General features: G+C 36.3%; 3 protein-coding genes across 9 annotated transcripts in view; 1 reads left to right on the top strand and 2 right to left on the bottom strand.

Moving 5' to 3' along the window:
* LOC127869867 (putative nuclease HARBI1) overlaps positions 1-936 on the top strand; it is a 10,169-nt gene extending 9,233 nt beyond the window's left edge. The window contains exons 4-6 of the mRNA XM_052412524.1: positions 1-72; positions 205-395; positions 687-936. The exon at positions 1-72 is cut by the window's left edge and continues 35 nt beyond it. Coding sequence (XP_052268484.1) covers positions 1-72; positions 205-395; positions 687-690 — 267 coding nt within the window. The 3' untranslated portion in view covers positions 691-936. The remainder of the gene's footprint in view (positions 73-204; positions 396-686) is intronic.
* LOC127867784 (uncharacterized) lies at positions 554-4,561 on the bottom strand. Its single transcript, XM_052409227.1, has 7 exons — positions 4,304-4,561; positions 3,725-3,913; positions 3,421-3,468; positions 2,803-2,859; positions 2,090-2,119; positions 1,847-1,916; positions 554-1,587 (listed from the first exon to the last, which is right to left on the bottom strand). The coding sequence occupies exons 1-7, from the start codon at positions 4,527-4,529 to the stop codon at positions 1,440-1,442; spliced, it is 768 nt and encodes a 255-aa protein (XP_052265187.1). The 5' UTR covers positions 4,530-4,561; the 3' UTR covers positions 554-1,439.
* Positions 4,562-14,745: 10,184 nt separating this feature from the next.
* Positions 14,746-63,998, bottom strand: LOC127867782 (multiple epidermal growth factor-like domains protein 10). 7 transcript variants are annotated; one of them, XM_052409220.1, is made up of 29 exons: positions 63,707-63,998; positions 53,922-54,187; positions 51,827-52,144; positions 51,581-51,706; positions 51,028-51,147; positions 49,925-50,068; positions 48,001-48,138; positions 40,207-40,344; positions 35,322-35,459; positions 34,758-34,889; positions 34,258-34,395; positions 32,540-32,665; positions 32,009-32,140; positions 31,627-31,758; positions 31,257-31,391; positions 30,807-30,938; positions 29,724-29,858; positions 28,130-28,252; positions 27,374-27,514; positions 26,474-26,623; positions 25,901-26,098; positions 23,651-23,806; positions 22,900-23,160; positions 22,277-22,558; positions 21,883-22,005; positions 21,635-21,710; positions 19,073-19,141; positions 18,094-18,174; positions 14,746-17,798 (listed from the first exon to the last, which is right to left on the bottom strand). In XM_052409220.1, the coding sequence occupies exons 2-29, from the start codon at positions 54,013-54,015 to the stop codon at positions 17,579-17,581; spliced, it is 4,158 nt and encodes a 1,385-aa protein (XP_052265180.1). In that variant the 5' UTR covers positions 54,016-54,187; positions 63,707-63,998; the 3' UTR covers positions 14,746-17,578. The 7 variants fall into 7 exon arrangements, with proteins under 7 accessions (XP_052265180.1, XP_052265181.1, XP_052265182.1 ...); XM_052409221.1 differs by lacking the exon at positions 19,073-19,141; XM_052409222.1 differs by lacking the exon at positions 29,724-29,858.
* Between the last annotated feature and the right edge of the window lie 8,091 nt (positions 63,999-72,089).

Genomic DNA, 72,089 nt, shown 5'->3' with positions numbered 1-72,089 from the left:
GCAAAGACAAGAAATGTTATCGAAAGAGCATTCGGTGTACTGAAGCGGAGGTTTCATGTCCTTCATGGAGAGGTATTAATTAAGTATTAATGTGTTAATAAGCACTAAAACATTTATGTTTAATATCATGAAATATCTAAAAATATGCACTAAATTAACTTATTTTAATTAAAAAATGTTTAATAATGTTCTTTAAACATTAAGGTACGAATGAAGCCGGGCAAGGTAACAAAAATAATTCTGGCATGTGTAGTATTGCACAATCTCGCTAAGGCATGGGGTGAGAGGGAGGCATTCCCAGAGGAAGAAGACCCTCAACCTCCACCACTTGTCCAGCTTGAGGGTAACCCTGACGGGCAGGCTATCAGGGATGCAATAACTGCAAACTATTTCAGGTTTGAAAATAATTCATTCAATGCTAAGAATACATGAAACAAATGTTATGACTATGTGCAATAAATTTGTTAAAAATATTTTACTTAGCAAGTAAAAGGCTGTTTAAATCTAGCTTAAAATGAACAAAAGCATTACATTAATAAGCAATGCACAATAATTATAATATTAATAATAATATTGAATATTAAAAAACCATTTATAACATAAATAAATAATAATATTTATAACAATATTAATAACAATAATAATGAGTAATAAAACTAATCATCAATAAATAACATTAATTGCAGATGAAGACGGACGGACATTACAAGGCACCATGGGTGACTTGATCTATGTATGGCGTAATAGTATTCAGACTGATGTACGGACATAGACAAAACAAGTCTTAAAAATGTGTGTTCATTTACATCTGATAAAGAAAAAACAAGTCTATAAAATGTGTGTTCATTTACATCTGATAAAGACAAAACAAGTCTATAAAATGTGTGTTCATTTACATCTGATAAAGACAAAACAAGTCTTTAAAATGTGTTCATAAATATATAGTTTAATAATTTTAATTATTTTCCCTGTGCATAATTATAGAGATCCATTATGCTTACATTTAACTGACAACTAGGTCAGCCATCAGCTGATTGAACAGATGTATTTAAATATAAGTCAGGAATTTTCTCATGCACCTTGTAAACACTGTCTACAACTGAGTGTCTACTCTCTAACTTACTTTATTTACATTTTTGTGTTTATTGTGAGATTATTTCATATTCATCCATATAATTTTAAATAGTAACTAAATGTTAAGTCACTTGTATGTAAAACCTTGCAAGAGGTAGATGTTGTAGTTGGCTATTTTCAATTGCCACTTTCTACACTAAGTCTTGGTCACTGACCATCATTCACATATATTAAAAACTTGGAACTTAAAACCCATTGGGTTGTTTACACAAAACCCGGCTACAAATGTAATTTGTATCATTTATTATCATTTTTAGAATTATTTTTTTTCAAAATGATAAAAAATGTTGTTTGATGACATTCTTTTACAGTTTGTCTTTGGCAAATGCCATCATGAGCTTTCCCTCCTCAAAAAACTCTCTCTGGGATTTCATAAGGAGCAACTTTTCCTGTTGAACTGCAATGGCTCCAGCATAATATGCCATCTGCAGTTCCCTCAGGGTCTGCTCTTTCCTGATTTATAGGAAAGTGCTTTGCAGCATTTTTTACCATAAACATTTATAAATAATAAGTTATTATAACTTAATAACAAAATCTTATTTATTATGTCATACATCTGCAGTGTTTATGTTGATTTTTAAATCTAAGTAAGGTCTAAGAGTTTTCCCATTTAAATTTGATTTCCTTAATGGTATTATTAAATTTATTAAATAAATGAAATTATTACACCAAGTTTGAATATGTAACAAATGAGAAAAAAATTAGGATATACCTTTTACCAATAGCTGGATTCCTGCTTGGTTTAATTTCCTTATTATTCCCAGGAACAGGCACACTAAGAACTGAAATGCAGATATTTATTTTACATCTTGTTAAATACTTATTTACAATGTTAAGTTTCAATATTTTCTATGGAATAAAACACTTTAATTTAATGCATTTAACTTATCTTATTAACTTCATAAGTGTGGTCAATAGGCGTTTCTTGATTGTATAAGCCAATTATGATATTTACCTTGATCTGCACTGCTGTCTTTTGATGTTTCTGGAAAAAAAATGAAATCATTTATTAATAATTTAGAAAACAATATTAACTTATTATAATTTCCTGTGATTTTTTTAAACATATATAGTCAATATGATTAAGAGCAACAGTATATCAATTATTTATAACTGCATCAGGGATGGAAATTAGTGGTTGACCGTGAGCCCGGGGCAAGTAGATTTTGGCCTGGGCAACTCAATTTCAAAAGTTAGTAGTCAAGCTGTGCAACTTATTTTTTTTAAAGCTTGAAACAAATCAGTGCAATAAAAAATTGTGACTGTGGATCAACAATTGGAAAAAAAGTTACTTTTTGCTGTTAAGAAACAACCTTTTTTTTAACTTTTTGCATTTGGGAAACATTTTGTAAGAGGCTGTAATTTTGGGCAAACAAAATCACTGATTTCAAAATGTTAAATTTTGTTTTATATAAATGTGTAAGTAAATTATTACTATTGTTAAAGCCATGTTTTGATGCATGTACAACAATAAATAAATAATACTTGATTTATTTAGTGATAAATTGTTATGTAATGTCATTTGTGTGTTTTTCTTAATGCTCCATATTAATTGCTTATCATTGTTGAATGAAAGTGAACATTAATGACAAGCTATCTAACTTTCATTGACATGTTGCTATTACAAAGTCATGTATTTAAAAAAGTAAAAGTAACAATATAACTTACCATTTACTGTTTCATCATCGTCGAATGGACGAATATCGTCAGCAAAGTTGAGGAAGTCTAGAATGTAAATACATGAACATCATTGAAATATATATAAAAAATGATTTATAAATATATTTAAATATTATTAAAAGTAACAATATTATGTATTCCCCTTAAGTAGCCTCATTTGCCTTGGCAAACTGACCTACGCCAATGTCGGAGTCGTGGAGATGTCACATACAAGAGCATGTAACACTTTTATAAACAAACGCACGATTTCTCAGATTATAAGCATACTTGCAGGAAAGAATCATTCTATACATAGATGGTGACGTCACTACTTTATTGTCAGTAAAGACCGGTGTGACACAATGGGAAAGAATATTAATAGTACGATTATAATGCCAATTTCTCGCTAATCATTAAAGGCATTTGCGTACATAGTATTGATTATTTTAGTATCAATTAACCTACGAAAAAAATGAACTCTTCCAAAAGACTACACAATCTAGAAAATTCTATGCATAGAAGCGTGTAATGTTTATCAGTGACAGTGTGATTTTTAAGCGACATGGAGGCACATGGAATGTGTTTTGTTTCTTGCAAAGGAAATTAAAATAAATTGGATTTAATTACCATCCAGTTGGAGCAGCTCAACAAATCCTGTTGCGCTGCGCACTGCACCTAACGAGAATAAAAATATGTATGGATTAAAATGGAATTATGTGAATATATTGAATGAAAGGTAAGAATAGTTAGATACATGTATGTTGCTGGCACAGAAAAATTACGCACTCGACAGTGTAATTCTTTTCAGTGGTTTATGATTTAGGTATAATCTAATTGTGTTGTATTTATAAATTAGGTACAATTGCAGTGGAGCTTTCATAATCAATATAGTTATTTTTTTTAATAATTAAGTACGCGGGTGGTCACATACCGATGGTGGTTTCGGATTGAGAAGCACCCGGAATCCCACTGAAGGACGGCGTTTCCTTCATTGTTTCAATGATTGACATCGTTACCGTGTCTGCGTCTTTCATCGGTTGTCCGCCACCCGTCTGCCGGGCGTTTTTTCGCTCCATCGTAAGCGACTCTCTGGCCTTCGAGACCATTTTCCGATATTTTTCTAAATAAATAACACACAATAAAATTACTGATTACATAATTGTGTCTTATTCTATCTCGGCAACATATTACAATCAGTCACTCGCGCAATTTGAAACTTGTCAGATATTTACGGAAAATGCTAATTGTTCATTTCTGAAATTGAAAGAATGACAATAAGCTCTATAAATTTTTGTAATTATGCATAATCTCTATATAATAGTCTCTAGAAATTGTATACGGATTCATATTGCGTTTCAAACGGCGCTATGATTACATGCGCACGGACGTTGTTCTTCGGCATGTGGAATACTAACACCTAAATACATCAGTTAAGTATTAATAAATACATATATTTACATATCTCATATTAACGAATGGCCGAAAAATATCAATGTTGGCGTTCGCATACCTTTCACGTCGTCAATCGTGCGACACGCACGACCGACGGAATTCACTTTTTCCGTTATTTCGGCCCACGCCCCATCTTGAATTTTCTTGGTGACTGGTGTTGAGCCGCTTGAAAATTTCTTTGTCAAAACTTTGTCAAATTTCATAACACCTTCACGGATTAGAGCAGTTTCCTCATGGGAAAAGTTAACTGAACGTTTTTTACGAAGCGAAAGCGTTTCAGCCATTTTGTTGTCGTCTGAAATGACACTTTCCGCGAAACCGTATTGACCGGAACCAGATTAAATATGCATTGTGGGTTTTTTATGTTTGGCTAACTTTAACCAAATCGGATAAAGATATCCAATGCTACTTGCATTTTTATACAATAGGATAACCACGTTGGATAACATATCCAAAAACGGATAAAGTTAACCAAAGGTTATCTTTTGGATTGGCTTAAGTTATCCATATTTATACAATTGGCTGCAGATGTTTATTACTTTATAGGCCATGCTTCTGCACACAAAGTGTGGTGCGAGTGTGCGCTGAGAAGAGATCTCTGAATTAGTGAGAATTTTGTCAGGATCTCATCCCATGCGCAAATCTCGCACCGTTGTCTTGCAAGCAGGCCAGACTTGCGAGGAAACACCATCGAAGACCAAATATGGTTGGTCGCCGAAGAGGTCAAGGCTTCCACTAATGACGAGGCCGGATAGCCAGCAAGTGCATATTGACAATTTGCCTATAAAAAAGCACGAGTGCAATAAGGTCCAAGGGTCCAAAAGTCACAAACAAATGCTCTATTTGCAAAACAAGTTTCAATTCCTCAAAAAAAATCAAAAGACTCACAAATTACAAGGAGAGTGGCTGGGGTGTGAGGAGGAGGGGTGTGGGTTCTGGGGTCAATCCAGATGTGCTGGGTTTTTTATTCCATCAAGAAAAAGCATCCCAGCAATTAAGTTCCATGACAAACATCCTTGATGGAATAAAAACAGCTCATCTGTTCTGTATTTTACCTCCGCAGGATTCTCGCTGTAATTTGTGATACTCTCTTAATTAATCAATTTATTAATCAATTGATTAATACATTTGTAAATGTATTTATTTAGTTTAAATCTATTTATTTTAGCATTTTAAGTAAGTGTACATTGAAAAGTGTCGGAAGAACGTGTACTGAGCATTAACCATGTTAAGATATAAATATTTTATTTTTTTAAACTTAGGCTTATTGAGACACTCTCAACTATGTTTCCTGGGTAGAACTAGTACTTCGTGTGTATGGAGGATTTATTTATATATTTAATTCTGTTATTTTGTTAGTTATATTATTATTGTTGCCAAAATTAAGACAAATGTAACAGATAATGAACTTCATATTGGTGAACATGAAACCTTGTTTTTTCTTTAATTGATTTATGATGTTAGATTTTTTTAGAAATATTGCAACATTTATTTATGTAGTAACATAATTGACAGCGAATCAATTGCTTCAGCAACGAAATCACTGTTTTGTTATTTCTTTCTGTGTTATGGTCCTAATATTATTTCAAAAAGGAATTGAAATAAAAAGATTACATATAACATTTTTCTGTGCCTATGTATTTTAACATTCTGCATGTCTATACAAATGTAAAACTACAATCATCAAGGCAAGTAACCCTTTGTTACCCATCTGTTGCATAAAAAAAATTAGTCCTCTGCACTAAACCAATGTTTCTTGTCAAATTGTAAAACATCCGACCTAATATAATGTTTCAAAGTAAACATAACATCAAAGTGAAAGTGTCACTTCTTCAAGTCTAAAACTAGTCGAGAGCAGCAGGGTCCTTCAGAACTGTATAATAAAATACTATGTAATCTGTTTTAGTTTTTAGTTTCACTGTTTTGTTAAACACATCTTCCATTAACTTTTTTTTATTGTCAGGCATTTTTTCAAGCAACATGAATATTTTTTTTACGAATATTTTCCTTAGACAGGTTTTTCACCTGCATGGAGTTTTTGGCTTCCTCTTCTGTAACATACACCACTGGCAGTTTGGTCTGTTCCCTATACAAGAAAAAGTTGTGATACTGTGATCTCATTTCCTCTGCTTCTGCTGTTATGTTCATGAGGTGTGTGTATAAGAGCTTATTTATACACATGCTAATGTGTGGCAACCTCAACTGTTGGTTGTGCCAGGTATTCTCTGAACAAAGCACAAACAAGGATAACATCGGCCATGTCAATGGTGGTTTCATCGTTGCTTTTCAAAGGTGTGTCTGAATTTGGACAAAGTAAATTATATTTTATTCTACTCAAGGCATCAAGGAAAAACTAAACGTTAGAATTCTTTGTTAATTTCTTCAAGACAAGCATCACCACCTTGGTAATAACCTACATTGTTTTTTCGACTCAAAGTAAATGAATTAAACAGTATCACTTTCAATGATGAAGGCATCATGTTCTCAATATACGCATTCATTGCCAAAATGCGCTGATAGCGAGGATGGTGTCTGCAATAAAATAACAGAGACATTCTCTGTCGCCCAGCTAGTATGAGATTTTTGTTGGCTTTTCTACATCCTACTCTAAAAACCATAATAGAATGCAAAAATGTGAAAGTAATTTGTTGACAATATATGTAACAAGGATTTCTAACATATTCACTGCTCCACAACCAGTCGTTTTCTGCCGTGTGATCAATGTTTTTTCCCTTAAGTGTAATATGAACGGAAATAGCAGCTCATCAACTAGAGAAATGTAAAATATTTCCAGAATTTTGAATGTTTTATGATGGTCAGTACATTTGTTTGCAAATTCAAGTGCGTTTGGTGTTTTAACACCTAATTCAATACATACATTTTCAAGAAACACTTCCCAATTCAGTTCAAAAAATGTTTTACATGCATTTATTTCAATGTGTTAAAGGCCTGGCATTGGAATGACCCAGCCAAACTCATGTGAATCATGTGTTATATAAAATGCTGCATGTATGGTCTGCAAAAGCTTCCATGCCATAAAATACTTCATTGCATCTGGAGCAAGAAAATGCATTGAACAAAAGTTTTTCAACAATATAATAAATCGCCTCCATCACATTCTAAAACAGCCATTTTCTGTCTGAATTTCCCATAATGCCAGACCTAGCAACCAAGTTGTATAAAATGTGTGAAATGTTTTCAAAACTTGAGGGATTTAGGAGATCTGGCTCACCAGTTTTTACAGCAAATGCATTTTCATTTCTCTCTTCATGTCTGAAATGGTAACATGGGTTAAATGAGTGTTTTTATTTTTTTTAATTTACAGTCCCTGATGCTAGCAACCCCAACAATTTCTACTTGTTTTTTCATTTTCTCGTCCGCATTCAAGACATATCTTTTCTGATACACTTTGCTCTTTCTCAAATATAAAAATATTTACAACATCCAAGTTATCTTCATTTTGTTTAAGCCTATGACTCATTAAGTAATTTCTTGTCAGTCTGAATTTATCCATGTATAAGTCAAGGTCATTTGTCAAAAAATACTATTTTTGAACACCAGTTGGTTTTTTAAACAACCACTTGTTTGGTGCAAGATTTTCATTACTTTGCAGTGTACTGCTTTCATTAAGAACAATGTACATGTGACTTGTAACAACACTTACTGGAATTTTACTGTCTGCTTTGATTTTGTATGTTCCAACAACCTGTTCATTATCAAAAAAAGCCCTCATGGAAAGGAGATGGGTGATGATGCATGTTGTAAAATCCATCATGCTATGGTTTTGTCACATCCAGCTGGAGACTCTTTTGAATTATAGTTAACAAGTTGTTTGCTCCTAGATAAAGCAAACGTAAGTAGATTTTCTTGAAATGACAGAGGTAGAACAATATTTTTGTTCCTACAGCTATGTATAATTTCTGTGACCTTAGCAATTTGAAGACTATCAGCTTGCTCTGAACAACTGTTCAAACCACATAGTTTTCTAAGGAGGCTTACTAAATATTTTGGCCTTTCGTCTAACCACATTTCTGTATTATACGACAGCAAATTGGAACTGCTACATTTTTTGTTATCTTTGTATAGCCGAGCAATATCTGTTTTCATCAGCTCTAAACACCATCTATATTGTCAAAGTCCACTTTTTCTGAATTCACCCATTATCAGATTTTTCTTGAATTTTAACATCATGAACTTTGTTTCATGATAGTATAGCCTCAACCTTTTGAAAGCATTCTTTACAAACATACTTGGTCTTTTTGGTAATAATTTTTTGATCTATCATAGTCTCTACAATTTTTCTTTTAACTTTCTTTCCTTTCTTTAGATTGAACAGCTCTGTTATCAACATGACTGGATGCCCCACACTGCTTCAAAAACATCCTCTTCTGCACATGCCCATCAGAACTGGTCTCTGTAACTCAAAAGATCAATATACACACATTAAATAGAGATCACATTATTTTTAAATCTTTACATTTTGTTTATACAGTTAAATTATTAGACCTGATTAGTATCAAGCTTTTTATTTGGTAGTTTTAGTTCAATTAACTTGCATGATTCCATGTAATATATAAATTAATATACATAAAAATGACCGAAAACGATTCTGAAACATGTTAATAATAAACCAACAGAGAATTTAAGACAATTTAATGACACATAAGTTGTTGTAGAACCCAGATGTGGTATTCCAGAAGCAACTTAATGAAGTTAAATTGTATTCGTATATTTAAATTGGGAAGTTTTCTGAAGTGTTAACGTTCATGTTGAGCCAGTTTGGCATCAAGATTTACATCTTTGAAGTTTTGAACTGAAGTGAAAATATATAAGAAATGACTTAAGCCATTTCTAGAATAGTGCCCCAGAAGTTTATACTGTACTTTGTTCATCAGCAGTTCCTGTCATTTGGAAAGCTTCTGCCATCATCCATCCACTCCTGGTTATCCTCTAAGAGGAAAATGTAGGTTAATGAAGATGTTAATTTGCAATGGCTTGAGAGAATGAAACAGTTTAGAAGAGCCAGGCCATAGGACAGTGATTGAAAAATACCAATGATCTTCTTATCAACAGTGAATGGGTATTTTAAACAGGATGATGATGTTGATGATTATAATATTAATAATTGCACTTACCACGTTGGCTGGCTATGTCCATTGTTTACATCATTTTAACACTATAATCAATTTATTTTCCATAACTTTCAATTATAACACGAATTATAAAGTGAACGAATAGAACACCAAGAATTACATGAACTGTTTCCATTCGATCCTGTTGTATATAGACAGGCCATATTTATACATTAGTGTGTAAATGCTATGCATAAATCTGACCTGTCATGGCCGCTAAGACGCCGAATTTGCCAGCATCATGGTGGATTCTGAAAGCTCAGGCTGACAGATTCTGATTGGTTGATCTATGGGCTGTCAGAATCCTAGTGGCTTATTGTGATGATGCTGGCGGGCTGTCATATAGTCATTGGTCATTTAAGGTCACGTGGGCACTTTCGAGAAAGTATATAACGGCGGTAGAATTCAAAATTGACAGCACAACCTTCATCTCGTTTGCTCTACGTGGCAGAGAAAGTGAGTAAAACCATCTTGGTTAAAAATAAGTAAACAGTAAATTATTAACTCTTCGAAAGTGTCCACCAAATCTCTCTTTATTTTAATTTACTTGCTGTACTTTCCAATAACATACGGATTTTATCTATTCAATTAACATATCATATAAACTGCCGAACGTCTTGTTCTACATGAACAATAAACGGACGAAAATGCAAACACAGTCCGAGTTCCCCATCCTGACGGACGCCACAATATGCTGCTAGAACAACTGGTAGTGATTAGTGTTAAATTGGTAACTTCTATGTTGTCAAACTATATACTCCAATAAATATAAATTGCATGTGTATATCGTCACTCGCGGATAACAGGTTTATACATCGGGTTAGGTCATATAATGCCGAAAATGGACCTCGGATGCAATTACATTCCAACCTAAACTATTGATAAACTTTCAGGCACTTCTTCTATACAACCTCGAAAAAGAATGTTTACAAACTTGTTGGTCAAGATAACTTGTCTGTGAATTGTAACGTAAAAACTAAGAATTTGCCTAAATATTCTGATTGTTTGCTTTGTGTTATGAATCTACTGAAATATATTACACATGTTTAGTTGCAATAGGAATACAGCATACAATTATTATATGTAAGGCCGTGTTATTTATTGATTAAATTGTTTAATGAATTTAATATAAAATAGAAATTGTGTATTTTACGTAAACGGCAATTATTACTACGTTAATAACAGCATCGTTTCTTAGTTATTTAGTTTAAACAGATTTATTTCAAGCAATACTATTTGTTATTACATAGCATTACATGTAACATTTATACAATGAACATGCTTGAAAAGGATTAGAACGAACGACAATGTCTTATATAGATCTTCTCCCTATACAAAGACAAGTACGTGTTTTCATGTTTTGACATATGAAGGTGAAGGATAGAGTGGTAGAGTTCTGGGAAGAAGATAAAAGTAGTTTTGAAATATTTGATAAGGGAAAAGAAGAGAAAACAGTTGATAGTCGTTCTGAAGCTTATTTACGAATCAAATCGCTTACTATTAACTATAATCTTTGTTTACAGCATCAGCTATTTTGATATTGGTTAGGTAGTCACGCGTGTTGTTTCCAAATAGAATAGTTTCAATGCAGGGGACGGAATAGACGGATATTGTGTTAAGAAGTTCGCTGCGAGCATGTGTATACTGAGTGCATTCGAGAAAATAATGTGACGTTCTGAAGTCCGCATACACATAATGGGGATGTAACAATATTACGCCTGAAAAGATGGTCATTTATGGCGCTACACTTTGTACGTGTAAGATTTAAGAGCGCCTTTCGCCGTACGAGGATATGGGATTTTGAATCGGTCAATCAATGTTAATAAGCCTTTTGAAGGAATGGATCGATTCAGCGATTTTGGCGTCATCTGGAAGATTATTCAATTCGGATACAGTGGACGGTAAAAACGAATTTAAATACAGTGACGCTCTTAATTATGTATGTATGATATCAATCCAAATAAGACTTTATATAAAAGTTACAGAATAATTTATAAGCATGGGGAAAAATCATAACTTATAAATACGAACCAAGGCAAAACTTTCCGTACCATGCCCGTTGGAAATGGTACTAACCGAATAGACCGTAATGTAAACTACTTGATCCTTAAGGTTACATTTGACTCCTTACTGTGTAAGATTTACCATTAAATGCAGCATTCAAATATTGACTAACGTGTTGGGATCTACGTTCATTACGGTTTTGTGTAATATATCGGGTGTAAGCGAAGGGAGAACCGAATTCTTCTATAGTTACAGAGCAAATAGATCTATGAAAATATTTATCCTAAATGGCATAAGGAGATTGTTTTATTGTTCTATTTCATGAGTGCTAATTGTGTGTTATACTTGCGTGTTTCCTCGTGAAATCATTCATTATTCCTCAACACTTTTCAAATCTCTAACGCAGATTGATTTTTTATGTTGGGTTTCACGACATTCGGACAAACAAGGGTCAAGAGGGTATGACGTACGTTGATTTAACATTGAAAGGAAGAATGATATTCTGAAATTTGGGCGGGTCTAAAACTGCGTTATTGTTCATGGACATTTTGTAAATGGGCGGAGTTAGTAAGATTAATTGGGTAGGAGTATTACAACTACACCTAAAATATGGGGTAAGCGTCTTCAATGTAATTGTAAACTAATGGCGACATAAAAAGTATTAAATCGCTGCTGTTTGCGTCAATATTGTGACAAATGATACCTGTACGCAACAAATAAACAGTTCCACATAAATATCTTTTAGAAAGCATTAGATTAAACCAGCAAAGGTTGTGACTTTATTTTCAGTTTCCATTTCCGTCGCGATATTTTATAATTAAATGAAATTAATATTTTTTAAGTGTCAACCATCTACTTATTTGCACTCTTTTATATGTGGGTAGATAATCTGAACTTTCAGATATCTGAGGTCAATTAATCAAATGCAAATAATTATTTGTGCAGCAACGCTTATCGTAATAATTCTAGAGTGCTTAAACCCAAATGGCCATAAGTGTTAAATGCAGAAAGATATTTTTTTCTCATAGCCATATTAATAAAACTGCCCAATCTCCTGTCGGTATTTTGTATCTACGGACCGCAATCATTTTAAAACTCAGCAGAGATATCTTTGGAACAAAATTTATTGTTTTAAGCAAATTTCAATATGATTTGACAAAATATGTGACTTCTATAGTGTTCACTGTACATAGCCATATAATGAAAACTGCCCTTAGTGGAAACGATGTTCCAAGGACCGGAACCGAATTTGATATAAGAACAAGTGTTCTTGGCAATATCATATACAATAGACGAAATTATATGACGTACAGTGTTCACAGGGTTTTGCTACAGTAATGTAAGGAATATTGCCAGCTGGCGGACAATTGATCAATAGACCGGAATCTTTTATGGACTCGGCTGAGATATAATAAGATCAAATGTTTTGAGGAAACTAAAGGGTTCTCAATGTTTAACTTTATAAAATTGAAAACAAGATGCGTTTGTGAAACACTATGTCCCACATATATTTGAACTTTGACCTTGAAGGATGATCTTGACCTTGAACTTTCACCACTCAAAATGTGCAGTTGCATGCCAAATACCAAGTTGCTATCTTCAATATTGCAAAAGTTATGGCCAATATAAAAGTTTGACGCAAACAAACCAACAAACAGACAGGGCAAAAACAATATGTCCCCAAGTATAGACTGGGAAACGTAAAAATGTCCCTCATCCTTGCGTCAATTTTGTTCAACGGACCCAAACCATGGTTAAATAGATTTTATAATAAAGGCTTTAGTTCGATGTATTTTTTTTCAAAATCAACAAATAAGAGATGTAATGACGGATACTAGAACACATTATCAGTAACAGGGTGCAGGATCACGTGACTTTGTGGTGTTTCTAAACGTTAGCCGACGTATACACACTGGTAAGTGGTGCTTTTTTTTCAAATAAACTTTTAAAACAATTTTGATAAGAATTTCAACTAGTGCATAAAATACAGATTTTATGCTGCATATGGCAAAGTCAAATACATCAGAATCACTTCATTTTATAAGCCTGTGTTCTTGTTCAATAATTCCTTGTGTACTGAACGTTTATGATTCACCCAACGTAAAATGGTGTCACCGATTTCAGATGTATTCAAGGATGTATTCTTATACATTAATATATCGGCACAAACTGCAAGAAAAACTGTCTTTTATGCACTTAAGATGTTAAAAAATGTATTTCAATAACTAGAAAAAAAATAAAATTCTTAACGGTGTGTTTGTATTCTGTCCATCCCGTGTGTAAACCCCTGAAAACCCCGTTGATTCTGCACCCTGAGAAATGAAAGAACTGTTAAACTGAAAACTAGAGGGGCGTTTCGGAATGGCGGACACAATTGTCAAAAATGGAAAGAGAGCTAGTGCGGGAGACATAAGAAACGGCAAACATTTGTTATAAGGTTTGTTTATATATAACATTAGAAACAAATGACAGAAAAATACAATTATGTCTCAAAAATCCATGTTTTTATATCGTATCCGTGGTTGTGTCATAACCTTTTCTTTTGTAATTCCGATCTGTTTTTACATACATTTTGGTTTCTACCATACTCTGTCGTTTTTGGCATACAGTATCGGTTTCATTTTGATTTTGTTTTTCGTTATTTTGCCTGTGTATGTATGTTTGTATGGCAGATATTTACACCATTGAATGCACAATTCGAAGTTTATGCAGATTCTATGACATGAAAGACTTACATGGTCACTTTCGGTGAATACGGGGATGTATTAAACGGGTCTTAACACCAAAATATATATGCAAAAATTTCATAAAGAAAATCGAAAAGCTCGACTGAATTTAATTGTTCCCGATAAAGAAGCACTAAAAAAATAAAAACATCACATCAATATAAGTAAGCACAGCCTTAACACTCAATATTGTTACATTTGAATAAAACAACGCGTGTTTTTCTGCGCGTATTCGCTTCAGCTATTGACACTGACATGTGTTGACATATGGGGGCGATTGTACGCCATCATTACTCGAGAACAGAACTGAATAAGGTTCAAAGACACCCATTTCTTAATAATTGTGTGATACCGTTGATATTTATAATTTGGAAAGTTTGATGTTCCATCTTCTGATATAATAATATGTCTAGTATCGGTCTAAAGCTTCAAGTGTATAATTGTGTGTATAACTTAAAACTGTATATTCATTCGACTTTGCAGATCGTTATTCGTTGAATAAATGTGAATGGTAACGAATCTTCTAATTACCTTAGTGGAGGTCACATCCGGGACCTCACGATATATAAGCCCGCCTCCCACGGGATCACTGTTCAAATATGTGTTTGTTAAGAAGGGAGAATGACAAATAACAACCATTTTTATCAATGAATAAATTTATTTTTTCTCAAAAACTAATGCGTCGCATGAAATCTACAATAATTAAGGGATGGTATTCATAAAGGTCCTCAAGAAAAATTGTTAAATACGTAACAAGCGAAAGTTTACTTAAGCAAGCTCCCGCTGCGCAATTCAGTAGAGTTTATTTTAAACACAGATAACAATTAGCAACAAATGCTCACAGTAATTATTCTAGAATTTACAGTTACTTTAAAATAAACAGCGCATTGATGTTTTTAAATTTATATTTGCATTTTATACATATAGAACTTTCATATTACACCCTTTACAAAACTTTTAAAAATGAATTTCGTACCCTTCAAGTTCTAGTATCTGGTACGTTATAAAAAGTATCAACAAATATATATTTTTTAAAAGCAACAATACACTAATATATATAAATTGTCTTATATAAACAAATTTTTATCAACACATTATTGTTCGTGCAATATTACTGACAACTTTAACCCATTTATGCCTAGCGTATAAAAAAAAGGCATTGGCAAACAGCGTAGAACCAGATGAGACGCCGCATCAGGGTCTGCGCTGTTTGCTTAAAGGAATTTCTGTAAGAAATATTCTAAATATAGAAATAAATATACTAGACATCCCTAATTTTGGAAATAAATTGATCCAATTTAGAAGGATGGGAGAGTTCACTAGGCATAAATGGGTTAATACAAACAATATTTGAAATACAACGACTTGAGAGACGTCAGCCCTAGGGGTGATTTTCTTATTTCGTAACCAAATGAAAACCGGGAGAGACAAATTGATATTTGCAAATTAAATCTGTGCTATGACAAATGACATAAATGATATGCTACCGATTAAAATAAGAGTCTAAGAAGGGTTTCAAAGAGGCAATCATCTTGAACTTCAAATTACTGTAAAATTAATTGTAGTGTAATTATAGAGATATCTTCTACAAAAAGAATCTTCCATTAAAATGCATAAATAACAAAATGACACTTGGCAAAGCCTGTCATCAAATTTAATTAATACTTATACACATCATTATAATGGTTATAATTAAACTGGTAAGTTACTGCAAATTAATACACGTAGGAATGGCTTTAATGAGTATTTAGTGAGTGCAGCTAAGGATATTGTTAGGGCAGAAAATCCTCTGAAAATTTAAACTAATCTCTAAACGATAATAAATTAAACACAAAATATAGATCTAACGGTAGGTCGAAAGCTAAACATGTAACATTTACAAAACAGAACAAATATCAGTATCACTAAACATATCACATATATAAATTAAACAAATAACATTATTACTAAACATATCACGTTTACAAAAAAATAAGTATTATAACATAAACACACTCAACAAGACCATTAGTGAAACATTAATGTGTACAACATAAATATCAACATAATGTCATGTGTCGATATAACGTTCGATAGGACTTCTTTATCAACAGATGAGAGTCAATATAACGACTTTAGTACTGCCCTGGTGGTACATTGACAATAGCACCAAGTCTCTGATTCGGACATTGATATCAGGGATAAATCCCGCCGACAAAAGCGCATTTTAAAGGGACCTGTTAACAGAAACGTTGTGTCCACCGATGCGTAAGTCCCCTTGTTGTTGTTGTTGTTTTTGTCTGACTTAGAGACATATCGACGGAATACAAATATTTTCGAGAAAAAAAGTAATACTACTTAATAAATAATTTCTTCAAAACACATAGGTCTCGTATTTTTATAAACGTTTATTAAAAAAGCCATTGTTTAAACTTCCGGCGCGGAAAAAATCAGTAGTAGATGTTAAATTATTTATGGAATTTGCATGAAGTACATGAACTCTATGTGTACTATGAATTACGGTAAACGCGATTTCAAATTATATTAGAAAATAGTGGCCACGTTGTATTTGTTTTATTTTAAGCGATTCGTTCAATTCAATATTGGCACTGCATAGACCTATTTGTTGAATGGTTATATGGATTGCATCACAGTATGTATATTTGTATGTGAAATACCACCGATATGCCCCTTTCTTTTCTCTAAGATTTTCTTATATACATTGAATATACTGAATGCGGATGTATACATAATATCATTTCTATGTTTGCATCAGTAAATTTAGTCCAACTTAACTTAAGAAGTGATTGCATAATAAACATTGTGACTCTGCCTGGAAAGTTTATTTTTAAGATTCGTCTTTATTAAAATGTTCAATATTTTTTTAACTATAAACTGAACATTAATTTACATCACATACAGAGACATAAGTTTTAACATAATACATTATTAACAAATCCATTCAAATCGCAAAGTGGGACAAACCAATATTTTATTAAATAATAACGACCTGAACTAAACATTGTATAATAAATCCCATCATATTTATTAACAAATGTATCAAAAGCATACAAAATGTATTGGAGAGCGATTGCCACCCTTCGTTAACAGCGTCAATATCACAGACAAACAGCGCCATTTCAGTAGCGTTGAAGAAATTAAAACAAACATTATCCTGAATTAACTTTAAATATTGAATGAATGAGCTTTCTTTAATTGTTACAGCATTGAACGTAACCTCACGAATTTGGTAAGATCAGATGGATCCCTTCTCCTTTTAAAACTGAACATACATATACAGTTCTTAAGAACATAGCACTGAATTCAATATAACAAATAATCGTTGAGGAAAGTTTATTATTAGAAATCCTACGTTATGCTTCTAGATCTACCACATCAACTTTGATTTGTGTAATGATTAGAAAAGAAAACACGACCTCAAACATTCTGAAACAATTTTGATACGTTTAATCATTCAGGATCACTGAAGCACTATTCGTATCCGTTTTCGTACTGATGGCGGTCGACAACTACAACGAGGTCTTCTTCGGAGGGCCCGCGATCCTCATGGTGACGGCGCCGTGAGTGCTTTCGGCGCTTCTTCCTGTGGCGCCTCTTCTGATCGCCGTCAGTGTATAGGTACTGGGTATCTAGCGGCGGAAGTTGGAGAGGTCTTGGTTGTGGCTTCTCGAAGCTGTCGTCCATCAGGGAGCTAATATTAAATATGAATATACATCTATATATAAGGTGACAGTCGATAAATAAATAATAATGACATGTAATACCGTGTATTGTTAATTTCACTATAATCGTATATAACGGGTTAAACATAGTTACTTACAATAATAATATATGACAAGTCATCATAAAAACTGTTTCCAAAAATAAATAAGTAATACTAAAACAGTAACCGTTAACGTTTAATGCATGTAAAACTATTTCATAGTATGCATGAACCTTACGGGGATATTGAACATGAGTAAAACAGCATTGAAACATTGACTTACATTATGGGTCCTCCATTTACTGCTGGCTTAAGGTGATATCTCGGGGTGGCAGAATAGACCGGCTCAAATTCCTCGGTGACGCTGAAAAATAGGCAGAGACGCTTTGACCATAGATACTTCAAATATATATGAAAACCTTGACCATGTGCAATGCAAGTAAACCCATCAGCATTGATTATGGACTTGTGTATAAGTTTGGGAAGAGCTCGCAAGAGAAATCTTAACTCAAAGGCGTTGATATGCACTAGAACAAAAACATGCGAAAACCAGTTTATTCGGGGTAACTTTGCAAAAAGATGCAAACACACAAAAAGTTACTAGAGTACGAGGTAGGAATATCTAAAGCAAAATCTAAACTAAATTTGAATGTGTATGAAATTGAAAAAAAAAACTGAAATAAATATTAATAATTATAAAATCTCTCATATTGTCTAACTCTTGCACCAGTGGGTAGATTTGAATAGTAAAATTTTCGTGCACATGGTTCAGGTCAAGAAATCAAATAGACTTGATAATTTTGAAATAATTCTGACGTAGTAAATAACGAATCAATGCAAAGTAAGTAACAAAATATTTATAACACAGAATTAACTTCGGGGGAGGGTGTATTAACAACAGAATCTACAAACAACGGATCTAAGAATTGAAGCGAACAAATAAGAGGTGTTAATGCAAAGTATTTGATTCGCGTTCTGAGAAAACTCGGCATCATGCATGTGCGTAAAGTGTCGTCCCAGATTAGCCTGTGCAGTCCGCACAGGCTAATCAGGGACGACACGTTCCGCCTAAATTGGATTTTTGATAAGAAGAGACTTCATTTAAACGAAAAATGTCATAAAAGCGGAACGTGTCGTCCCTGATAAGCCTGTACAGGCTAATCTGGGACGACACTTTACGCAAATGCATTATGCCCAATTTTCTCAGAACAAGACCCAATTGAAAAGGCGGAACGTAAGAGTGGTAAATTGGGAATACTTACGGGACGCCATGTACCATAACTCCCACATCTTTCGCTGTTCTGACAGACGGCGTGGCGGACGCAATAGTCCTACATGGGAAGACAGTGAGTGATAAGAGATTAGAAACCACACCACAGCACTTCAAGTAGTGTTAGTGTAAAGGACCTTTTACTACGAACTTATGTTGTTTCCTTATTTCAATTGAACCCATTTATGCCTAGCGTCTAGAAAAAAAGGTCTTGGCAAACAGCGAAGACCCAGATGAGACGCCGCATAATGCGGCGTTTCATCTGGTCTGCGCTGTTTGCTTTAAGGAATTTATGTAAGAAATATTATAAATATAGAAATAAATATACTAGATATCCCTAATTTTGGAAATAAATTGATCCAATTTAGAAGGATGGTAGAGTCCACTAGGCATAAATGGGTTAAATTTGTCGATTTTTACATGATCATGAAGCATTAAGCCTAAAACGGTTGTTTGTGTCCACTAACATGACTTACTTATTATTGTATTTCGTGTTCTTGTTTCATTCTAATATATTAACAAAATTATACTATAAATACAGGTATTTTGAAAGGAGATTCGGGACATTGTTTCAACACACATCCTTGATATTACGGTAAATATTGCGTATATTAAAAACTAAATATAGAAAACCAATTTATCCGAACAACTTCCACTATTTTTTTCGAGATGTTATTAAAAAAAAAACTTATTTATTTTTATTTCTTGGCCTTAAGCCGATTGCCAGTTGGTCCATGTGTAACATATTGATGACATTTTAAGCCAAATTCTGAGCTTTGGTTCATAATGTTCGTAGTAAGTGGTCTAGGAATAAAACAGGCGAAATATCTATCTATCTATTAAACGCCTAAACTATGTATATATGCTTCAACTAGTATTACATCATGTCTAAATTCTACGTGAGTTTTAACCAAATAAAACATTAAACTTGATACAGCAAATTATATCACGAAAAATCTAAAACCTTTTAAGTCCCACTCCATTTACATCATAAACAATTACTAATTCATAAAAATGATGCATGCGCGTTAAATGTCAATTTCAACCTAGACTTGATTTGTGTGTAAATGAGACTTCCCTGATATAGGTACCTCCCTGATATGTATGTATGGTCCAAATGTATTAAACCCGCACTACAAATGACACGACTTCGAGACAAGTATACGTAGTGTTTTAAATGCACGCGATATTGTTTGATGCCTTTTGACTCGAGTACACTACGTTTCGTACCAAGAGTACGGTAAAGTTCAAACATTGCCATGTCTAAATTATTTTTTTACTAGAAAGATAGTGTTAAGTGAAATAAATCTCGTCTCCAATCATAATAATTGATACAATTTCAGCATTTATTAAATTATGGACAAAGACTCCGACGACCACAGTTACCTTTACATTCTTGTATCTGCATAACAACTGTAGCTTGGGGGTTATTCTATGACACAAGTGTATTGTTTGAGTTAGATTCATAAATTTATATCAAGTTTTATACCTATGCAAATATGGTTCGTGCATAGACGTCGGTGTCAGCTAAAGTTTCATTCCCTTACACTCAAGATGACATTATTTATTTGAGCCGCTGTGAAAAGAGGGGTTAATGCATGTGCGTAAAGTGTCGTCCCAGATTAGCCTGTGCAGTCCGCACAGGCTAATCAGGGACGACACTTTCCGCTTTTATGATATTTTCCGTTTCACGGAAGTCTCTTCATATTAAAAATCAAATTAAAGCGGAAAGTGTCTTCCCTGAATAGCCTGTGCGAACTGCACAGGCTAATCTGGGACGACACTTTACGCACATGCCTTAAACTCCATTTTCACTCCATTTTCACAGAGTGCGGCTCATTTATATTTGAAACACGACTCTAAAGTGTGTTCTTTGTTCTTGCAACGTGCAACTGATTTGTCCGTTGTGTTTTTCAAATAGACCCAATAAACAATAACCATTTCTACATGTGTCTTTTTTTTAGTATTGTGCATATGATTTAAAATGATTGTAATACAACTGTGGTCGTATGATTACAGAGATTTAGTGAATAAACCACATGTTACCGGTGACAGGTGCTATGATACAACCATTACACAAAGCTTTCACAAGTACACGCATGTCATGTTTAATTATTATCACAAAATGATGTAAGTGCAATTTTAGCCACATGTTGGGTATACGATAATGTTAATTTATTTGATATAGGTAAAAGCGGTACAAATATAAATCACGAAAATGCACTTTAAATGTTATAAATGCACCAAATGTACAGTAAAAAAGACACAAAACGTCGGCCCTTCAAAAGCAAACCGTTGTCATAGAAATCAGCGCATCTTTTTTTTATTCATTCAAGTATAATGATTATGAAGAAAAAGATGAAATAAAGAAATGCATGCGACGGTTTAGAAATCACTGATAATAAAGAACAATAATAATCAAGTTTATGTTCTGCAGCTAATTTCAGTTTAATAAGCGTATCCGTTAGTTATCTTGACCATAATTAAAAAATGAAAATCAAATAGTAATTCAATACTTAAGATAACTTGAACCTGGGTCAAATGCAAAACTAACCGTGGAATATACGGCTTGACACGAGGTGGTTCTACGATGACTTCCGGCTGGACTTTTTCCTTCTTCCGGCACCATCCTAGAAGCCGGAACGATATATTTAAACACAAATATACAACAGAAAAATAAACCGAACATGTCCTTCAATGATACATCTTGAGTGTCATTATACATTTAAATATATGCGCTAGATTCAACTCAACATATTGGACATTTTATGGTATTTGTTATTGGTAAGACAGACGACTTACCGTAGCTACAGCAGCAGACAATGATAATGATGATGAGTAGAAGAAGGAAAATGATTCCAAGCACAATCGCGACGATGGTGCCCGTGCCTATTCCGTCGTCTTGCGTAGCAGCACCTGTGCCCGCTGAGGAGAGAAAATAGTAAGACCATAATTATATTATAATTACAATTGTATTCGCTTCTCAAGACAAAATGTATGCATGCTTTTTGGTTCCTTTTTCTATACACATCAATAAGTTTCAGTTCTCAACTTATCGGACACATTTACATATGCATAGACCCAATTCAGCTATGTTATATGTCTGGTTACGACACATCACCTACACAAACGACATGCGAGGTAGTAGGCCCAAGTTCATGTGATAAGTAAAACAATAAAATAAAATCTCACTTACGATTTGTCTCCGGTTCCGTGACCTCGATGAACTGTGCGCTGGAGACCCCTAGAGCGTTTGCGGCGGTGCAAGAGTAGCGCTGGTAGCCCTGTTCCCCCGTCACCGTGTACGTCGGCGTCAGGCCGGAAAACAGAAGGCTGCCGGAAGAGTTGAAGAAGCTGTACAACGACACCGGCGGGTTGGCGGACATGGACGCGCAAGTTATCTGAACGTCTCCGTTTGCAAAGTCGTGAAATACTGTCTGGGTGTCCCCTCCGCCACTCAGAAAGTACTCGGGCTTATCTGGAAAAAAAAGACGGCGCGTGCAATAATATAAAGAGAAAAACATACCTTTTGTGTTATATTGTCGCTTGTTAAATGCATATTTTGCTGGGGTTTGTTGTTTGTAACTAGTTTTGCTTTTATTTCTCTTGTTGTTTTTTGCTGTTGTTCTTTAATTTTTTTATTTGTGAGTGTTGTTGTGTTAAGGAATCATAACTTCCAATACACCAGACCTTATGTCGTATGTTACCAGTAGAATATTGAAGAAACAAAACTTATGCTAAATGCATCAAAGCAGATGCCGACGTTTGGCTCGCCCTTCAAACAAGCTGAAACAGCATAAACTTAACGAAACCACATACATTGTGCGGCTATAACGTAGATGTCGCTCGTCCGCTGAGAGTTGGTATTGGTGGCGAGGCACGTGTAACTTCCGTCGTGCACCGCCTGAACGCTGGAGATAAAGTACGTACTAGACGGCCCGCTCTGAACGACATCGCTACCCTTGTAAAACGTGAAAGAGGTGGCGACGCCCGCCGGGCTGGTTCCGCAGGTGAAGGTGAAGGATCCCCCGCGAACGACGTTTACGGACGGGTTTGCGGTGAGGCTTGTTGACTGAATAGCTGGAGAGAAAGGTTTATTGCATAAACGAGCAGGTTCAATAAACACATTGCAACTGAAAAAAATGAATCATTCCTTTTAGCTCAATGAGCAGCTTAACGAAGCATTGATTAAAAACAAATATTTTAGTTTTAAAAGAGGCATATTGATAAGAAATGTCTTTGAAAAGATATGCGGCGTTAACAACAATATTATAGTGCCAAGATGCGGTGAATATGAGTTTCGCTCCGGGAAAACGGGGCCTTATGCATATGCGTAAACGGTCGTCCCGGATTAGTATTTGCATTTCGCATCCGGCTAATCAGGAAAGACACCTTTCGCAAATAATGGATTTTCGCTAAGAAAAGACTTACATTAAACGAAACTTCTATAAAAACGGAAAGTGTTATCCCTGATTAGCCAGTGCGGACTGGACAGGCTTATCAGCGACATCACCAGACGCACATGCATGCCCCGTTTTCCAAGAGCGAGGCTTTATAGATTAAAGCTAACCTGCGCCTTTAACCAGGAGTTGCACCTGGGAGCTGTTGGTACACCGCGTGAAGCCGCTACCGTAACACAGGGTGCAGATGTAGTTACCGCCGTAGACATTCTGGGCGTTCGAGACGGTCATGTTCGTGTTCGAAATGTCACCGTTTATAAACCCGCCTACAATAATATAAGAGATGTATAATTAATATAATATCTTCATTGTACAAAAATATCAACAAAATTTGTTTGTAAGTATCCATCCTTAATTTGTTCGCCAATAGTATATTAAGTCGGCATTTTAAAAATTTAACAAATATGTACATTATTAATACTATCGTTAAGTTGTGTTTATTATTAAATCACGGAAGAGGCTGACAGATGTCATAGAAAAAATAACAATTTTGAGTTTAATTGTACGTGTAAGTTCATATTGGACAATCTGTATAAAAAAACAAAAAAAGGGCTGTGCTCTGTGAAAATGGGGTTTAATGCATGTGCGTAAATTGTCGTCCTAGATTAGCCTGTGCAGTTCGCACAGGCTAATCAGCGACGACACTTTCCGCCTAAACTAGATTTTTGCTAAGACGAGATTTCTTTAAACAAAATCATAAAAGCGGAAAGTGTCGTCCCTGATAAGCCTGTGCGAACTGCACAGGCTAATCTGGGACGACACTTTACGCACATACATTAAACCCACGGTCCATATGAAATAGGCAGCATGGAGGGACGGAACAGGTTCTATTTACATGAAAGGTCTGTATTATATTTTCTAGCGCAAAGTCGGGAACCATTGTTTAAGTTTTAGTTAACCACACCGCACTCAATATTATTTCTGCCTTAGTAGGTCGAAACTCATTGGTGTTAGCTTTACTTACAGCATGTTAAACGGATGAAATGACTTACCTCCTGATGTTATATTGTGAAAAAATAATGGCATCAGAGTTTAGAGATTGATACCACTGTGATCATGATACGAGCTGACACTTGGTCTACGAGGTAATTTCAATATGGGGAATACAAGTTCTAAGTGATCATGATACGAGCTGACACTTGGTCTACGAGGTAATTTCAATATGGGGAATACAAGTTCTAAGTGATCATGATACGAGCTGACACTTGGTCTACGAGGTAATTTCAATATGGGGAATACAAGTTCTAAGTGATCATGATACGAGCTGACACTTGGTCTACGAGGTAATTTCAATATGGGGAATACAAGTTCTAAGTGATCATGATACGAGCTGACACTTGGTCTACGAGGTAATTTCAATATGGGGAATACAAGTTCTAAGTGATCATGATACGAGCTGACACTTGGTCTACGAGGTAATTTCAATATGGGGAATACAAGTTCTAAGTGATCATGATACGAGCTGACACTTGGTCTACGAGGTAATTTCAATATGGGGAATACAAGTTCTAAGTGATCATGATACGAGCTGACACTTGGTCTACGAGGTAATTTCAATATGGGGAATACAAGTTCTAAGTGATCATGATACGAGCTGACACTTGGTCTACGAGGTAATTTCAATATGGGGAATACAAGTTCTAAGTGATCATGATACGAGCTGACACTTGGTCTACGAGGTAATTTCAATATGGGGAATACAAGCTCTAAGTGATCATGATACGAGCTGACACTTGGTCTACGAGGTAATTTCAATATGGGGAATACAAGTTCTAAGTGATCATGATACGAGCTGACACTTGGTCTACGAGGTAATTTCAATATGGGGAATACAAGTTCTAAGTTCGATTGATATTCATCAATCCATTTCTAAAAAGACTAGCTTACCGAAGACCGTAAACTTGCATATTGTGTGTATATATAGCTTACCGAAGACCGTAAACTTGCATATTGTGTGTATATATGCAATATCTAAGACATTACTTAAAACATAGAGTTTTATACATGGGTTTCCAAAACTTGGCTTATGGAGTGATGTTTAGAATTTTATAAAAAGTCCCGAAGCTATTCCGGATAATCTAGCTAAAAATACTTAAACTTTGCTCTGACGCGAGTAGAAATACTTGCCTCATTTTCGAAACGTCAAGTTAAATACAAGATTGATATAACAGAATACATTTTGTCTATTTTTGTCACAATGTCCTAATAGCAGATGTGCCAATAACGCTTATAAGACTCATTTGTTTCAGTCGGTCGGTTTAAAGTATAAAATTAAACCTTAAAACTCCAAAGGCTACACAATATATGCTCGCCAAAAGAACATCTTAATAAACGATTAAAAAGTGTCGTATAAATCATACCAGTAGATTTTACGACCGCTGTATATCCGGGCATCTTGAACCAGTTTGCGCTCTGCAGAGCCGCCTGGTACTTCGTATCCATGCAACGCATCGTGTTTGACGCGCCCAAGTCGACCTGGTAACACGTGGCCCCCACGTACACGTCCGGTGCGTTAATTGCCCCGGGCTGGGTCGACGGTATCTGGGTGTTAACTGGACCTATTTGCGAGCGTATGAGCGTATACAATATGTTATCGCAAAAATGAATGATGATGATGTTTGATGATTGATGATTGATGATGATGATGATGATGATGATGATGATGATGATGATGATGATGATGATGATGATGATGATGGTGGTAATTATATGTTTTATTTGCACTAGAGAAAAGGGAGATCATAATTAATATGTTATGTTCATAAAGGACACGACTTAAAAAAGAGAAAAGGAATATACAATTATAAGAATTAAATAAGCATTTATAACCATAGATATCATTGCGCTTTGAATCCAACAATGGTTTTTCAAAAAACGTATCGTAATGTGAACTGTTTGCGTAGTACCGCTGAGACATGATATTCTATACTTACAATCAGAGGCGTTGACGATGATGCAGTAGCCGGACACGAACGTGTATCCGAAGTTACAAGTGCACGTGGCGGGTGTCCCAGTGCACGAGGCTTGGTCGTCCAGGCACGAGTTGGCGACCCTCGCGTCGCACGTGGCGCCCGTGGTGCTTTCTGAAACGCCATTTGAGGTAAACAGTAAATAAAAGAGGAAAACATTTTCACTGATTTAAATTATTAAATTATTCAGTGTTAAACGTCTTTTAATATGTAGCGTGTTGACTAAGGTTACGATGCCTTACTGCCCCACATTCAATTATTTTATTTTGACGTGTATAGATAGAAAGTAAATATTATTACGAACTCTTTTCACCGTTTTAGGGTGTGTCAAAGCCAATTATTTCATTAGATCACTCACGGTTTCATGAGGATAATTTTGACCAATGATACAGCTCGTACTTTAGAGACTTCGGGTTTGTTGTCAAAATGGCGTCGTTCGGAGAAATGGAATTTCGTCGTGCATGCGAGTACTTTAAAATTGAGAATTTAAACGACTTTCAGAGTAAAGGTATCTCTAGTCTCTTACATGGGCGCGATGTCTTTGATGAAAGATTCCTGTATTTTTCCCTGTTATAATGCTACAACAAAACACACATTTATTTTCTATGGCGGCCGCCATTATCCAGGCGAAGCATTGACACCTCCAAAGCGAAGAGTATTCTTTTTGTAAACTGCGATCCCATTGGTCTACTGAAATGTTACAGTTAAGATCCAAACGGCGTGTATTGCTTATATTGTCCCACGGCTAATGCTGGGGAGTAACGGAATGAATTAGTCATGGGTATCCGACGATGTAGTGTTTACTCTGTTAGTTGGTGTTATAATTGCCGAAAGACATGACAATCAAAGTTTGGAACATCTTACTTTCAAAGCAGACGTTATTGTACGTATAGTATCCGGTAGGGCATGCGCACCGCCCTGTGATGCATTGTGGGTTGGTGGTGGTCCCGCCTGTCGCCGTAACCTGACAGCCCACATTCACTGCGCATGCTTGGCCAATGGTCGCTGAAAGGCGCAACATACATGTTAAACATGTATTGTTGTTGCTGTTGCTTTGTTTGATTAATTAAGAAGTAACCATGTAACGAAGTTTCTTACATATTTAGAATGTAAAGAATACTTAACACAAGTTCAAAATGAGACATGTTGTCGTTTAATAGTACAAGCATGCATTTTAATATAAGAATACCAAAATGTTATCATCATGCATGCACTATAACAGGCATAAATCAATGTATCAACGGATTTACATTATATAATACATTTGAATGTGAAACAAACAGTTCCGTTATATGAAAAAATAAATAACAAGAGATGTGATTGTCAGTAACGCAATGCCCCCTTCTGCGCCGCTGTGAAGCCATATATTTGACCTTTGACTTTGAAGGAAGACCTGACCTTTCATCACTCAAAATGTGCATTTCAATTAGATACACATGCATGCCAAACATCAAGTTGCTATCTGAAGCGACATAGAAGTTATGAGCATTTTTCGAAACCTTAATGCGAAGCCTAAATGCAAAGTGTGACGGAAAACTAGACGAACGGTCCGATCACTATATGACCTCCTTCGGGGGCATTAAAAAATTAACGAACACAAAAAGTCAATTTCAAACTTACGCATCTGACAAACGTTTCCGTTCAGTATATATCCTACGTCACACTGGCACGTGCCCTCACGACAGACGGAGTACTGAACGCTGCACGTGCGCGTTGGATTGATACACGCCTGTCCCAGCGTTGCTAAACAAAATAGTTAATGATGTCACTACATGAATACATTGTTGATTTAGGCGTTTGTATGCGTTAACATAATGAGATATTTGAAATCATCTACGGTAGGTCTGACGCACGTCGGCACTTTGTTCGCAATCTTTCGAGAATAACTTTGTCTATATTATAAGTCAAACAGTATAGCGCCTCTTTTTTGTTAAACAAGATATTATTATATTGAATTAAGTATTACAAGTACGATGTGTTTTATGTTAACAAAATAACTAATAACTCAATGTTAATATCAGTTAGTACATACATGTATATGCATATTGGAAAGTGCACATGTTTGAAACGTGTTATTTGACGGCAAATATTGTTATGATTTGTCATTCAGTAAAATAGATAAAAGATAACAAAAATGCCTAAATGAATTTAAGTTCTTCCGTAAAAACATATAATCATTAAGACATTAACTTAATTTGTTTTAAGTTAGGTTAGAGCGTGGAAACAACGGCCTTTCTTAAAGAAATGGCAAGATAGAACAGGTAAACAAACAAATAGCTATGGTAAAATATTAAACAATCAATAAGAATATAATTCAAAATATTCAAAATTTAAAATATAACAAGATATTCCACAGACACTGATGCTCCCCTCAACAACAACGCCACCTCGCCCCTCCCAATACCACATCACATGTGTAAAGAGATAAAGAGTCAGATAAAGACGACTGACTTCAAAATACCAACCAAATACCTAAACGTGTTAAAAAACTAATTACAATGGGCCATAATTATGTCACACTTTGTGACAGCCAATATTCATTTCATCAAATCATCAACACATTAAGGTCTTTCACTTGAGACAAAAAGTTACAATATATACTGACATGGAATGAAGATGAGTTAAAACACCCGTAGGGACTTCATATGCGTACGGGTAAAACATCTGTCAAACTCGTCTAAAAAATCAAGCGTTTCTTTACGATCTTCTAAACATTAACAAAGGTGCCGCCGTTTTTTAATTAGTTGAAAACACTATATTATGGCAAATATATATTATATAGTAGAAACAGACAAAGTGGCATAATTATTGATATTCACCAACTATATAAAGGGTAGCTAAAAAAGCAAGTTTTGGAATGTACCTTACGTATAGACGGATACACGGACAAGTGCAATGCTTTATGATTTCAAATGAGTCGTGTTCTGAGAAAACTGGGCATAATGCATGTGTGTAAAGTGTCGTCCCAGATTAGCCTGTGCAGTCCGCACAGGCTAATCAGGGACGACACTTTCCGCCTTATTTGGATTTTTGCTAAGAAGAGACTTCATTTTAACGAAAAATGTCATTAAAGCGGAAAGTGTCGTTCCTGATTAGCATGTGCGGACTGCACAGGCTAATCTGGGACGACACTTTACGCACAAGCATAAAGCCCTGTTTTCACAGAAGCGGCTCAAATGTTGGGCATACAGACCAAAAGAAAGCTCGGGCATACCACCAGTAGAGAAGCAATTCGTGCCGTTGGAGATAAAACCGGGATTGCATTCACATTGGCCACTAGTGGAGTTACATTCAGAGTTAGTTGTACCGCATGCACGGGCAGGGGTCGTGCAATTGTCCCCGAGGCCAGCTGGAGGCGAAGTGTGCGTAGTGTTAGTACCAGACATGCATGTAAGCAGGTATGTGCATTATCTGATGAAAGCAAACTATGAAAACGTGCGTTGAAGAAATTTCCTGTGTGAAAGGGAGACTACCAATACCGTCGAACGAACAGTTTTCCGCAGTCTTCTCCCTTGATATAAGGTATATTATCAAGAGTACCGAAACTTCGAGATTCATATAGATCCAAATAAAGAAGAAAAGCCAGATATCTCTTACATGGGAGACTGCGCAGGTAGTCACCCTTTCAAAAATTAAGCACACGTTGTTATGACACGAAAGTCTCCTATGTCTACTGCACTCCCTGTTTGTAAGCTTAAGTTAGTTAATTAATTTGTTATGCAACTACTTCATTCATGCCAACACACAACACTAATGTTATATGATAGTTAAACCTACAGTTGCTTTGTCAAGCATGATTAATATTCACTGAGGTAAAGAGAGGCTATCACATCAAAGCTTGCAGCATGTGCGTATAAACATGAACTAAAAAAGTGGCGAAATAATGATATTTAGCACATAAATTATGTTCTTAATCTTCTAATATTAATCAGGAAATTAGTAATATTAACTAGAACGCAAATGCATTTTGGGTCTTCAAGAATGGAATACAAGAAACGCTGTGCTGTAAACAAATCCCATGATTGAGCAATCTACATATGAATGGCAATATGTAACCCGCTTCCTTAATGTCTACTCTATAGCTGAAACACATAATGCGGGTGCTTGAACAAATAGCTACACACTTAGTAAGAAAATATACTAGTATAACAATTCTTTGGAGAAGGGCGTCTAAAAAGGGAATACGGTATGTGGTATAAGTATGGGTGGTGGTGTAGGCTATGGTGAGGTGGGTGGGGCGTATAGTTCAACCACCGACGGTGTTCGCTTTAGCTAGGTCTACTATCAGCTTCCTAACCCGTGCTAATGACGCATGAAGAACCCGAAGAGGTGAAACCGGAAGCACACTCGCAGGTGCCCTGTGGGCCACACACACTGTTGGCGATGGTGCACGTGCGAGCTGGGTTCACGCACTGGCCTCCTAGACCCACTGTGAAGAGAGTCGTTGAAGAAAATGTATAATGTCACGGAGTCTATGAGGAACACAATACTTATATTGGTAGAACGGATGAAGGGTGTGAAGAAGAGAAACGTGCGTGAATCCGAATAAGTAACGACTAGCGTAAACTTTATATAAAAGTTTGTGTGTTACACTTAGCGATATATTGTGAAAGATTAAGTACACATACATCGGGGGACATTTAAAAATAAATCACATGAATTATAAAGAAATATCAAGATCTCAATACTTTTCAAAAACAACTTTTAGGATTATGAACAATAAACAATGCATATAAACATATCGCACCAGAACTAGAAACGCAAGTCGATCCTGATTGGACAAAACCAGACGCACAAGTACACGCCCCCTGTTGGGTGTCACACACGGTGTTGCCTGTGACGCAAGAACGAGGGGGATTTACGCAGCTCTCGCCGATATTAGCTGCAATAGATTGGTATGGGATAGTTGGGACTGATAATGTTGATGGGCACTTTATATACGTATTAACAGAAGACAACTCTTAGGTAAGAGTCCCTATATACTTATTAAAGAATAATCATTGGACACGACATAAAGTGGTTGTGTAAGAAACACCATGATAGGGGATCCTGAATTCGCAAGAAACCTTGAGGTTACCCTGACCAAAATGGGTATAAGTAGTAAAACTGACGCTAACCTGAGCTAGATATACAAGAGGATCCCGACTGAACAAAGCCCGTGCCACAGACGCAGAAGCCCTGGGCTCCGCATATGGCGTTAGCGGTGACACATGACCTTGAGGGGTTGGCACACTGGTCACCAAGGGCGGCTGTACACAAGAAACATATACATTAACTGGTCAGTTCATTTTTGCAGTAGCTGGTCGGTTGGATATTGTGTATAGTAAATCAAAATTCTTGACATAAATCACGGACATATGATCCGCTTTATGTGATACTAATATATGTAGAAGGTATTTAAACTTAGCATTTTAACTGTTTAGTCAACAGAGATATAATTTAAAAGGAAGATAATACAATTTAATTTTTGTAAGTTCAGACATTCGTAATTTTGCTAACCATTGGATGTAATACAAGTAGATCCGGACTGAACAAAGCCGTTAGCGCACACACAGGTGCCCGATCCTCCGCACACCGTGTTGCTCGTGGTGCACGTGCGACTGGGGTTCGTGCACGACTGGCCAATTGTCACTGTAAGACCATGTTTAAATAAAATCAGGGACAGAAAATTGATCATGTGGATAAGACCCGTTGCTAGAACGAGTTTCCTTTGGTTCGTTTTTTCCAGACTTTTGAAGTGGAGACAGAACGATAGCAAAGTCATTGTCTGCTTTTTCTGAACATCTATTACCAATGCTGATACAGCAAGGTCAATGGCCTTAAACAATAATGCATTAATGGTGTAAGACCAGAGTAGTACTAAACATTTAAATATCACCGAGATATATTTACAAAGTCGCAATCAACCGTTCCAGAGAGTGGAAGTGTTGTGTCTGACTGACAAGTCTTACGTAGTTAACCACTTAACCCTCGATTTTTAAGACTAAAACGACGGCACGACAGGAAACAGTAGCCCAAAAATTTGCTAACCCGTGCTAAGGAAGCAGGCATTGCCAGACTGAATGAAACCGGAAGCGCACACGCACGTGCCGGCGCAGACCGTGTTACTCGTGACGCAGCTCCGGCTAGGGTTGGTGCAAGGCTCTCCGATGTTAGCTATAAGAAGGGAAGAAAGTGCAAACATCCAACAAAAACACCAAACGGAGAAATCAGCTAAGGAATTCTATAACTGTAAATATTAACAATACATTAAACATGTAGTCTCCAATACAAAGCGTCTTTCATTATACATTAATATTTCTTCCAAGTATGCATTAAACTTAGGAACTTGTAATCGTTCTTCTCAAATAATTTTATTACAGATATTTAAGTTTTATTGCAGCAATTAAAAAATATATATTTAGAAATGAGTATGTATAAACTATAACATATATTTAAAAGCTTTTAACTGATTTTAAGTTATAGGATTAGGTTCCTTGTGCAAGCACTTTTACTAAAATGCATTATTTTTTCAAGCATATATTTTGTTAATACATAATATACTTATACACTGTGTGTTGATAAATAAAAAAGTGCTTTGTAATATTAGCAAAACGATTTGTTCATAACAATACACCAAGTCGCCGCACCGACGTGTTAATACGCGAATACAATTAAGACACGTGGATTAGGGGAGTTACGTATGGATAAATACATATATATATATGACAAATGTGTGCATATAAAGGAATATGTTCATGTGATATACATAGCATCTATACAAGGATTAAACGGCGACCCTGTCGTCGCAAAAAAGTCGACCATGAAAAGCCTAAACAATGTTACCAAAGAATCTTTATGTAGTATTGGCATGCCTACGCATTAAGGAAAAGAAAAGCCGCAACACCATGCATACGTTCCCATGCGACCTGTACCTATCTCAACTCTATTCGCCGTATCAGTAAGACGCAAATATGTGCATGCACAAAGCATAACAAATCGCCGTACTAAACTTAACCATCCAACTGCGTTTATATTTTCTTTTATCCAATCCGATCGAAGCCAATTGCCGTTGCATCAGAGCCCAACAATACCGGTCGACCAAATATATCATGCAAACAAATCACGCTGATTATCCCAAAGAAAGCCTTTAGAAGCAGCCGATGAAACTCTGTGACGACATGCACATGCTCGGAAAGAGCGAACCAAAATAAAGGATGCATATCGACCAAAACGTGACGTAACTTTCGGAGCACTGACACGTATAATCGGAAGTCGTGTGCTACTGACCGTGTTCAGCATTTTAAAGTATACATGAACATTAATACACACAATATTAACATATTACTAAAAGCTGATAACATTCACTCCAATCAGAAGTATAATAATGATGATGATGATGATGATGATGATGATGATGATGATGATGATGATGATGATGATGATGGATGATGATTATTATTATTATTATTATTATTATCATTATCATTATCATCATTATTATTATTATTATTATTATTATTATTAGTATTATTATTATTATTATCATTTATTAACTTTATTTATGTGATTGTAAGAAGTATACATGTAATACATGGTGCAATTCCTTACATACTAGAATTATCCTCCTTTTTCCTAAATTATATCTTGCAAGGTTTATGCCTCCAACTCGCAGGGTGAATTAAGCACGAAGCAGGTGCATTAAGTAAAATAATGCCAAGAGTGCACCAGCAAGACGCCGCGGGAAAAGGTCCCGTGCAATGTCTTACCGTAACCGACCACACAGAATGCTCCCGACCGGACGAATCCGCTGGAACACTGGCACGTGCTACTGGCAGTGACGTCACACACAGAGTTTGTGACAGAACATGTGCGCGGTGGGTTCGCGCACGAGTCACCGAGACCGGCTGAAAGTCGCGTAGCGAACGTTTACGTGTTCTAGTTTTATCTAGTGAATTGCTTATCCACAACTTAACGTCAAGTTCAAAAAAAGATACAATAAGTTATTCAATAAAACAGCAATTGTAAAAATGTTCCATTCATTCCAATGAAGAAAATATAAGAGAAAAATCACACTAACTCATTAAGGCAGATATTGCAAAATATACCGTTATACCAAATAGAATCAAATAACTATAAAGTAATTGAATTGTAAAATCTCCAGAAAATCCAATAGAGGTACATATAAGGTGTATATGTCTAAATACCACATGAACGTACAAATTGTCATGAATCTCCTATAATTGGATTGTATAACACTCCTACTAACCGAAATTCAAGATGCAGGCCGTTCCGGACAGAACGTAACCGTAGTCACAAACACAGAACCCGTCCGGCCCACAGAACGAGTACGTGGTTACGCAGGTTTTTGCTGGTGTTCTACACTGTTCCCCGATATTTGCTAAATACGATGCAAAAAACGCTTCAGAAAACATCCAGAAAAAATTCCTACCCGTGTTTTCAAAATAAGAGCAAACCTTGAAGTTGTTATAATCAGTTAAATCTCAAGTAAAGGAACCGAAAGTTTAAACGAACATTATTTTGCATTAAAACATAAAACTGCCCAACGAAAAGGTAACAAACAATCGTTCACATATAAACGATACAGTCAAAACAATACACGTGTTTCAATGCAGTGATTAAGTTGGACGCACGTGGTCAAGTGAACACAACACAAATATTTAGGCGATATGCCTTACCACATACAGTGATCACATCACGTGAGATGCAGGAGACGCACGCTGACGCGCCATATTCTGTAGTTAGTAAGGTCACGTGGGTACAAACAAACCGAACGACAATATGACAATGGGACACGTGCACGTGATCTTACCCGTGCCGACCACACAGAGGAGGCCGGACTGGACGTATCCTCCCGCGCACTGACATGTGTTCCCCGCCGAGGTGTCGCACACCGCGCTTGTAGTTGTGCACGTGCGGGTGGGGTTCCGGCACGAGTCGCCGAGCCCGGCTGAAAGTACCCATATCAAGCATGCCCGGTAATGAATCCGGAAGGACTGTTTCTCACACGCCGCATACATTGTATGGAATGGCATAACCTTCATGCATGTGCAAATCTTCAAACATGATATGGGAAAGTGCGCATATATTTTGTGTACTTGTTCAGCGTGCATATTAAGTGGTGCATGCCAGTGTAGGAATAAAACCGATGTTACAAGCTTCATACTAGTATAAATGCCACTTGAAAGTGACGTTTACGAAGTCTATACTGTAAAGGCATTAGCGGTAACCTGTCTAGTTGTAAAACACGTGTGTGTGTTCAGCAGCAATTGGTCTGCTTTTCTCCCCACAGACGATGCTTGTATTGAGTATTCGTTAAATTCAAGATCATGTTGAAACCGAGGTTGTGATGAATGTGTTACAATTATTAGCATGTGTACCTAGTTACTCACAAATTAAGCTGCGCAACACACGACAGTTAATATATTGTAAGAATAAAAAGTGTGTTGATCGTGAATGGATATGGCGTTATTGATATATATATATATATATATCATGTATTTTAATAGCATGGTGCTATTCCAATAGTGTTAACCCATTTATGCCTAGCGTCTGGAAAAAAGGCCTTGGCATACAGCGTAGACCCTGACGAGACGCCGAATGACGCGGCGTCTCATCAGGGTCTATGTTGTTTGCTAAAAGGAATTTCTGTAAGAAATTTTATAAATATAGAAATAAATATACTAGACATCGCTAATATGGGGAATAAATTGATTCAATTTAGAAGGATGGGAGAGTCCATTAGGCATTAATGGGTTAAACGGAGTCACATGATCAATGCCAGCATCTTCAGTTAGAAGTAGCTCGGTCTCAGGTCGGGAACACTGCAAAACAACAGGATTCGCACGAATCTAACCGTTGGCGGAGATACACGTCGACCCAGACTGAACGAAGCCCGTGCCACACGTGCAACTTCCTGTAGCACCACAGAACGAGTCGGCGGTGATGCACGAGCGAGTGGGATTCTTGCATGACTCACCCAAAGAGGCTGCAATGCACCCAGATAGGATAACATGCGTTGAACCAAGTGATGTCACAAGAGCCAATGGTAAACAAACCCGAATAAACATGCATTAGACTGACTATTACCGTTACTATATTTAACATTTTAGGCATAGACAAAAATACATCGGCTGCTGATTCCGTAGATTTAAACGCAAATGCGTGCTCTCTTAATTTTCTTCACCATTTCGGTGAAGCGAAATGACTTACAAGAAAAGAAACACAACAATCGTTGAGGTATCTACTATTGTACTAAATGCAACCATTACTGGTGCGTCATGCAACTTGAACTGCAAATCCAATGAAGCCTTTTATAAAACGATTTTATTATATGAAGTCGGGGCTGGTAAAAAAGAGACATACCAACAAAAGTTATCACACCATTTTTACTTAAGTTAAGTGTTTGGCAACCGAAACCTACAGGGGTTATTTGAAGACGACTTTGTTGCCATACATGAGGAGAATTATACACCGATACAAAGGCTGTATTTCACTACAATACAATTTAACAATATATTAGTATTACAGAGTTCATGTGACAAACTAATGAGAAAAGGCATACAAGATATCACATATAAAAAAGACCGGATTTTTACCATAGTAAATCGCAACAAAGCACACGGATAAATAGTAGACAAAGGGTATAAAACTCACCGCACACAAACCGATTGGTAACCATAGTGAGTGATGTATAACCATAACCAGAAAACAGGATACATGTCATCGCACAAAGACCGGATTGTCAAAACAACACACTTGTTTCAAGTAAAACGCAAATGATCACGTGGACACGACATACCGCTACATAAAAAGATGACACGTCTATGAAAATCTTTGAAAATAGTGGTCACAACACGTGAGATGCAGGAGAAGAATAATGAGACGTCACATTCGTAGATAGAAATGTCACGCGGTTACCAACCAACCGATGACGACGTGAGACGTGCACGTGATCTTACCCGTGCTGACCACGCAAAGGAGACCGGACTGGACGTATCCACCCGCGCATTGGCACGTGTTCTCCGCCGAGAAGTTGCACACCGCGTTCGTAGTTGTGCACGTGCGGGTGGGGTTCGAGCAAGAGTCGCCGAGTCCGGCTGAAAGAACCCATAGCAAGCATGTCCGGTTAAGGATCCGAAAGGAGTGTTTAAAACTCGTCGCTAACGTTTTATGAAATGGAATTACCTACATGCATGTGCAAATCTTCAAATACGATGTCGACAAGTGCGCTAATACGTTGCGCAAACTTGGCACATGTCAGCGTAAAAATACACCCGATGTTACATGCAATATATAAATACTACAGTTTCGATGGTTTATATTTTAATTTCATTCTTAACTTTATTTACTTTGATAAAAGAAAATTTTCACGAAACTGCAAGATACAATACTTTGATACGAAATGAAGGGCGCATGATGACCTGCTTAGTTGTAAAAGTCATGTAAACCTTATGAAACACAGGTGAAGCGTGCACAACATACAAATACATGTATATATAAGTATATATTGTGAGAAAACTATAATGCGCATGTGTATTAATTGTGCGTTTATACGACGTGTTTGATATAAATAGCGTGTATTTTAATAGCATAATAATGTTCAATTCGCGTTAAACAGTCAGATAATCACTGTTAGCATCTGCTGTTTGCAGCAGTTCGATCTCAGGTCGGGAACACGGCAATACAACAGGATGCACACGAATCTAACCGTTGGAAGAGATACACGTCGATCCAGACTGAACGAAGCCCGTGCTACACGTGCAACTTCCAGTAGCGCTACAGACCGAATCGGCGGTAATGCATGAGCGAGTGGGGTTTCTGCAGAACTCACTCAGATAGGCTACAATGCACCCAGGCCACAATACGGTAACCATGTGACGTTAGAAGAGCCAGGGGAGGGGGAAGCTTATACACGTGCATCAAACTTTCTGCTAAAGTTACTATATTTCACATATTAAGCCCATGAAAATATTACATCTTCTACTGACTCCATAAATTAAAACACAAATTCCCCTCTCTATTTTATCTTCTTAATTTTTGTGATGAAGCTAAATAACTTAGAAGAAACAAAAGACGACACCCGTTGAAATTCCTTAAAATTACTTTTTAAGTACTACGACCATAATTCGAGTGCTGATGCGTCACACAATTCAACTGCAAATTCAGTACAGCCTTTTACCACAGATACATATAAAAATGTACTAATTTATAACACACTTGTTTCCAATTATTTAGTGTTAGGCAACCGATACAAAAAGAGATTATCTGAAGACGAGGTTGTTACCATAGATAAGGATTACAAATCCGATACAAAGCCCGTATATTCCAAAAGACAATGTAATAATATATACGTATTGCATATTGAATAAGACAATCACATGGGATATGATATAAAAGTCATCCTATGTGACAAAGATCGCATGTTTACCATAATAAACGGTTACACAACACAAAGGTATATAAATTATAAAGGGTGTCAATTCACCACACAAAACCCGATGTGTTACCATAGTTACTGATGCACAGCAATTACAAGAAAAAAAGTGTTCATGTTTTTACAATAGCGAACTGTTACGAAACCAACCCGATAAAGTATACACGTAAACACGAAAAGACAAGATTTTTACCATACTTAAAAGTTAGGCAAGCGATACGAAAGGAAGCAAACAGGGCATCGCACGAGTGAGTTACCATTGTTGACAATGCACGTGGAACCGGACTGCACAAACCCGTTGGTACATTGACAGGTGAACCCTGCCTGAGGGTCGCATCCTGAGTTGGCCACAAAGCAGGTGCGGGTGGGGTTCGAACACGGGTCCCCCAGACCGACTGAAAGGGGATCTGACCTCTAAGAACTGGTCCGACATATTAATATGGACCACATATAGTTGAAGTCAAAAAGTCTTATTATTTCTTAAGTCATACTCAAGTCTAACATAGGAGCGTTTGTTGATAAGGTGCACCTACATTCCATTTAATGGTAATAATTGTGCAGACTTCTCGAGCGGCACTTAAATCGAAACCGTAGCCAACTTTTCAAACACGAGCATAAAAACCTATCAAACTTGAATACCCGTTAAAATGAGTCTAACCATTGCTCGTCACACAGGTCGATCCTGATTGGACTAAATTGACGTCACAGACGCAAGTACCCAAAGGCCCGCATACAGAGTTGGCGGCCACACACGGCCTCGCGGGGTTCGCACATTCTTCACCTAAACTGGCTGCAAAGGAGCAGGAAATCGACCGGATGGTGGTGAGAATATTTGTATTCGGGGTGGGGTTTATAGTGGTGCAAGTCTACAGTATCTAAAAGTGCGTGCGCGTTTGTGAAAGTAAAAGCAGAATGAGAGGTAATGGAATCAAAAAGAACAAAAAGCTGATGATAATGTTGAGAACGCAAAAACTATAAATGAACGAGAAACTGGAATTATAAACCTATTAATAATAAAGATGGATAACACGCTAATAATTTTCACTGTGTAAATAATTTTAACATAATTTACGACAAAGACACGAGAAATATTATGTCCGTGGAAGTAAATGCATAATCAATATACAACAAAAAACTATTTTTTTTAAAGCCAACAAAGAGACATTTACTAAAAATAAAGCACATTTATGTATACCCATCCCCACAAGAAAAAACAACAACATCAACACGCAAGAACAGACACCAGGTGCACGTGACTTACCAGTGCCGATGACGCAACTCGTGCCACTCTGCACGAAGCCGCTCGAGCAACGGCACGTGCCCGTGAAACCAGTGTCACATTCGGTGTTGCTCGTGCTGCACGTGCGTGTGGGATTCACGCACGACTGACCAACGGAGGCTGAAAACAAGCCCGCCAGAATTTTAGAGAAAAGTAAGCTTCAATATACATTTGTATAAATATACTTGAATTAAAACTACAGTGCATCTTATTGCAAAGAAGTGGTATGGGCTTTCAAAATGAATCTTAAATGATCTCTACAACTATGCGAATGTATAGCAAGGACTTTCTGAATACACATTATCTTGAATAATAAAGGGAGCTTTAATAAGACGTGAGGTTATGGGTTGGAGTTAATTCTGCCTTATGACCGAAACAATCCTTCATTAAGACTAATCCGGCAAATAAAACAAACGTAAACACATGTTTTATAGGCCATGTCCGTCAACTATGCTTTCTTGTTGCTGCACACTTAATACATTAAAACTAGTCTTAAAATATGTTAACACAATTGTATATAAACATATAAGTATAAATATACCAAAAGAGCAGTTTACAGTTAAAGATATATAGTTTCAGCATTAAAAGTGTTCAAAACTGAAAAATATAATTGCAATACAAGAAATCCTTCAAATAAACAAATGAGGGATTACTGATGTATTATGTGACATGTGAACAGAACTAAAGATATGTTCTGTTCTACATTACCCCAAATTTAGAAGCTGTAGAAGTGTGTTGCAATATTTCAAAACAGAGCTACAAGTACATTGTCTTTACAAGTAACAGAGCTACAAGTACATTGTCTTTACAAGTACACTCAGATGTGTCCTTACACGCGTACCGAATTACACATAGAGTATAGGAAATAATAAAGGATTAGTGCGTAAACAAAGCATAAATACCACTCTTGATATTATAAACGGATTACTTTTACGTAATACCATCTGTCATTGTATGAATGCAAGGCAAAAATGCCAAACTTTTAATTCATAAATATCAAGTTAAAGATAAATCGTCGCTTTATATATTTTCATATCGGCGTTACTTATGTTGTTTTGACAGATGAATGTGATTAATGTTGTTTGTAATTAAAGTTTTTTTTTGTTAATGCAATTTTGTGTACTTTTGTTGTTGCTGCTGTTAATATTGATGTTAATGTAATAACTGCTCATGCGGGTTTACCTCTTGTTGAATGTGTTGTTGTTCTTCTTGTATGTATTGTTGTTGCTATTGCTTACACAGATGGTTAGCGTGTGGCTATGTCGGACCGTATTTGGTACAAAAACGAATATGTACAAGTTTGTACCATATTCGGCCGAATATGGTACAACTGTCTGATTGTACCATATACGTGTCTGCAGTTTTGGGGTAAAATGCCTGACCGAATATGGTACAAACTTGTACCATATTCGGATGAAAAATGTACCACATTCGTTCCGAATATGATACACACTCATCATCGTAATCATCATCATCATCATCATCGTTATCTCATCATCATCATCATCATCATCATCATCATCATCGTTATCTCATCATCATCATCATCATCATCATCATCATCATCATCATCACATCAATTATCAACACCCCAATGATCATCATCGTTGTTATCTTTACCAACACCACCATCATCATCACCATCAAAACCAACATCATCATATCCATTATCATGATCGTAATGGTGATCACAAAAGTTTTTTTTGTGATGATAATGACAGCGATGTTTTCGGTCGATAATGAGGATGTTGTGATGATGATGACGACGATGAGAATATCATCATCATCATCGGCCAATAAACATCGCCATCATCATCATCACAAATATTTTGTTATCATCATCATCATTATCATCATCGTCGGCCGATAAACATCGCCGTCATCATCATCTAAAAACTTATCATCATCATTATAACCATCATCATCGTCCGATAAACATCGCTGTCATCATCATCCCAAAACGTTTGTTATCATCATCATCATCATCATTATCATCATCATCATCATCATCACCACAATCATCAAACCCCAATCATCATAACCACTGTCATCATCATCACCACCACCATCATCATCACAATTTTTTTATCATCATCATCATCACAAATGTTTTGTCATCATCATCATCACATATTCATTTTACATTTTGTATTTTATAATTTGTTTCATTCAAGAGATTCAACAAACTTGTACTTTTTTCATTTATTGGTATACTGACAGGATTTTTCAAAGTAATATTGAAGAACATAGAACAGCATTTAAATTTTAATCCAACTGTAGCATTTTGACAAGACATAATATACATATATACATTCATTTTAGTAGCAGCCAAAATATCCCAAATGTGCTTCGTAAAAAGTTACCAGTAAATGAGCAAATGACAACAAATTTCCGGTAGAAGAACATAATCATCAATCACAAAAATAACATAACAGGTTTCCAAACACCGATATACATGTATATTTCACCTGTAATGTCTGTACATGACATCTATGATATCATACCAACCGATTCCACTAACACGCCATTTTGGCCCCTTGATGATTTCTTTTATTGCCGAAATAAGACCGCTGTTTCTGCCCGCTCTTGTTAATAGGAAACGAACGCTAACAGGATTTCTGTTACTAGTATCTAGTCCAATATCCGGCCGAATGTAAATTCTAGGTGTTTGCAAACTCATTGACCTTATTAAATCTCTAAAGGGTTTGCCGACCTTCGCCAACACAAACTGGATTGACGGGTTTGATTGTATGCAGAACTTAAAAATTTCAACTTGAATGTGAAGTGGTAACATCAGAAATGGAAAAGTCGTTCGCTTCTGTGCCCTCCTATTGTTTATCATATCTTGAAGCTCTTTCAGGGCTGAACACACAGAGACGTCACCAATGTCGCCAGAGTCACCGTTGTCGCCGGAGTCACCGTTGTCGCCAGACGCAGCGTTGTCGCCGGAGTCACCGTTGTCGCCGGAGTCACCGTTGTCGCTGGAGTCACCGTTGTCGCCGGAGTCACCGTTGTCGCAAGAGTCACCGTTGTCGCCAGACGCAGCGTTGTCGCCAGATGCAGTGTTGTCGCCAGACGCAGCGTTGTCGCCGGAGTCACCGTTGTCGCCAGACGCAGCGTTGTCGCCGGAGTCACCGTTGTCGCCGGAGTCACCGTTGTCGCTGGAGTCACCGTTGTCGCCGGAGTCACCGTTGTCGCAAGAGTCACCGTTGTCGCCAGACGCAGCGTTGTCGCCAGATGCAGTGTTGTCGCCAGACGCAGCGGTGTCGCCGGAGTCACCGTTGTCGCCAGAGTCACCGTTGTCGCTGGAGTCACCGTTGTCGCCGGAGTCACCGTTGTCGCAAGAGTCACCGTTGTCGCCAGACGCAGCGTTGTCGCCAGATGCAGTGTTGTCGCCAGACGCAGCGGTGTCGCCGGAGTCACCGTTGTCGCCAGAGTCACCGTTGTCGCCAGACGCAGCGTTGTCGCCTGACGCAGCGTTGTCGCCAGACGCAGCGCTGTCGCCAGAGTCACCGTTGTCATACGACTGTTCTAAGCGTGATATTATGTCCTTGTACACGCGTTGATTGATACGGATACTAACGTAATGCATGCCAAATCCTTCTGGGAAATACCCCAATGCAATTGTTCCAACATCACCATCGAACTTTCCATCTGCTGACACAATTGATGAGTGTTCTAGTCCTCGGGTAGAAACTACCAGGCACTGCAAATTATATTCTCTCATAAGTGCAATGAGCGTGAGGTTGTCGCCGTATGTCCCATTCTTAGACATATTCTTAACGTATTCATCAAATGTTTCATCATAGACAAAAGTTTCATAGAAATATCTGTTTTCTACAATGTGATGGACTGCTTCCTTACGTAAAGCATCTACGTCTTTGTATATACCAATTTTACCAAGTTGATGCGATATAGCAGCAAATTGACAATTTCCATTCGGATTTGGGTCCATGGCAATATTCACCCCATCCAACAACTGCAGATTTTCATGGTGTGTTAAAACATGATAGTACTTAGTTCTGTGATTTTGTTTCTCTGAGCGGTTCTGTTTTAATGAATGTTTTTTAATTTTTCGTTGTTTCTCTAACGCAACAGTTAGGCTAGTCATGTTTTCGACCCCAACCGATTTGCTTACGAATCCAAGTTCGGGTTTGTTCGGTACTTGAAATGACACGATATAAACACCATTTCGTTTTACTTTTTCTACCTTGCCTTCGATAACATATCTTTTGGTTGGCACCCTGGATTTTCGAAAGGGATAGCGAATTAATACTGTCTCTCCTACTTTGTACTTGCTTGGGGAAGTTGCGTTTTTCAACAGCTCGCCGTATGGTTTTCTTTATTTCACGAGAACTATGACGTTCTTTGGTAAAAACATGACTTCTTCCGTAGTAGGCTTCAAAGGGCGTGAGACCCCCAAGAACTCGTTTGAAACTTGTGTTTATGGCATAGGCTAAATCTTGAAGCCCTTCGACCCAGTTAAATCCACGTTTACTTTTTGTTGCAAATAGAATCTTGGCCTTTATAACACTGTTTGACCTTTCACACTTGCCCTGTGATTGAGGATGATACGGCCTACTATTGATCATTTTGATGTTGTACTTGTTCAACAAAAGTTTCATACTAGGGCCTTTAAATTCCAGTCCGTTGTCACATTGGATGATGTCAGGGGCAAGGTTAACCATCAACACGTCCTCTAATGCCTTTGCAACTTCACGCGAACTCTTCGTTTTCAGGGGTTTTGGCATAACGTACCTAGAATAAACGTCCACGACTTGTAGAATATAACTGTATGTGGACCCCTTGTAGCTAACACTTTGATTTTTCATGTTAATTATGTCAATCTGCCATCTTTTGCCTGGTTCCTCTTCTGTAATTGTCTTTGGCTTTGGCTTGTTTATAAATCTCGGATACTTCTCATGGTAATACTTGCTATTGTACAGTATTTCAAGGATAGCTTGTTCCGAGAACCCCGTGTAATTTACTTTCAGTTTGTTGTAAATAACCCTTGCTCCACATCCCTTGTTTTCCATGAACATCTTCTCAACAAATCTAGGAAGATCTTCTTTCACAAGGACTTGCTTTCCGCCACACAATAAAGAACCCCGGTCACCAAGCTCGAAGTCCTTACGTTTTCTAATCATGGCCAAACAATTATTCTCTTCAGGTGTCCGTTTCTTCACAGGGACATCGAACGATCCGTTTAAACATCTGACAATAATGTCGTACTTCGACCTGGGCAAGCACCCTAATTGCTTCCTTTTTCTCCTAATTGCTTCCTTCATCTGAAATAATATAATAAGTTATTATACATTTATACTTCATTAGTTAATAGAGCTTGTATTGAACACCGCGTGTCGAAAACGAATGTCTCACGACATGAGCTGAGCTAAAATCACTCGTCTGATAGCTCCGCTAAAATTTACAATCCGAACTTCCGGGCAATATGCGCAATGAAAGTAGCAAGTACTTCATGTAAAGTTTCATTGAAATCCAACCGAATTCAAATTCAGGGGAAAAATAGCGGGCAAACTTATGGCGGTCAACGGACAAACGGTCTGTAGAAACCAATGCTACGTGGATGGAAGGGATATAAAGAAGGGGCCCTGGGGGCCTAGGTCGCTCACCAGAAGTCACGACTAGGCAGGGTTCGAAGGTCAAAGACCTATAAACTCCATAAAATTTAAAATGTTCAAATCTACAGATTACAGGAGCTCGATCTGATTTTGGTGGAAAATACACTTTCGAAAAAATGACTGTAGCTTAAATATTTTAGCAGTTTAGGAGTTACGCACCCGGAAGGAATGCCACGGACAATTGGATAGACGGACGGACAACTGCAAATGCACTCTGAGGGGGGGGGGGGGGCATAAAACATAAAAATCAATGCATGTTAAAACATCAATGCATATTAAGACAACTGAAAATTAAAATTATGTACAGTACTTACTGTCAAGAATTCTTTTGAAGTTTGAAGAAAGTTTGGATTTCAATTCTTTCTAGTCGAAAATCACAACTTTTCTTGCCGACCGCCAAGTCAAATATGGTTACTGACTTCTGAGTAAGACTCGTGTGCAAAATTCCCGCCTTTTTAAAGCGGCACGTTATCAAAGAAAAAATCGGAAACTTCAAAGCTTTGTCGGCTTCTCAGCAATATGACGTCGGAACGACAAATCAACTTTACAAAGTAATGTTTAGGAATACAGTCACACCTGTCTAAAGCAGCCAGTCAAACATCCTTATTTTTGGAGAGATATATTCATTTAAAAGAGCTCAAAATCTCTTAAATCGGATTTTGGTGAAAATACACTTTCGAAAAAAAAAGTTTTAAAAATTTGAAAATTGCTATTAATGATCTCCACGAAAGTATCTGGCCCGCCCGGGAATCGAACCCAGGCCGCCTGCGTGCCAATCTGACGCGCAACCGACTGAGCTAGCCGGCGAAACAGTTACACAACCAGCAAAATCCATGTAAAGTGTGGTTAGGTTAGCTGTTTCTGTTACTGCTAGTTACGACGACGACGACGACGACGACGATGATGATGATGATGATGATGATGATGATGATGATGAGGATGATGATGATGATACTTTTGTCACTTCCAATATTAAGTTAATACAATGTATTTGAGTTTGAAAAAAAGTTTACACATCTGCAGACTATTTCATTTATTAAGAAATACATAATTTATGTACCATATACGTAGGCCATTTTCATTTTTATGAGTTTTTTTGGTATGTACCAAATACGTTTTGGCGAGCATAGAAAAACTTATTCCAACCGAATATGGTACAATGTTTGTACCATATTCGGTCGAAAATTGTACCATCTTCGGTCCGAGTATGGTACATTTGTACCATATTCGGCCGAATATGGTACAAATGTACCATATTCGTTTTTGTACCAAATACGGTCCGACATGGCTATGATATTAATTAGTGAAAACATCATTTTGAATGATTAATAATCATATTATAACGTAAAATCAACTTTTCTGAAAAAAAATAGTTCACTATCAAATACATATATATATATATATATATATATATATATATATATATATATATATATATATATATATATATATATATATATATATATATATATATATATATATATATATATATATATATATATGATAGTGATTTTTTTCAGAAAAGTTTATTTTTGTTATAATATGATAATTATCATTTAAAATGATAATTTCACTCATTAATATCATAGCCACACGCTAGCCACCTGTGATTGTTTCAGGTGATGCTGTTATTGATGGTGTTGTTCAATTGTTTCTGCCGTGATGTGTGGTTGTAGCGTGTGATGATTCTTTACTTTACACAAACAAAGTATTACATGGTTAAGATTTATCAACGGTTTGGTTTAATATGGCTACAATTAAGCACTAGAAACATAATGCTTATACCGAAACCACCGAAGCATAGTAAGTACGTTCGTAAGGGGAGTGTAAAGTCCAGTCAACAGCAGCATTAGTACGTATATAAAACTATAAGAAACGAAATAACGTACCATTAAACGACTCCAGTCATGTTATAAAGACGAAAGATCAGGTACACAAATATAAACTGTATAGTCACCAACACCGCATAAAGCAACCAAATATATATAAAAAAGACATCGAATCATAAGAGGCCAGACAACCAACCCGAATTGTTAGTAAGCTCCTAAACAAGACACCGTTTCGGCAGATACACAACGAAAATGCACACCAAAGCAAAACTGAACAAGAAATGTTGGTTACTTGTCATTTACTTTACCGGGTGACAGTGCGCATGCGTTGCCAGCCAGACCGGATACTGAGTACCCGGCATCGCACACACAAACCGTGCCTTCGCAGTGCGCATTCGACGTGTAACACGTACGTGTTGGGTTAACACAAACCTCACCGAGGCCGACTGCAAACAAATGTCCCACGGTACAGGGGCGCACTTTTATAAGTGACGGTACACGGGCGCTCTTGTATAAGTGACGGTACAGGGGCGCTCTTTTATAAGGGACGGTACAGGGGCGCTCTTTTATAAGGGACGGTACAGGGGCGCTCTTTTATAAGTGAAGGTACAGGGGAGCTCTTTTATAAGGGACGGTACAGGGGAGCTCTTTTATAAGGGACGGTACAGGGGCGCTCTTTTATAAGGGACGGTACAGGGGCGCTCTTTTATAAGGGACGGTACAGGGGAGCTCTTTTATAAGGGACAGTGCAGTGGGGCTCTTTTATAAGGGACGGTACAGGGGCACTCTTTATAAGGGACGGTAAAGGGGCGCTCTTTTATAAGGAACGGTATTGGTATTGGAAGAACATCCGGAAGGGGTTTGGTAGAAATGAGAACGTGTTGTTTGTAGAATACCAGAGGGCGCAGGAGGTGGGGTCGCCATAGAACATGTATGGTTTATATCGTGTATATTATGGACGAAATTTGTACGAGAAGGATGAAGTTGTCTTCGAAAATGTATTGAGCAAATATAAACATATAAAGCCGTCAGAAACTTTTTCGCCATACCGTGAAACACGACGGCAATCGCTTTTAAGTAATTTTTTTTCAACAATCGCTTTTGCAAACAAGCTATACTATTCTGTTTGTTAGAAAAATTAAAACTAGATGCCACATCAACAGTTATGCGCCCTTGCATATCACTGGTTATTACTATTGCACTGAGATTTCCCCGAAAAATATATGTTATAGACCGCTGATTGATGCGCGAGTATCATGTCACTCTGGTATGTCTGAAACATGTGGAGCTGTATTGTTGAAGTGAGCAACAAAGACGCAGTTTGAATTAACAAATTAAAAACTTAATTGCTTCGCAACTTTGGTATTCCCTTTGCTAGTATAGAGCATTTTTAAGATCGTATAGTTTTTTTAACAACTATTTTGCACATTGACGTTTACAACACAAATAATCGGAAACCGTACGATTCGTAGAGCTGATGTTACATGTTCAATCGATATGTCAGTACTATTAGGATCAGTACAACTACTGCTAAACTGGGTTTGTACACATGGGTAGGGTAGGGAAATGGTTAACAAATGTAATTACCATTAGATAAAAAAATACATGGGATCTTGTTAACACGTTAAAAAAATAGATCATGCAACACAAACATAACAGTACCGTAACCACGGCTCATAAGGACTGTCAGCCACAATAAAAACATCGAATTGCAGAGAGTATGAAACCGTATAACATACCATTGCAAACAGGGCATATTGATTTTTTTTTTAATTTAGGCGTTTCAACAAAGCAAAAATGAGTTGAATTCTACATGTGTTCAATACCTTGTTCAAATAAAAAGTAACCCTCGACAGAACGTGTATGGTTTACAAACATGTCATTTCAATGAAAATGAATTAAGTCAAGCAATCGACATCAACTCAGTGAATCGAAGATGATTTGACGTAGTGATTAATAATTTGTACGTACATTCACTATTACGTATAATTTCTGATATGCACAATACTAAATTTATTTAATGCGAAATATATTTAAACTATCAAAATCAGTATTCTTCTAAACGCTCCATATGAGAACTAGCAGGCAAACATATTCAACCTCGCAAAGCACTGTATATCCGTAACTGACATGGGGGCAAACACCCGAACCAAACGGGTGTCTGAGATTCCCGTGTGACTTAGGGGGAAAATAGTAACTAGTGGAGATGGAGAGAAAATGGATGTTTCCTACCTGAGCTCAGCACACAGGAACTTCCGGAGCGAGTGTATCCGGACTGACAGACGCACGTGTAGGGCGGCAGGGAGCTACACGCGGAGAAATCCGGGCCGCACATGGCGTTGTTTCCAGCGGTACATGTGTCGCCGAGGTTTTTCTCTGAAAAAGACAATATTGCATCAAAACTACTTATATTTATGTTGATCTCATAGCATAACTTGAGAAGCGTGTGACTTTTTATCTGTAGCGACGGCCACCAACGATCTTGTCCAATAAATTGAGTTCGAAAGACGTCATCATCTTAAATATCAGTGGTGAATGAATTGTAATCGTTATGGAGCTTTAAATTGGGATTGCATATCAACTTTAATATCTGTAGACAATTCTAATGTATCATGACATTTCAATCTGCGTGTGAATTAAAAAAACAACATCCAACTGACCAGTCACACACAAACATATTGACAAATCGTTTGTTAGTATAAACCTTTGATATAATTCGATTGGATTATGCGACAATGGGCTATTTATTGACAAAAATTTAATTTAAACCAATGATTCGTTATTCCAGTCTTTCATCGCAAAAGTGCTACTGGTAAAAAAATGAAGTTTCAATTATCAAACTCTTTCAGAGCACACGATATTACCGGATGTAACATATTCACTTATGTTTTAGTACTAATGTGTCAAGCATTACCCAAACCCCCTACGGTAACCACAGTAAATTTCATATGTTAAAATTTGGTTTGCCCTTTAAGATCAATTAACAATGAAGCATGTCAAACAAATTAAAAACAAGACCAAGCCATTGTCAAAACCTTATTTTTGTTGCCATAGCAACCAGAATTTTTGACGTAAGAATTATCCATGTTTAAAGTTTCATGAAAAAATATGAAGAACTTTTTAAGTTGTCGCAGGATCCAGAAGAGTTTGACAGACTCACAGACAACGCACAGAGCGCAATCCATAAGTCCCCTCCGGTCAAACCGGTAGCGGACAATAAAGAATTGAAATCTTTTAAAGTAACAATCATATTTGAATCGACCCGTGGTGTTTAATGGCGCCAGGGTTATGATAGAGCTATGCTCGTAACCAGTTCTATCTTTGTAGCAACTTACTCTGCAGACAGCTCCCGGAGGATTCGTAGAAGCCGGTGTTGCAGGCGCACACTGACTGTTGGTTGCAAAACGAGTTTGCGGGAAGGCACGTGGAACCCGCACAGCTGTCACCGATACCGACTGCGCAAATATACAGGATACAGTTTGAGTTCGGTGCAATAAGTGTTATGCCTGATGAACCTAGCATCGCGGAAATAATTAATTATACGTTTGTCGTCTACTCAAATAAAGAGATGCGTTTGAAAATCATGCTCATTTTAGTGGCTATCAACATTGTGTTTGATAAATCTAGAGCTAAATAATTGGAACCTTTGTGGTCATATAGGCAACATAGAGGTAAATATAACCTCCAGAAAATTTAAATGTGACAAAACGGAATCAACTTAAATCGATCAAAGAAAGCAGATTTGTGCACACAAGTATATATTTGCATAAAGGAATCTCTACACTTTAGACGAGCCGAGAAAAATAACTTTATAAATAGGCATGCAGAGTGACTGAAAATTATTCAGTGGCATGTAACCAAATTATTATATTCAATATCACTCCTTACTGAGATTGCACGTGTTTCCGTTGACTCGGTACCCGGTCCTGCACACGCAGACGCTGTTCCGGCACTCAGAGTTGGTCGGCGTACACTGAACGTTTGGACTGCAGGTCTCTCCAAGATTAGCCGTAGCTAAAACAAGCAATGAGGCATTGGTATAAAGAATAAGCCAATATCAGTAATTTAACTTTTTTTATAACAATACGGGGAACTCTGTCATGTGTAGTTATTATAATATGTTTGAGTACTTACTTGCGCTAGTCTCCGTAATGTGCGTAAAGATCTGGTAGCTGGTGGACGCCGACCCGACGTCGGTGACGGAGCACCACAGTCGCTGGTTGATGTGCGACGATTGTACTAGAAAAGTGTTGGAGCTAAGGAGCGACCCGTCGCTGGTAATGTCAGTTCCGGTGTTCCGAACGGTGAATGAGACGGAGATAGGGTTACCGCTGGTGTCGGTCATTTTCCAGGCAACAGAGGGGTCGGGGCCGGTACCGGATATGCTGCAGTTGTACGTTGCCTGTTGACCCACAGCCACGTTAATGGAGTTGTAGAGCACCACGGACGTAGCTGCAATGAACAGGGGTTTCAAACGGTATTGTAACGATTCATCATACTCACAATTCTCTATATAGTGATTCGCTATATAACGATTCGCCATAGAAAGATTCACAATTAGTCGATTCCTCATACAGTGCCTTTAACTATAAAACGATCGCCATAGCATAATTCAACACAATAACGATTCGCATCATAACAATGTTTTACGTTATATATTTGAATTACTCGCCATATATCGATTCTCTATATAATAATTCTCCCCGAATGGCGATTCATAATACATGTATAATCACCACATAACCACATAACGATCGCCGTTGCACAATTCGCCACATTACCGTTCAACACAATAAAGATTCGCTGCATCATTATTCGCCAAATTAGGATTCGCCATATAAATTTCTCCACAATAACTATTCGATATAAAACGTTTCTTCATTATAATAACTTGCCATATAACATTAAGCCATGTGACACTTCGCCAAGATATTTTTTTTGCATTTACCGACTTGCCATATAATGATTCGCCATATTACGAATCGCTGCATAATGATTCGCCATATACGATTTGCTACAATAACGCCATTCGCCATTTGACGATTCGCTTCATAACGATTCGCCTTTGGCTATTTGCTGCATAACGATTTGCATTACTCCGAATTCGCCATATTACGATTCTTCTATGAGAAATAATATCAAAAATGTATTTGCTTCTGTTTAATGTATCGTTTTTGTTAAGAATATATGTGTCTTGTTCTGAGAAAACTGGGCATAATGCATGTCCGTAAAGTGTCGTTCCATATTAGCCTGTGCAGTCCACACAGGCTAATCAGGGACGACACTTTCCGCTTAAACTAGATTTTCGGTAAAATGGACTGCCTTTAAACGAAAAATACCATAAAAGCGGAAAGTGTCGTTCCTGATTAGCCTATGCGGACTGCACAGGCTAATCTGTGACGACACTTTATGCACATACATTTGGCCCAATTTTCACAGAACAAGACACATATTTGCATGAGACTATGGATACGAGCAACTCCACTATTCGAATCTTCTAATCCCACACATGTCTGTCTGACAGTAACGACACCTATTTGTGAATGTTAAGTTGGATGTACCGGTAATTATTATAGGCAATATATAAACACAAACATTTTTTATAGCAACAGTGAACGTAAAGATCAAAAAGTGAGCGACTACTGCTACAATTACGGCCACATTTTGGGGGTTACGAGTGATCCCATATGCATATTCTCATTGCAATGGTTTCCAGACTTTGGAATATGTCTAAATTGATTGATGCAACAGAAATGACTGATTCGATTCAGTATTTTTTACTGCCCGAAACTGTGTTGCGGAAATGCCGTTTTTAAAAATCATAATAAATACAAAACAAATGTTATGCAATATTACGGCCCGTTGGTAACTGTTTACTTATTCCGTGAAAATACAAACATTATAAGTTGTCTTATTAGTCTAATAAAATCAATTATTACTGATCAACTATTTGAATAATTGTGTCCATTTGATGTTGTAATTAAATGTAGTTCTTGAAATTGTATGACAAGTATAAAAGTGCGGCATATAAAATATACAAATAAAAGTACTTACGGTCTCTTAAAGCCATGATAGAAACATTTAAACCAATAAGCGTCAATACCCGTGCAAGAATCATAATTGATAGCTACACATAGCACATACATAACATACACAAAACACAGCACAACAACTGTTCGAGCCAATGAAGGCTATCTACAGATTTTAAAAATAAATTTATATGACTTACTAGTTGCGTTAATGTGCGAAAAACTTAGCACCAGTATAATCCCCGCAAACAATACATGGAGACGACAACAGAGCGGCCTGGGTTTGTAATCCATTGTTGCGAAGTTTGTTGTGCAGTTTGTGGTTTGATGTTCACACGTTTGCGATGCGAATGTTGTTCGCACGTTTAAAATGCGAACAACGGACGGCCGGACGGATTTCCCCCTCACCGGAAATAAGGGGGTGAGGCGTTCACTGGCAGTGAGACACTAAACGCTGCCTTGATCTCTGAAAACATGCAAACATCACGATTTTGAATTAAAATAGGCGATTTCTGACATACCCGTACTTTTTATGATACGAAAAACAAAAACAACTTCTTGCGCCATTTTTTTATTCAATGTGAATAACTTCAATACATTATTTTTATTTTCCTCACACTTATTTTTCCCAAACAAATAAAACCAATTTAACACAATTATATATTTTAAATGCGTTTTATAGAATGAGTGTAAGAATGTATAAACCCACGTGTTTAAATAATAAAAACATCAACTAAATTCCTTGACAACTAATGGTCAATACACAAATCGAAATTAAATTCAAGTTCTAAAACCCAACAGTAAGCATATATGTACAAAGGACAACGTTTTAATCCGTTTGCCGATATTTCAAGTCCTTGTCGTTCTTTGCATAACGGCCATCAGACATTTTCACCGTACACCGAGCATTCAAATCGGTAAATAATAACGTATACTGCGATGTAAATTGAACCTCTTTTAATTGCGCTTAAATCCGACAGGTCGCGTTGACACCCGAAAACTGCGTATTATGAAAACAAAAGTCAATAATCTAATAACTAATCCAAAATATTATACTATGTCAATATTGACATGATTTTTGTGGAGGCATTTTTGTTCTATGTACGTTCAATTACATCTTAAGATGAGGGTTAAATTACAATAATCATTATATAGAATTTATCATACAAAAAAAGTATAGCATGATCTACATGAAGTTGTGTGGTTTAAGCAGTATATATAGCAACTGTTTTTAAGGCAATTGAACAAAACCAAGTGAGTCGCGTTCTGTGAAACCGGGCTTAATTCATGTGTGTAAAACGTCGTTCCTCATTAGCCGGTGCTGTTCTCACAGGCTAACCAGGGACAACACTTTCAGCCAAGACTAGATTTCCGTTTAGAAGAAACACCCTTTACACGAACACTTCCATACGATCGGAAAGTGAAGTCCCAGATATGCATGTGTGGACGCACGTGCATTAAGGTTGGTTTTCCCAGTTCGAGGCTCAAATCAAAACGGGTCACTTGATAAGGACACATCGTCCGTAATAAATGTCATTAGGATTGCAAATATTTCTGTTTTATTTCCTTCCAAGTGATAATAATGAAGACGATCATGATAAAATGTGAAGAATAAGATACTGACACATGTACTAGTACATTCTGAGTAACACGATATTGATGCTAGGTTGATGGACCATTAATGCTTATAAAATAAACCAGATGAACGATAATGACGGTTACGACAGTCTGATGTTTAAAAATAAATATATAAATCTGAACGTTTATGTGTGTCATTAAGTTAAAACAATGAAAATACATTTTTACATATCAGGCCTTTTTATCTGTGATAAAATATAAATTCATTAAAATATGTAAATGTATTGAGTTTTACTTTTGAATATCTGTGTCTATACATATTACTAGAAAAAGATCCTAGACCACAAAAGATAAAAAGCCCTGCTTAAAAGAGACAAGATGGGAAAACATCTGGTGAAATTGCCAAAAAAAATGCTAAATACAAGTAATTTTTATTAGTCTATCAGTTATAAATATGTTTTTTTTTTAATCTTATTTTTAATAACTTTTGATTTTGGAAAAAAAATACATAAATTTTAAGCACTTGTTCATTTTTTGTGTTTACATCTACATAGACAAAAGGAACAGGGAGCAAACCTTTGCTGTTTATCAATGGATCTTGAACACAATTTCGTATTGTTAACGACTTAACCATTCAAGTACATTTGTCCTATCGCTATGTCCATGCATACTCACTGTGGTATTTCACAAACTTAGAAGTGGGTGTATCTACCGCTTATAATATAAGAAGCTTACAGTTGAATAGAAATATGCCATTTATCATTCATTGGTTTCATTTCAAAAAGAAAATCTTTGATTAAGCATGCCTAATCTGAATGGCATTGTTAAGGTATTGTTCACTAAAATAGCGACGAGACATCTCTAACAAAGCGTTATTATGTAAACCAACTAATTGTGACGAATTTCGGACAGGGGGTTAGAAAATGAGTAGAACGCAAATGATGAATTTGAAAATGGATTTAGAATGGATTTAAATCTAACGTTATGTTCCTGTCTAACGGCATCATAACTATTTGTTATATCGCAGGAAATAAACATGGTTAATAACGTATAATGCTATGTAAATTAAGCTTCTTTTAATCTGGTTTACGCTATGCACATGCATGAAGCACCCTGTCCCGGAAAGATGCCAATAAATATTCAAAGTTTCCAGTAAATGGCATGAGCAGCTGTGTGGTTTGGAGTTTCTTGATAGTAGACATTAACACATTTAAGCCTATTGGACTCTCCCATCCTTCTAAATTGGATCAATTTATTTCCAAAATTAGGGATGTCCAGTATATTTATTTGTATATTTAGAATGTTTCTTACAGAAATTCCTTTAAGCAAACAGCGCAGACCCTGATGAGACGCCGCTTCTCATCTGGGTCTACGCTGTTTGCCAAGGCCTTTTTTTCTAGACGCTAGGCATAAATGGGTTAACCAGACACTATATGTAAAACGGCAAAAAGTTTATCCCAAAACATAAAACCAGATTGTGCTTTGGACATTAGACATTATGATAACTACAGAAAACAAGGACACCTCAGTGCAGCTTACATTAAAAACACTGTTCATTCTGAAAACAACCTCTGACACTATAGTCCCGCGTATGTGGGATATACAACACATGAGTGACTGGTTTATGTGCACATATTAGTGTCACGTAGCTTACCGGTAAATTGGTGGAAGTGAGCAAGCAGTGTGATACTCGCAAGACAATTTAGGTTTTACAAGAAATTGTTGAGTTTTTACAATCAACATGTTTCAAGCAGTAAGAAAACTGTGACCGCAACTCGCCAGAAAACATGTGAGAGGCTGGAAAGACGGAGCTGGACTGGTGTTGCTAATGTTAGTTCAGTGATTTTTTTGTAATCTGGGAATGGCAATGAAAATCGAACCGGATTGATAAACTAAGTAACAGATAAGGCATTAATAGTAAACCACAGTGCCCTTACATGTTTATTAATGTAAAGTACTTGCATCTTGATTTAACAGGTTTATATTAAGTAATTGCTATTTGTTTCGGTTGTTTTTCTAATGTTGTTGTTTGCAATCAGACTTTTTCGGAGCGTGAACATTCCATATCATGACATAATGAACGGAAAATAATTCCGTTTCGTCATGCCAACAATTAGAATTGCGTATAGGTTGGTTGTTCGACAAAGGGTTCTAAACGCGACTTTCCGGAACAGAAATTGAATTACAATTTTAATATATAGAATTTACATTGTTCTATTTTTGCTGAGTAAACGTTTATTTTGCAGACACGCCACTTGAATAAAAAAATGCAAGCACAGACGATGTCCATTCACATGAACCCCGTACTAGTATTTGACTGTGGAGGTCTTAACATGGGCGCCATGGTCGCAGGTTAAATATTTGTTCATCATAATAGTAAACGAGTTCAAAAGTTCTTTCTACACAGTAAATATTGGGCAAACGGCGGCCACTATTTCAGCAATTGTCTGCTGTTTTTATATTATGAGTAACACTCCATCATACACATGTTGAATGTATGTTTATCCGCAAACTCATAACCGATGTTCCAGAACGAACCTTACTCGTGGGCGACGGTAGAGTTGCTTTGGGAAAAACGTGTGTGTAGTTAACCAACATTTGGAATAATTTATTTGCAAGTCTGTATTTCAAAAAAATGCGTGGGTTTTATGAAATTTGGACACCGATTTCGGACACCTGTTGGCATAGTGCCATACAAATCAAATCACAATAGTAATTGAAAATGACTAATATACACTGTGGCTTATTTCAACAGAGGAAAACTAATGAATTATAAAATTACTTTCAAAATTGTGCCATTCGCTACTTCAAAATTATCAAACACAACGAAAACAAAACGTAACTTGATTTATTGCCTAAATTGCCTATTTTAAAGGACACATAACTATACAACACGTATTGTGACATACACACAAATTAAGTCTTGCACTTATATATGTTATATACAACACTCATTTACATTTTTTATAGATACACTGAAAAGTGTTCGTGACACAACGCATCAATGTACAAACAGATACGTAATTTACGTATCCATCATTTGCCTTAGTTTAAGGGAAAATAACTCTGCACAAAATATCGTTACATATTGAAGTATGGGTTCAACATAATGCAAACGATATTGAACAAATCCATTCGAAATTTTAAAAAAATCACTATGTGTAAAAACATCAACGTATCTTATTTGTCTGCTCGACAGCAGACAATTAAAACAAAAAAAAATTATTCGTTTACTTCTGTAACATCCATAAACGTCTTATCTGTTTTGAAGAAAGTAATAAATGGTTTATACTCGCTTTAATAATTTGATACGATGTTTGTATAATACTTATCGGCATTTATCATGCTATTTAAAATAACGTTAATATGTGTGTTGAGTAATTTCAAGAACATCTCCTTTTGTGAATTGAAGGGGAATGTTTTGAAAATAGTTCAATACATTTAAAATTATTCTCATCAAGGGTGTAGATCGGTTAAGGATAATAAATTAAAATCGATTTCAAATAATCGAAGTTATTTATGCATAACATAACCATTGCAGACGTGTTTATAAAATATTAAAGCATTTTTAAAGATACGCTATCCAGAAAACTTCACTATTGGATTAATTAAAGCCAGATTGCGCCGTTGCGCAAGTTGTATTGTTATCCCTCAATTAATCCGGTCCTCCGGTAATTGCAGATCGATATAAAAAAAATCAATCATCCTAAAATATGTTTAATCTCTTTTAACCAGAAAGGATAAATGCCGAACACTGGTCCACGTTAACGGCAGTGGTAGCCATATTAAATGGTTGTTTACACAGGCATTTACTCGAGCAATGCGGTAAGAGAATGTCCATGTGCGAAATTTACGAATCAATATTTATTCAATACTCTTATTGAACGCTTTCAGCCTGCACTTAAATTTCTCATGCCTAGTAGGCGTATTTTGGGAGAATTCTAAACGTGTAAGCAGTGTTCAAATAGTTCAAAAGCAAACAGTATGTTTACACAACGGTTAGCATATCAAGTTCTCCCAAATATTTATGCTATATGCTAATTATAAAGTCAGCTGATTATTTCCATAATAAAATAGTTTTGTAAACGAGGCATACATTCACAAATCATAATACATTGTAGTAAAAGTATCCTATTCAAATGTAATATTTCAAGTTAATTTCACTGTTTACTGTGAAATGACGTCATTTGTTTGACGAAATGACGTCATTATCCCAGCGAAATTCTTTAGTTATAATAATTTAATAATAATTTTATTTGTGCACATAACAAAATACTACAATTCATATGAACAGTTATTAACAATTCAGAAATATCACAGATAGTCACCATCATAGATAATAATATATATATATATATATATATATATATATATATATATATATATATATATATATATATATATATATATATATATATATATATATATATATATACATATACATACACATATACACATATATATATATAGACAGAGAATAATATGTTAGTGTTGATTATAGATCAGGTTTATCATGCGAGGCTTAGAAAACAAAAAGCACGAGCCTTGGCGAGTGCTTTTTCGTTTTCGTGCCGAGCATGATACACCTGATCTATAATCAACACTAACCTATTATTCTATTTATTCCACTTTTATTCAGTAAACCTTTTCATTTAAACAAAAATTAGTTTAACTGGATAATTTCGCGTTTTCAATAGTGTTTGTCGTACTTTGAAAATGACTGTAGTGTAACCATGGTCAGTGTATTAATCCGCTTCCAAAAATAACCGCTGATCAAATAATCATAAAAAAATTTAAATCAGAATATCGTTCTGTGACAAAGAGTCGTGCGTTATTAATTATAATTTTTTCACATTGAATTGCAAATCTAAAAGTTTTATAACATCAATATAATATTTAGTTGTTATATACAAGGAACTACCCGGTACAATTGTTAACAACGTAGCCTAACAAAGCAGCACGTGCCGTTGATTATAGATGACATTTAATCAACGGGGCTTAAATCAACCGAATTCGCTTAGGTAGCGGGCGACAGTATCTTTTGGACAAAAAATGTTTTCCCGCTGTTGGCACGTGATTGCTAAGGTAGCGAGCGACAGTATTTTTTGGACAGTAAATTTTTTCCCGCTGGGTCTGACAGTATTTTTATGTCACGATTGCCTATGGGAGTTTAGCATTGTGAATAAAAGTGAGGTATAATAATACAAAATGTCACATGATGAAAGTGTGTGATGCAATAAATGTGTTATGCTGCATGGTAAGTTAAACTAATAACGCGTTCTAAAATGAAATTGAATTTTGTTTTCATCTTTAAACTCACAATGTTAAAAAATATAATACATAAATAAAAAGTATATAGATCTATGTCTTTTATGTATGTGCCAGGGTCGCTCAAAGCCGGCATTTAATGCAATCATTTGCGAGCTGTTTTTATTTAACGAAATTTATGTTGAAAACGTTTCTTTAAAAATGTGTACTTTGTAAAACAGATATAAAATTACATGTACATGTTTACGGACAGCTGTATATCTATAAAGCATAAAACTAATGTTTTTATATGTGAACGATCCCCTTTATAAAAGCGGAATGAGCAACCGCAAGACACGTCACGCAGGCAAATGACCAAATGATCATACTGTTCACAAGTAATTAAACACGCATGAATAATGAAGGAATCGCAGTACCGCCTTTACGACTGGTATTTCTCTGTGACCAACCATCCGTTACCCGTTCAATCGATACAAAACACATCAGATCGAATTCCTTGAGATTAATGTCACACGTTTCCATTTACAAACGAAAAGTGCAGCTTCAGCATGTTCAATAACGGTGATCCATCCGTGTACGGCTGATTTGCTACGCATAATGAGAGCCTCTGTAATCCCGGATTCGTAATTGTGAATGCTTTGACAACATGTCGATGATTGGAAACGAAAGCTCGACGTTAAGGTTTCTGTTTATTTAGTTACCGCTGTTAAGTTTGTTGTATATAATCATTTCTGCGATATAAGATGGTGATGATGATGATGATGATGATGATGATGATGATGATGATGATACTGCTGCTGCGGCTGCTGCTGCTGCTGCTGATGATGATGATGATGATGATGATGATGATGATGATGATAATGATGATGATGATGATGATGATGATGATGATGATGATGATGATGATGATGATGATGATGATGATGATGATGATGATGATGATGATGATTATGTAAAAATACCTGCTATATTAAAATTACATACTCAGTGCACGTGATCATTAATTCTATATTTGATCAAAAAGTAGCGCTCCGGCTCGATATAAACACCAAAGTTACTTATTGGGCTTCCGTATACGATCGTTGTCAACGCGTTTGCTTAGTGGTGGACACTATGAAAGGTCAAAACCTGGTCTCCATGGAATTATTAATTACAAGGCACTCTGTCAATAACACCGTATTATCTGTCATTGTCCAAAGTTTGGTTTATAGAAGGTACTAAGGGTATGTAAACATTTACATTTGGTTTAAGACCTTCATTTTTTCGTTCTGTCACCTATATATTTAAAAGTTAAATATTTCTGACTAGAATTTGAACAAGTCGACTAAACTTTAAAAACTCTCCTATTTTTATTATAACATTATGTAAACAACATTCTATAGGTGTTCACCACCATCTGTGGATGGTCACCACGTGCTTATAATTATCATCTTCCAAGAATTATCACGATCTATACATTTTACTATCTATAAATAATCACTATATAATAATTGGTCACGAGATATGAACAGCAACGATCAACGAATTGCAATATTCTTCGAACGATAACGATTTATCAATTGCTACGATCTATGCAATATCATTAATCATGAATGGTCACTATTCCTGATGATCACGGTCTATCGACTGTCATGATCAATTGATGGTACTAGTAACATTGGTCACGTTGTCTGCATCAAAGGAAATATCCCCAAACCGTTGTTAAGGCTACGATGTGTTGGAAAACGCGAACTACGCGGTTTCTGAACATGAAACTCACTTTTCAATATCAGTCGCCTATTCCGGGTACACTTATGGTTGGTCAGCATCATTATTTGGACTACCGCTGTGCTTATTGACGTAAGTCGCACAAATGTTTACTATGATCAATACGATAGGGCTGCGCTCTGTGAAAAGGGGATTTAATGCATGTGTGTTAAGTGTCGTCCCAGGCTAATCAGGGACGACACTTTCCGCTTTTATGATATTTTTCGTTTAAAGAAAGTATCTTCTTAGCAAAAATCCAGTTAAGGTGGAAAGTGACATCCTTGATTAGCCTGTGCGGACTGCAAAGCTAATCTGGGACGACACTGTATGCACATGCATTAATCCCCCTTTTCGCAGAGCACGGCTATTTGTATTAGTCGACATTCGTATTTATAACCGTTGCTTTGCTCAAAATTGTAATTATTGATTTGAAACCAATTTTGCATTCTTGTGTATAAGGCCATCACACATCAAAACCCATAAGGCTATTACAAAGGTTTCTCGTGAAATCGTAACAAGTATGTTCACAAGTATAATAGTTATCATGAACACCCTTGTGATGAAACACGATAAAATTATAATCCAATCTTAGAAGTTAATGTCCATGATGGCGCCATGTATTATCAATGTGCAGAAAATATATCTTACAATAATTGTTGCATGATGTGAAAAAATGCACCGCGTTTAGTCATTATTACTTTGTATATGCATATTCATATAGCATATCTTCTTCAATTAAATGTTGAAACTATGTCAGTTTCAAATCAAGATTCACAAAACGTAACAAATCAGTGACATACAGTATATTAAATCATGTATACAGAGTTATAAAAGATGTCAATAAACGCGCAAAAATTAATTAGTACAAAAAATGAAGAAAAGCATAACAAAATCTGGTTAATTTACTGTATTACAGTTTTATATAACTGACATTACACTGTAAAATTTGAAAGAAAAATACCCATCTTAATACCCGCATTACTTTTAGTTAAATTTACATAAGAATGTATAATTGTTTAGATGCTATTAAAACAGATATTTGTCCTAAATGTCGCGTTTCCTATATACAAGAGTATAGGGTCGTCTTTCAGTGGATTGTGCACATAACAGCGGTTCTATTGAACGCAACAAAGAATCTTATCATAATATGCATTTGCTTAAAATCTTACATTTAGCACACATGCAACAAAGCGAAATTACCAAAATAATAAGAAGTTATAACAATGGAACAATAAGCGAACGAAAATTAAACAAAAATAAAATTCATGTCAAACCTTACATGGAATCCGTCCGAAATATATAAAATCAAGTCAGTTAGTGTGACATAATGAGAAAAGCAAATTAAATATGTTAAGTATGAGCATATACACCCGTAATAACTATCACGACTTACCGTCAGTAACTATAGCAACATTTACACGTTTTGGAATTACGTTCACAGTAATATATAAGCCTTGTCTACAAATCACTAAACACCACAACACTTGTCATCGCCACTGCCGCAACGAAATCCGTATTCGAAATGAATTGGCCGACAATCTATAATGTATTTTAAATACAATTTCAACAGTGCATGATATACACTTTTACCCACGACGATCGAATTAAAAAATACCGTTTAACAAAACGCCGTTATATAAAGTCAATAAAACTCCAATATGATTTCAATGCGACGGTAGACGCAATGACACTGTCAAACAAGTTTGAGTATAAATAGATTGATCACAATCAATTCTACCCCAGGTAAACCATTACAGGACATAACGGAGACATGGAACGGTGGTATTAAGTGTAACACCGCATTAAACTTTAAACGGTCTTTCTAGAAAGCGTTATAGACATAAAGACATTAAAAAAGGTTATACGTAAATGAAAACCCATTTTAATTTTATAACGAACAGATATTACTTAAATTAAGTCCTCTGAATAAATGACAGTCAACTAAAAATGTGTCAGAGGAAACAGCATATGTCTATACATTCCGCTTGTGTCCGGAAACTCCACTTATGTCGCAAAGACGCAAAGAAACTGAACAGGAGTATGAAGGTGCGGGATTGTACCAGCTAATACATTATGTTTGTTAAGTTTCGATTCTAAAGCAGTAATACTTTTTGAGTTACGGGAGAAAGAATTTTAAAATGTGTTTTTCATATAAAAAGACGCCACAACTCCGGTTTCGACGCACTATGTGGTTGTTTATAAAAATTTTATCAGTTGTTTTCAAGCGAATTCCAATGTATGCATGTTTGCATGTTTGCATGACCTAGTTTGAGGAATTAGCAACAGGGATCCGGCTCCTCTTTCCAGCTCTGCCACGTGCACTTGGCGTGTTACGGTTAACCAATTTATGCCTAGTGGACTCTCACATTCTTCTAAATTGGATCAATTTATTTCCAAAATTAGGGATGTCTAGTATATGTATTGCTATATTTATAATATTTCTTACAGAAAGCTATATTTATAATATTTCTTACAGAAATTAATTTCAGCAAACAGCGCAGACCCTGATGAGACGCCGCATCATGCGGGTCAGCGCTGTTTTCCAAGGCCTTTTTTCTAGACGCTAGGCATAAATGGGTTAAGATGTCTTAATAATGCTTTGACAATGTTTTTAATAGTAATAACTTGATTCTTTGCATTGTAGTGATAAGGATTGCATATAGAGTAAAAATTGTTGTTTTTTCATGTATGCTTCATTTAGGTTTTCTTGCAGTACGCACAGGCTAATCAGAGACGACAATTTCCACCTAAACTGGATGTTTGCTTTGAAGAGATTTGAAGTAAACGAAAAATACCATAAAAGCGGAAAGTTTCGTCCCTGATAAGCATGTGCGGACTTCACAGGCTAATCTGGAACGACACTTTACGCACTTGCATTAAACCCCCTTTTCACGGAGCACGGTCCAAATGTAATATGTTTCCAGCGCATTTTCACCGCAATACCAGTACATGTTGATGTACACCTGAGAATGGGTTGACGTAAAATTAAAAGTGTTTGATTGAACAGTCGATTAAATGTGTACTTAGTAAAAGGCTTGTATACAGCAAGCATATGGCCTTTTGTTTTACTTAAATTATCGATAAATTCAGAAATTGTCTAATACCATGTCTGTTTGTGTTAATAACATTCGATTTCTCAAATATATTAAGTGTTCAATATTAAAATGCTAACATGAATATATACTGCTATTAGAAAAAATATTTATTTCTTTATAAATAGCTATACGTTCGGCTTATATTCGGTATCGTTAGGCATGGGTACACACCGAAATTGTTTAAAACAATGAAAAGTTATTGATTATTAAATTAATTTTTTAATGTGTTCTTCTTGCGAATCCCAATGGCTTTCTTGTATTTATAATATTAGACGCTTGGGAAAAGGTAGTTCATTTATCGGCAACCTCTGTCTGCTTTCATGACCAGCTACGATGGTATGCCGATAAATGGAAATATACCAGATTGATATCCAGAGTGGTCATGTCAGTGCATTTTTATACATGTAATTTCAAAAGCGCATCGGTTTATTAACGTAAAAATAGCTTATCTAATTATCAATTCCGCATAATAAAAACCTGATAAAAGCGATGTGTGCGATGAAAAAAGCTTATGCACGCCTATTCCGGTTACATTTATAGTTGGTTATATAATATTGAATTATATTCGAACTACCCCATTGAAATAGGTCAAACGGATGTTATATTTGATTAAACCGAGCTCGGCAAATTAATCGCTGTCACATAGAAATGTTTCCTAGGACACGGATTCAGCAGATTCCGCTTTGACTTAAACCGCCATTTACGTCGGAAAAAACTGATTCATAATATGATGTTGATTGTATTTATTGACATGCTTCAAAATGGGATTTGAACTTGTAACCGTTATTTGCTAAAAATCTGATTAATTATCTTAAAGGTCGTCGTAAAGCAAATCAAAAAAGCTATAGCCTACGCAAAAATTACCCCTGAAAGTATAACCTGGTATATCAGATTTATTACAGAGAGCATGCGTACCACGTTAATTCATAAGAAAATCTTAGAAGTTAATACCCATGATGGAGCGATGTATAATCCATGTGCAGAAAATATATCATTTAAATGTTTGGTCCATGATATTAAATAAATACGCAGCAAATTAAGTCATGATTTTAACATACTTGTAAACGTAAAGCAATTAAGACGATCAAATTATTAATGTTATACACGGTGCCATCAACGTGTCAAAATAGGATTATCAAAACGTAACCATTAATTTATGCTATTTATTACCGACATTAAAAATTGTGCAATTTGAAGGGAAAAAAACATATGCCTATTAAGCGTAGTGTAAATCGCCTCTAGAATAACACATGGTTAAGATATTATTTAAAAAGATTGTCTTAATGATGCGTTTCGTATTTATATGATAATAAGATCCGATTTCAATTGATCATACACCTGGCATCACCTCTATTGAACGCAATAATATTGTAGCAGATTGCTTTGGTTCAAAATACCAACAAGTTTGCAAAACTACGACAAAAGCGATATTGCACAACAACAAATAATGCAGAGATTAAGACAATATATTTATAAAAGAAAAGTATACCAAAAACAAAATAGGAGCAAAACCGTGTAAGGATTCCGCCCAAAAGATATAAACTCTCATAAGTATGCCATTATCAGAAAACAAGAGGCCCCAGAGGGCCCTGGGTCGCTCACCTGAGAGACTACGATGGAAAGAAACAAAGACTAAAACTCTTCAGCAAATATTTCAAATTATTGGTATGACAAGACTGACTTTAAAAATAAGGTGTTCCAAAGTATTCACAATAGGCCTTTAAAGAAAATTACCCTACCCACCCTGGCGGCCAGGTTTTTAATACCCAGATAAAAAAAAAATATATATAAGGAAAATGCTTCTTACATACATATAGAGAAAACTGCCCCATCCCTGGCGGCCATGTTTTTCCACTGATCACGACCATTTTCAAACTCATCCGACATATCAATAAAACCAATGTTTTTACCAAGTTTCCTGATGATTGGCCAAAAATGTGACTTTTAGAGTGTTCACAAGCTTTTTTAGTATATAAATATAAAGAAAATGACCCCCACCCCTGGCGGTGATGTTACTGATGGATCAAAACATTTTTGAACTCAACCGTCGTATCCAGGAAAAAATGTTCTGACCAAATGTCATGAAGATTGGGCGAAAAATATGTCTTCTAGACTGTTCACATGTTTTTACTATATACATATTGAGAAAACTGCCCCATCCCCTGGTGGCCATGTTTTTTCACTAATCACGACTATTTTTAAACTCAATCAAGATATCCATAAAATCAATGTTTTGACCAAGTTCCATGATGATTGGACAAAAAATGTGACTTCTAAAGTGTTCACAAGCTTTTTATAGTATATAAATATAGAAAAAAGACCCCCCCCCCTGGCGGCCATGTTTTTATACCGATCCGAACCATTTTCGAACTCAAGCGTCGTATCCAGGAAAGAAATGTTCTAAATTTCATGAAGATTGGGCGAAAAATGTGTCTTCTAGACTGTTCACATGTTTTCACTATATACATATAAAGAAAACTGCCCCACCCCCTGGCGGCCATGTTTTTCAACTGATCACGACCATTTTCAAACTTGTCCGAGATATCTACATAACCAATGTTTTGACAAAATTTCATGATGATTAGGCAAAAAATGTGACTTCTAGAGTGTTCACAAGCTTTTTTAGTATATAAATATAAGGAAAAAGACCCCACCCCTGGCGGCCATGTTTTTATACCGATCCGAACCTTTTGTGAACTCAACCGTCGTATCCAGAAAACAAATGTTCTGACAAAATCTGACTGTTCACATATTTTCACTATATACATAAAGAGAAAACTGCCCCACCCCCTTGCGGCCATGTTTTTTAAATGAACACGACCATTTTCGAACTCGTCCGAGATATCCACATCAAATATTATGATGATTAGACAAACAAATGTGACTTCTAGTGTTCACAAGCTTTTAAAGCTGTTTTTACTATGTAAATATAAGGAAAATGACCCCCCCCCCCCTCTGGCGGCCATGTTTTTTTTTTTACCGATCCGAACCATTTTCGAACGCAAGCATTGTATCCAGGAAAAAAAAATCTAACCAAATTTCATGAAGATTGGGCAAAAAATGTGTTTTCTAGACTGTTTACATGTTTTCACAATATTTACATATAGAAAAAAACTGCCCCACTAATGGCGGCCATGTTTTTCGCCTTCGTTCGTAGACTTCAAGTAGGTTTTTCAGATATACAGGCGATTGTCCATTTAAGGCTTTGAACGCATTGGTAAGTATTTTGAAGTGGATTCTTTTTTCTACTGGGAGCCAGTGTAATTCTTTTAGGATCGGTGTTATGTGACTATAGCGGGATGATCTTGTGATAACACGCGCCGCAGTGTTTTGAACATTTTGTAGTTTCTTGATAGCTTATGTTTGTGTTCCATACAGCAGTGCATTGCAATAGTCTAGCCGAGACGTGACAAGTGAATTGACCAATGATTTTGTGACATTTGGTGTAAGATATTGCCTGATGTGACCTATTTGACTAATCTGACCGAAACATGATCTACTTATAGCATTAATATGGTGTTCCATGTTCATTCTTGAATCAAACCAAGCACCGAGATTTCGAACGTATTGCGATGGTTTAATTGTCGAGTCCCCTACTTTAATAGTTAACCCATCTACGTACGTTGTTTTGACTTGAAAATACTATGACCTCGGTTTTGTCGGTGTTAAGTTTAAGCATATTTGTATTCATCCACGAGATGATATCGTGGAGGCACTTTTCAACTCGATTTAGTGTTTCGTCTTGGGCTGCTCCATCGGGGGGTTCAAAGGAAAGGTAGAGCTGCGAGTCATCGGTGTAGAAGTGATGCCCGAGTCCATGTTTTTTGCAAATTTCCCCAAAAGGTTTAGTATACATAGTATAAAATTTTGGGCCTAACACAGATCCCTGGGGTACGCTGAAGGTCAGCAGCACTGGTTCTGATACCTTGCCGTCAATGCTCACCGTTTGGAAGCGGTCAGATAGGTAGGAAGCTACCCACTGTAGTGGTTGTTCAGCAAAGCCGAACTGTTGTTCGAGGCGGTTTAAAAGGGTTATGTGGTCGATGGTGTCGAAAGCGGCAGTGAGATCCAGCATAACAAAGACAGTGACCTTTTTCTTATCTAATGATTGTAGGACATCGTTTTGAACTTTTAATAAAGCTGTTTCTGTTGAGTGAAACTTCCTGTATGCAGACTGATTTTCTGAATTTAAATTGTTTTCTGTCAAATGTTCATTTATGTTTTTGCTGACAACTTTCTCCAAAAATTTTGAAACATATGGCTGATTCGAAACCGGGCGATAGTTATGTAGTGTTTCTTTATCTAAGGTGGGCTTTTTTAATAAAGTTCTTATACGTGATGTTTTAAAGGATCTTCGCACACTTGCTGTTTCCATCGAAAGATTGATGATTTTGTCAGTATTGTTAGCAGTTCAGTTTTGCATTCTTTCAGGAGCCAAGTTGGAATAGGGTCAAGCTCGCAAGATTTGTTTGGGGATTGCATAATGATTTTTTCAACTTCTTCCTCAGTTGTCGGACGGAAATGTGTAACACTGCATGTTTCTGCTGTTGGGTTATTATCATTACTCTGTTTTGAATTTGCTTGAGATAGGGCATGTTCAGAGAATCTTTTCTGATACCTTCAACTTTATTTATGAAAAACTTATTGAAATCTTGTGCTAACTCATCGGATGTTTTGCCAGACGGGAGAGCTATTTCAGATGGGCCATCTAGTAAGTGTTTTGTGATTTTGTGCATGCTCTTTTGATCACTGCCACAGGATGTTACTTTATCTGAATAAAAATCTACGCGTGCTTTTTTCAACATTTTGTTCATTTTGGCGCAGTGGTTTCTAAAAATTGTATGACCAATAGTGAGTCTCGATTTTAGCCATTTTCTTTCCAAATTTCGTTTGATATGTTTAGCGTCATGAAGCTCATCTGTTTACCACGGGCAAGTCGGCCGCAGGGTTATAGATTGTGTTCTTAGTGGAGCATGTTTGTCTAGCAAAGACGAAAGTTTAGTATCATAAGTTTGGACAAGGGTTTCAGGGTCATGTATATTTTCAAATTGTATTTCTGACTCTGTGATATCCTGTTTAAATGTTTCAATATTGATCTCTCGTAGTTTCTGAAAGTTACATTTTTTCTTACCGGAGCTAGTTTTGATGCTCTTACATTAAAGATGACGGCATAATGGTCTTTAGAAATGTTTCCTGAGCCGACTGAAAGTCCAGGATCGGTAACAACTACGTTGGATACCGTATCCACAGTGTCCCTGGTGATCACAACGTCCAGAGTGTGTCCTCGTACGTGTGTTGGCTCTTTTACATGCTGCATCATACCAAAAGAATGGAGTATGTTATTGAATTTAAGAGTAACTTTATCAGACGGAGCGTCAAGGTGGAAATTCAGATCGCCGGTCAAAATGATGTTTTTATCTGTTGTTGCATATTTTGTTAAAAACTGGGACCATTCTTCCTCTAAGAAAGTACTTGATTTCAAGCCATTGTCGTTTGATGGAGGTGGTCTGTAGATTACAGCCAATCTTAGAGAGTAGTCTTTAATATGTACACTACAGTCCATGTGTTCAAAGGTAGTGAATTGTTTGTCTTTAGTTGAAGTCAAGACTTTTATTTCAATGCTAGTCTTGTGTATTAAAGCAACTCCGCCCCCATGGCGACCACTGGGACTTGGTACATGTTTTATTTCGTAGCCTTCAGATAATAGCTCGGTAAAGCAGGTTTTATCTGTCGATGTGCCAAGCCAGGTTTCTGTTATGGCTACAAGATCAAACTCATTAGTTGATATAAAATCGTTGAGAGACAGGGTCTTGTTTTTACAGATCTATGATTTATGTTGCATATTTTGATGTTTTTCTGCCCGCTAACGGTGATTTTAGCTTCAATTTTGACTTTTATAAGGTTATCATGAATGGTCGTCTTTTGGGCGGTTTGCAGAGGTTTTGCTGTATTAGACAAGTTACTGGTTATTGTAGGAATTTCTCTTGGTAGTAATTTAATATTCTCCAAGTCAACACCCTGATTTATGTCATGATTTCGTTTCAGCTTATGTTTACCGCCCCGGGCGCCTCTGTATTTCAAGATACTATATGATTTAAAAAGTGATAGAGTTTCATTGTCTGGTTTTATCAATTTTCTATCCAAACCTGCAATATGCAGTAATTGATCTCTGTTGTACTGAATGAACGACATAATCCCATGATTTTTCGCTCACTTAAAGGTAATAATTAATGTACAACGTATAAAGTTATATACACAATATTTATAAGACTATTTGTATCTAATTATTTTACTAATTAAAATGAAAAACTAACTACAAATAAAGAAAAAGTACTTAGCTATGTGTTCATGTAACAATGTGACGAAAATTCAGATTCTACAAGTCCAAATAATCACTTAAATCCAACGTTTTATCAGAGCTAAATTTTTGCAGCCGACACTTGGCGCACTCGCACATATACACAATAAACAATATCAATGAAAACAATGTTTTAACCAGGTTTCATGATGATTGGGCAAAAATTGTGACTTCTAGAGGGTTCACAAGGTTTCTCCACAGCCATATAAGGAATACTGCCCCGCCCCCTGGCGGCCATGTTTTTCAACGGACGGGAACTATTTTTGAACTCAATCATCATTAAGGCAAAAAAATATTCATTAGGACAAATGTTCTGACCAAGT

The sequence above is a fragment of the Dreissena polymorpha genome, chromosome 2, assembly GCF_020536995.1.
Source record: "Dreissena polymorpha isolate Duluth1 chromosome 2, UMN_Dpol_1.0, whole genome shotgun sequence".
Taxonomy (NCBI): domain Eukaryota; kingdom Metazoa; phylum Mollusca; class Bivalvia; order Myida; family Dreissenidae; genus Dreissena; species Dreissena polymorpha.
Note: the sequence above shows the minus strand (reverse complement) of the source record. Positions and strands in the feature narration are given on the sequence as shown.

Bases quoted from the DNA above. Each gene is read 5' to 3' on its own strand.
- LOC127867784 (XM_052409227.1), bottom strand. From the start codon at position 4,529: ATGGCTGAAACGCTTTCGCTTCGTAAAAAACGTTCAGTTAACTTTTCC. The intron at 3,469-3,724 runs GTATGTGACCAC...TATTCTCGTTAG, and splicing joins TCAATCCGAAACCACCATCG to GTGCAGTGCGCAGCGCAACA. The intron at 1,917-2,089 runs GTAAATATCATA...TCTGCATTTCAG, and splicing joins AGACAGCAGTGCAGATCAAG to TTCTTAGTGTGCCTGTTCCT.
- LOC127867782 (XM_052409220.1), bottom strand. From the start codon at position 54,015: ATGGATTACAAACCCAGGCCGCTCTGTTGTCGTCTCCATGTATTGTTT. The intron at 31,759-32,008 runs GTTAGCAAAATT...TCTTGTGTACAG, and splicing joins TACTTGTATTACATCCAATG to CCGCCCTTGGTGACCAGTGT. The intron at 19,142-21,634 runs GTTAGTTTTGCA...CTTCCCATGTAG, and splicing joins GTCAAGCCGTATATTCCACG to GACTATTGCGTCCGCCACGC.